Source organism: Ceratotherium simum, chromosome 40 (genome assembly GCF_057802395.1).
Source record: "Ceratotherium simum simum isolate JZ-2026a chromosome 40, ASM5780239v1, whole genome shotgun sequence".
In the NCBI taxonomy this organism is placed as follows: Eukaryota; Metazoa; Chordata; class Mammalia; order Perissodactyla; family Rhinocerotidae; genus Ceratotherium; species Ceratotherium simum.
Window position 1 is genome coordinate 11,265,794 of NC_141939.1, and position 72,089 is coordinate 11,337,882.

General features: G+C 43.6%; 1 long non-coding RNA gene across 1 annotated transcript; it reads right to left on the minus strand.

Annotated features, from left to right (window-relative positions):
* Positions 1–26,272: 26,272 nt before the first annotated feature.
* Positions 26,273–41,683, minus strand: LOC147912071 (uncharacterized). Its single transcript, XR_015550324.1, has 4 exons — positions 41,490–41,683; positions 28,719–28,881; positions 28,516–28,623; positions 26,273–28,152 (listed from the first exon to the last, which is right to left on the minus strand). It is a non-coding gene; the product is annotated as an uncharacterized LOC147912071 (long non-coding RNA).
* Positions 41,684–72,089: the final 30,406 nt, after the last annotated feature.

Genomic DNA, 72,089 nt, shown 5'->3' on the forward strand with positions numbered 1-72,089 from the left:
TTTTAAGGAATTTCCTCCTTTGTATAGTTAGTCCCCATTCTTCCAATATAGAAATTGCTTCCTTCAGATTTAAGCCATGTCTAAAATCATTCTGTTTGCAACTTAGGCTGTTCAACAGACAATATGATCTTTGGAAACTAGGAGTCATGCTTTCCATTGCCACCTGGTAGGAATAATTGTCGAGGAGTTTTAATTGTGCAGAGAGTTCTGTTCTGATTGTTTAGCAGATAGAAGAGATCATGAAAGAGTGATATGGGCTATGTTTGCTCCTGTCTGAACAGGAAAATGTATTGTCGCTATTCTCCCTTGACTGAAGGCGGAACTGACCCTCATGCACTCATTCCACATTTCCTGCACATCTGTGTGCCAGGAACCACGCTGGGCAGAGTCTACATGGGAAGGCAGACATGTGCACACATAAGTAATGTTCAAAATAATAAGGATTACAGTAAGAGCAAACACAAAACATTATCGGAGGGTGGGTGAGAGAGTGACTCACAATGCTAATGAACCCTCTGGAAAAGGTTTCTTGAAGGAATTCTTTTACATGACAGTTTTCCAGTTGACAGAAAAGAGGAAAGACATGACACCAAGAAAAAATAGCATACAAAAAGGGAGGGAGGGATAAATATCCTGGAATATTCAGTGAAGAGCAAAAAGCTTGATGTAGCTGGAAGCTAGTAAAGGTGGGAAGTAAGAAAGAAATCAGATGTTTTTGAAGAGATATGGCAGATAAAGCCATTTATTTGTTCAAGCAACAAATACTTACTGAGGACATGGAGCAATCAGACTTGACCCAGGCCCTCAGGGCATTTGCAGCCTAGTGGAGAAGTCAGGCCTTAAGAAACCAACCATTGACCAGAATGCTGAGTTCTCAACAGCGTTGTCATGTCCTGTTACTTTAAGGCTTTATAGCACAAGAAAAATCAAACCTTGAGTGTTCCAAACCAAAAAAATTGGCATAACCCAATTTGTCAAATTTTTAGTTTTATGTATCTTCTGAAGTGTGGAATTTTCTTTGACACTTGACACACAAGAGCAACACAAAAACAATAAAATACCAAGAAATAAACGTAATGAAGAGTTGTTTATCACTTAAATGAATAAAGAAGCAAAAGTCTACTGCATGGCTTAAAAAGAAGTATCATCATCATCAAGAATCCTAGTAATACTAGTATGTTCAGCCTGAACCCTGTGCCAGGTACTCTGTTGAGAGATTTGCTTATCCCCTCTCATTAAGCTGCACCACAAACTTTTGAGGAGCTGTGACATTTCTCTCCATGTTACAGATGAAGAAACTGAGAATTAGAGAGGAAAGGAAAATATCCATGCCTTTCAGCGATTATTAGATGCTGGCTCTGAGTTAATGTCAGTTCCTGGGGAACCAGGATACCACTGTGGTCCACCAGTCAAGTGACGAGTTATAAAGACGAGGATTGAGATCTGTGAATCCCTCCCGTGGTTAGCGCCTCCTTTCTGCTGGAATAGTGTGCTTGGAAATGGAGCCATAGCATGAGGAAGGGCCAAGTGGAAACCTTTGGAATTGTATTTCCATACCATATTTTCGTACAAAATAGTAAACCAAAAGCAATACCAGACATCACAGGTGCAATCATGGAGATAAAGACCACCATCAAAGACCTGAAAGATTCAGGAAGACTGATTCCTGTCCCAACTCCATTGAACTCAGCCATTTAGTCTAGGAAAAAGAAAAATAGCTCTTGAAAAATATTGGATTTTTGAAAATTTAATGAGATCATGATATTAAATGTTCCTTCTATTCTTAAAATAATCTCATTATTGAAGCATATCAATAGACCCTGGTACCTGGTATACATCTATCAATATGACAAAATTTTTTCTTTCCCAATAACCAAAATTCACTAGAAGGAATTTGCTTTCACCTGGAAGAACACCACATCCTCTAATCTCAGGGTTATGTCAGTTCTCTCACTGTGTCGTAATTTATTCCCCAGAGACTTTGATCATTTCACATTGCATAAGGTAGAATGTTGATAACAGTTACCCTAGATCTCTTGGTGAGACACAGAAGCACCAGAGTAGGAGGTAAAAGTTCAAAGACTTGTTCCTATATCAAAAGTTCAGCAGTTCCAGTTGTCTGGAACATATTAAGAAAGCCTCTTCAAAGTGCAAGAAAATATGCTGCATCATGAACTCTCTACAACTAAGAAAGTGGCCTCTTTGAACTTTGGAGGCAATATATACTACATTCATTTGTGCTGTTTCTATCATTTGCTAAATAAATGATAAGGGCACCACCTTTCGGGAGGCCCAGATCAAGAGAAGGCTCTCCAGATGATCCAAGTAGCTGCAAACATTTGGACCTTGAGATGCAGAAGATTTAGTTGTGCTCAAAGTGTCTGAGGCAGGGTTGGATGCTACACAGAGCCTATGGCAAACACTAATAGGAAAATAATAGTCCAAGCTCATAGGGCTTTGAAGCAAAGTTATGATCCCAAGAACATAATTATTCTCCTTTTGAGAAACAGCTCTTGGGTGACTTCTGGATCCTGGTAGACTGAGTGCCTGACTATAGGACAACAAGTAACCATGTATCCTGAGTTGACCAACCAAAACTGGACGTGATCTGAGTCACCAAGCCATAAAGGTGGATGTGCCCAGCACTCAAGCATGTCAGGTTCAAGCCACATGGGAAGTTCTCTATGAACAGTTGGCTTAAAAAGAAAAAAAATGGAGCCTGGTTTATAGACTGTTCTGAGTGATAATGCTGACAACAATCAGGAGTGGACTTTTCACCATTACAACAGTGCTGCCTGAAGGACAATGGAAAAAGGAAATCCTCCTATTTGGCAGAACTTCAAGCAGCATATTTGGGTTGTTTGTTTGTCTTTTACTTTGTCTAGAATGAGAGATAAACAGAGGTACAAATCTACACTAATTCACAGGAATGGTTAATGGTTTAGCCATATGATAAAAAGTTTGGAAAAACCAAGGACCAAGGATTAGTGACAAGGAGGCTTGCAGAATAGGGATATGAATACATATACTAGAATGGCCTCAGAATGAGATGTGAATGCTCACCAAAAGGTCCCCTGGTGAAAGAAATTCTCAATAATCGGAAGAACGAGATGAGGATCTTTAGATGTCTGTCAACCTCTTTCCCCATCTACCCCAAGGCTTTCTTAGTAGGCTCATGAATTAAGGAGCCAGGTTGGCTCAAATGGAGGTGATACATGGATTTCTCGTCTCCAAGACTGGTCTAGCTGGCCTCATACCTCAAAGTCCAGCCAGCCACCAGGTAGCAAATTACTTATAATTGGACTCCTTCCAAAAGGGCAGAAGCTTCAATGTCTTCTCTAGCATGGAGACACATGCATATGGACATTTTGTTTGCTGCTCACCTTCCTTCTGCCAACAATCCCCCAGGACTTATTGAATGCAACATTCACAAATGTATTATCCGACACATTGCTTCTGATTAAGGAACTGATTTGATAGCAAAGCAGGTGAGACAATGAGATGCCACTCAAAGGATTCACCAAGTTTACCATGTCCTACATCCCCAGAAGCAGCAGGTCTTAAAGAATACCAGAATGGCCCACTGAAGTCTCAGTTGTGGCGCCAACTGAGAAATAACAACCTTATAAAGTTAAGGTACTGCCCTACAGTTGCAGTATATGCTCCGTACCAGCAATCAATACATGGCACTATTTCTTTCTGGCTGGAAAATGTTGGTCCAGCATATTGGAGGGAAGGAAGTAAGGTTGGCATTTCTCACTTTTCCACTTAATAATGCACCCACAGGATCTATCTGCTTCCTGTGCCGGCAGCTTTTGGCTTTAGTTTTTCAGAGACCTTGGCACCCAGCGGGGAATGCTTCCAGAGGAGAACGGAGCATGGTACGATGATGTGTAACTTGAAACCGCTGCATCTCCACAACTCCCGGGGTACCTGTTGACCATCCTTGGTGGTCCTGATGAGGCATCCTTTTGGCCAGATTTTAGTGGAGGCAGTTAGGACTTACTACCAGCAGCCTCTTGATTCAGCAACTTCCTGCCACAGCACTGGCTGTTTCTTAATCACGGCACAGGTAATGAAATTCTGGGGCCTAGTTATTTCTCTACAGGCTCAATCTGAGGACAGATCCTTCAGCTTTCCAATAATTGCAAGCATCAAATAACTGGTAATAAATTCCTTTCTGTTTAAACTAGCTAGATTGGTTTTGGTTGTTTGCAACTAATCAATACCTGATCAAGTGGTGGACGTACATTTTGGTAACGTGTAAAAAACCCCTTAAAAATGTGTGCTCTTTAACACAGGACTCTCTTCTAGTGAATTATCTGAAGAAAATAAATGGACAAGTGCACAAAAATGCATATGCAGAAATGTATCTTTTTCTAATTCAGAAAAATTGAAGTTAACCTCAATCTCTAACAAACGATGATTGATAAATGAACAAGAGCAATCTATTTAGTAATCAAAATCATCCCAGAATGATAGTCCACGTTTCAACAGAGAAGAAAACTCTCATAGAATTTAGAGTGAATACTGTGTGTTTTTCTCAAAGAAAACAGAACCCATGAAGACATCGCTTAGTATTTAACTTTCCATAAATGGTTATTCTTTTGTCTTGCACTGGGAGAAGAGGGGAATAAATAAGGAATAGCAGGCAAGACTCTAAAATGCTTTGTATATAATTTGCCAGATTTCCAATTAAAAAGTAAAATATGTATTTTTTACAACTTAAATTATAGGAACTAAAGTCATACTGCACATTTTGGTCATTACTTAGTTCACAACCATTTATCGAGTGCCCGATGTTGAGTGTCACAATGCTGAGAAGACCAAGATGAAAAAGACACAGACTGCTCTAAAGAAGTTTTTGGTAGAGTAGGAGGGACCAAACTTAATGGTTAAATTTCAAAAGTTGGTCCCAGCTGCACCGGTGCTCTCTCCTGGCTCTTGCCCTTTCTGCCCCTTAGACAGGTTATGAGGAAGCTGCCAGTGACATCAGTAGGTGGTCACAGTTCAACTGTAATGTATGGTGAGTGTCTTAAATTATCTCCCTGCTGCTAGATTTCAGATCCAGGGGTGTCGTCACATAAGTTTAAAATATTTTCCTGATCTTCATTCTTTCTTCTACAGCTCAGGACATTATTAACATGTTTCCACCTCCCCCAACCCCCATCTCATCTAACTTCAAAAGTTGGCTTCCTTGGTGCAGAGCAAATGCTGGTGCAATTTGCAACCTGCCCCAAGTTGTTGTACCTTTGGCCAGAGCAAGTTCTTTTCAGTTGATTGACATCTCCACTGTTGTATTCCATGACACACATTCTCCATTTCCTGCCATGGCTGATGCTGAGCAGAGAAACATGAAGCCCACCTGTGCATTTGATGGAGTAGGGGCCTGCTATAAATAAGCCTTTCTTTACCCCATAACCATGTTCAGGTATTAAAAACTTTGGGGGCCAGATTTCCTTAGTAGTTGATTCACAACCAAACTTTTATGAGATGAAAAAAGAACAATGTCATTGACTGTGTATCTGGATTTTAAAAAATCATCACTCAACTGTTGGGTTGTATCAGAGAAGTCTCTGGTACAACTCTCCATGTGCTCCCATGTGAATTTGGGTGCTGCAGTTAATAAAAGTATTTCCTCTACATTCATAGCTCCATTGTTTTAAAGGGGCACCAGTCAGTATTTATTTTTCACGTAGCCTGAGCCCTCCTGCGTCTAAGACATGATCTCTGGGCTCAAAGCCACTCTGGCAGAGTAGAAAGGAGGGAGACAGATTCAAACACTGTATACAATTATTAAGTCTAGGCTATGGGAGCTCAATCTAGACGAGACACAGAAACAGAGATGGAGAGATGGGGAGGGAGAATGAGAGATCCACAAGGGTTGGAGGGAAGGGGCCTGGAGGATAGATAAGATGTCGATGGGCAAAGAGAAGACGAGAGATGTCCCAGGTAGAAGGCGGGCAGTAACCTCAGAGAGGACCCTGAACGATGCAGGGAACAGGGGAAACAATGTTGAAAAGGATCTTCGAAACATTTATCATCCAGGTTCATTTTACAGAAACAGCCAGTGTGCTGTAACTATGCCTGTCCCTGTCTTCTGTGTTTCACACTTGTCCTCATTAACCCTCAGAACAACACTTGGAAGTTGGCATTTTTACAAGAGGCAGAAACTGAGGCTCAGTGATAAAAAGCAGTTGGCCAATGTCAATAACCAATAAGTGCTAAAGTTAGAACTGAAATCCAGATTGGTCCGGCTCCAAACGCCACGCAGCCTAACTTTCCACGCCATAAAATCCGAGTGCAGGAGGAATCCTTCTTGGCAGTTAGAGTTGAAATCATATCCACTCTCATTTCCAGCATGGTCCAGGTCTGCCCACATGATGAGACCCTTCTTACTGGCCAGAGTATTTGAGGGCAAACTTTGCAGGAAACACACTTGCTAATGAGGTGGCTGACTGGTTTCCAGAGTGGGGCCTGTGCCCTCGGGGCTCACTGGGGAAGCCAGCAGCACAGTAGCTCTGCTTCAGCCTTCAGAGGCACCTCCCTTCAGCCCTCTATGTTGCAAGGCAAGAATCACTCTAACTGCATCTTCCCCGGGCGCTTTAGGAAGCAAAGGAACTCCTTAGTTACCATCACCGTGGTTGACACTGCTATGGCAGTGCTGGGCACCTGGCCACCACTTTGAAAACGAATGCTGACATTTGCTTAGGGACTCTGTGGACTGAGGGGGCCTTGTCTCTCTCCACATGGGCATCAGGAGGGACAATATTATTGCTTGGAGGAGATACTGGCACGTTTAGTCATCCTTTCATTCACCCTTGAAAGTGAGGCCTAGTCCCCTCCCTAAAAATCTGCAGAATGAGACATTCCAAGATAAATTGATAAGCTTTTTGCTTTTAGCTAGGGTGACCTTATGACTTACCCAAAACTGGACACTTCTAAGAAGAGGGGATATCAGTAATAATTACACTGCACAACAGGTATAAAATAATCTTCCTCCTACTTCTCAGATTCTCTGGGAAAACTAGATTTAAAAAATTATATTCTTGTCCACCTAGTAACTGCTATTACAAGCATGATTTGTGATCCAAAAGAAGGGATAGGATTTGGATAAAGGAAAGGAAGATAGGATGATAGTTCAGCCAAGAGATGCAGCTACACTGAAGTTCCAGTTGGTGTATAATTATGTGTGATGTGTTGAAACTGTACTAACCTTAACAAGTGCTAGCTCCTCTTGTAAACGCAGAATGACCAATAGTACCATACTTAGAAGTATAATTTTGCCATGTTCCTTTGCAAAGAGAATCTATTTTCATACAGAATAGCAGTTGCTACTCTTCTGAGTTTTCATTATTTGAAAATAATTCAGCAGTAGGGTTCCAACTATATCAAATAGTTATTGCTGCCTAACAAACTGCCCCAACACTTAGTGCTTAAAACACAAACATTTGTTATCTCACAGTTTCTAAGGGTCAGGGGTCCAGGAGTGGGTCAGCTGGGTGGCTCTGGCTCAGGATCTCTCAGGAGGCTGCAGTCGCTACATCAGCAGGAGCTGCAATCATCTGAAGGCTCGACCAGGGCGGAAGGACCTGCTTCCACGCTCACTCGTGTGGCCGTCGGCAGTGGGCCCTATTTTCTTCCTTGGCTGTTTGCAGAGGCCTCAGTTCTCGCCACCTGGCCTCCTCTATAGGACTGCTCACACATGGCAGCTCATTCCTCCAGATCCAGTGATCCAAGGAAGAGAAAGCGACCACGATGGAAACTGCAATGTCTGTTAGAAACTAATCTCAGAATTGACTGTCATCATTTCTGCTGTGTTTTATTGTTCATGCAGACCAACCCTGATACCGGTCCTCCACAAGCATGTGCACACCCCAAGATGGGGATCATTGGGGGCAATCTTGGAACCTGGCTAGTTCATCAACTTTTCACTTTGCTAACTATTTTATCATTATTTTACATCACAGTTGTTTCATAAATGTAAATGAAATTTTAACTCTAAAATACTAAGAGAAACATAATATTGGTATATAGGCAAGGTTTTAGCTTAAATTCATATGACTGTATGAAAAACACACATTCTCCTTATTTTTCCAATTTTGTCAAGAACAATTCTATATCTGTTTGCTTTATTACCACTGCCTATCTCCCCCAACTAGGACAGGTATTTTGTGTTGCATTGACTGCTACAGACCCAGAGGTGACAACAGTCATTAACATAAAGTAGGAGATACAGAAACATTTCTTGAATAAAAGAATGCTGAACGCTTTACCTTGGATTGGTCGTTAGCAGGAGACCAAAGCTTTGGAACAATGACCTTGGGCCTCAATCCTGCAATTATTCTTTCTTCCCAAAAGGACAGAACTGGTCCAGTTGAATGTACACACTATGGCCAAATCAGCAATCTCATGGAGACTCAAGTCAGGGAGATACATGCAGCCCAGGCAGAAAGATAAGGCAGCTGCAAGGTATCACATTGTCTATGATTTCAAAGATCAACTTCCTGAGGAATAACCTTCATGAGATTCGGTCTTTAAACGGAACTTAGATCTACTACAAGTGTAGATATTGAGAACAGCTGTCTTAAACAGAAGCGTTTCTCATCATTAGCTGAATTTCCGTGTCCTTTTCAAGGGCGGTGAAACTGAGGCTCGGAGGTTACACATTTACTCAGGGTCACAGAGCTGGATTCCAATCGAGGTCAATGGTTTCGCCTCCTCCGAGTCTTCACCATCTGGGATCATGCCCACCTCACTCGCACTCCCACCCCAAGACAGGAAGGCTCAGCCCAGGGTGGCGCTGGGCTCCATAAAACATTCCCCAGTCCCCAGTGGAAAGCCAAGGAAGCTCCTACCACCAGGATGCACCTGGGGGCCCTGCACCACTACTCCTGCCCCCCCGACCCCCAATTGTAAAGAGCCAGAGCCGAAGTGAGCTCAGCATCGCCTGTACGGTTTGTTGCTGAAAAACTCCCCCTCCCAAAAGAGGGCTTGGTACATATGAGTCATAAAGCAGTCTCAAAATATGCTTAACAAAGGGAAAAACCCTTCAGCTTTTCTTTTTTGTTAGTGAGGAAGATTAGCCCCGAGCTAACATCTGTTGCCAATCCTCCTCTTTTTGCTGAGGAAGATTGGCCCTGGGCTAACATTCATGTCCATCTTCCTCTACTTTATATGTGGGATGACTGCCACAGCATGGCTTGATAAGTGGTGCATCGGTCGGCACCCAGGATCTTAACCTACGAATCCCAGGCCACCAAAGTGGAGTACAGGAACTTAACCACTACACCACCAGGCCAGCCCCCTCCTTCAGCTTTTCCTAATTCTAACACACCTTGTTTTATGCAACAGGTGTGTTTCTCTAAAAAAAAAAAAAAAGGAATTAATTTTAAAACACACACTAGTAATTTAAATTCACTAGAGAGTTAGCTATTTAGAGGAACCCTGTTGTAAATCCTTTCACAAACCGAAGAACATTTAAGTAATTACCCTCTAATTTATGTGCTCTGTAAGGTCAGCTATTTAAATGTCTGGCTTTCTTAATTTGAGGCACACCCACATTTACAGAACCTCTTTAAAACTCATTATGGCTGACAAATGTATTTCTTTCTTTTCTTTAACAGAAAAAACAATATTTTGGTCAAATAGGCAGTAGATATCTATGATATCTATTATCCTGGCAACTGTTGTAATACTCACTTATTGCAAAGAGGATTTCTGTGGAACGGATCAAGACTTAATATGATCTAGAATCAAGTTGTCTTATATTTAAAACCATATGTGAGCACATACACCTCAAGTCTCTATAATTTGTATTTAATCTTTAAACTCTCATAATTTGTATTCAACTTAGTCATAATTTCTATGGTGGTTAACCATAGTATGTTTTTATTTCTCCATAAACTTAACAAAAAAGCTATCAACTAGAATAAGTTACCAATAGAAATTATTTGACAATTAGAAACAATTAGAAAATATTTGAAATATTTGGAAATATCCTTAAAACTATTTCTTTAACCAATAAGTTATCTTTTACATGTCATTAAGCCAAGATAAAAAGACTCGATGGAAATTTTGCTCTTTATCTGCGACAATGCAGTTTTCCAAATTTGGTCTTTATTTGATGAAAGCAAGCTGTGCTGTGGCAGAGTGTACCAGAATTTACACACCCGAAAGGAACAAATTACTGACTATAATTGGGGTGGGAAGAAGCTGCTTGCCCATCAAAGCGAAGAGCTTGAAAGAACGAAAACAGATGACAGGGGCGTGCTGCTGAGTCTTGTGAGCAAGGCCACGGGCGCTGGGAGAGCTCAGCTCTCCTCTGTGACCTGGCCGAGGCACAGAGCCATTGATGACTGGACCAGGGTGGCCATTGCACACCTCCAAGGACACCATTCACCTGGAGTCCAGCATGTATGGCGCCCCCTAGAGCACAGTTCAAGGACAGCATTCTCAAATGTGACAAGTGCCCCTTGGAGGTGTCCAATAGCCCCCCTACTATTCTCTCCTCTCTTCAGATTCATCTCCACAAGACTCTGGCCTAAATACAGGCTGAGGGAAGAGCACTGTTTTGACCATTCCCAATTCACCCTGGCCGTACTCAGTTAGAATAACGCTGTGCCAACCTCTAGACAATAGAAGCTTTGAACTCTCCTACACTACCAGCAACTTCTGCGGACACATCAAATGTCAAGACTGACTAAGTTTTTAGCCTGAACCCATGCAGTAGCAGTAGAGCTAGAGAGCATGGTGGGAGCTATAGCCAGATAGGATAGTGTAGTTCCTGACTCAAGGCATTCAAAGCCGTGTATTTTATAAATCTGAACCACAGAGGACAAGATTCAGACCAGAGGCTGCCCAAAACTGGCTGACATAACGGTACAACATCAAGGACCCTTCTGTAGTACCATGACAGTCTCCCAGGAGAGAGACCGGCACACTTAATCTGTACTTAATCCGGTTCCTTTTGCTCCATATAATAATAATAATATCATTAGCATCATCACCATCATCCTCCTCCACCATCACCATCACAAGTAACTTTTCCTTAGAGGTCACCATACACCAGCAACGTGCTGAGTGCTTTACCTACGTTCATTTCGACTGCACCCCATCCCTGTGTACCTTACTACCTCAAATCCTCTCCCCCCGACGCCCGTCCAACCCTGCTGCAGTGATCAGTTCCATGTGGACTGCAGGCATTTCTGCTCAGGTGCAACGTGACAGGGCTTCACTTCACAACTGCTCCCCAAACCTCTTACCTCCCGCCCCAGACTCCTCTGATGCAGAAGGTGGGCCCACAGAACCTGCTCACTGCTCCCACACGTGCAACTGAGAAGCACAAGGATACTGACCACCCTGGGATCAAAGGCAGACAGTTAAGACTCATCTCATAAAGTCCCAAGGACTGTGCAGCCAGCCATGCACAATGGCCACCTCAGTAAGTCCCCCTGGTGCGGGCTACCCCTCTTTCCAGGCCTCTCTCCCCCCACATCCTCACCCCTGTCCCGTAAACTGCGCACACATTAGCCTTGTCTTTAGCCTCTGCTTTCAGGGGATCTAAGCCGGGATGGTTGGAAACAGGGCAACCCTAGAAAGCAGATGCTTCGAATAAGACGTTGGAGCTGGATCACTGGCCCAACAGATAGCCATAAGGATGCCATCCACTGCAGGTAAGTGAGGTGGTGTGATCACGGTCCTTGGGACTCTCGCTTGTGATTGATTGGGATGCGGGACAGGCGGAGGGGGAAGCATACGTTAGCAGTAGCCATGGCATTTAAATAGCACAGGGCAATGGTCACTGTAAATATTGTGGAGGGAGTTTTGTTCATTGCCTTGGAAATATCGAAAAAAAGAAACCAACATATGTCATTACGCATTTGTCAAAACCCATGGAATGTATAGCACAAAGAGTGAACCCTAATGTAAACTATAGACTTTAGTTAATAATGTTATCAGTATTATTGATATTATCAATATTACTGAACCAATCAATATTGGCTCATCAATTGTAACAAATGTGCTGCACTAATGCAAGTTGTTACTAATCGAGGAAACTATGTCAAGAGATGAGAGGTAGCAGGGTGGGCAAAGGGGTACGTGGAAACTCTCTGTACTTTCTGCTCAGTTTTTCTCTAAACCTAAAACTGCCCTAAAAAATCAGGTCTATTAATTTTTTTTAAAAAAATGAATACTAAGAAGTTCAAAAAAGAAGAAAAACAGCAGGCTCAGATAAGTCAGCTCTCACCTCAAGGCAGGCTCAAAACCAAGAGCTTGTTTCCACAGCAGCAGGTCAAGTTTAAAAGCTCCAAGGCAGAGTGCCGAGCTTATGAAGGATGGCAGGAATACAGAGGAGACCGAGGGCATAGCCAGGGCGGGTCTCCTCTGTTGAAGTCAGGGAAGGGCGTTGGGTTTGGGCCACTGAGCCTGAGAGTCTTGAACCCTTTGTGCTGGCAGAAGCAAAGCCCTCCACCCTGACAGAGGAGAGCAGCCGTCCCCTGCGCGTAGATCTGCAAAGATCTCTTCTAGGGCATGTTCCTCGTACAATGACGCTTGTCGTCCTCAAGATCTGCTCCCCACCCCCACTCCTTGTTGTCTCCAAAGAGCTGCATGGGAAAATAAAGGCCCTCATGTGCATGGAAAGAGCTCACACACTGAAAGGATTGCAGAACTCAGAGAATACATACCTGCAGAAACCAGAACGTGTAGGGGACAGGGCAAACAGAATATAAGGATGAACTGGGGAGAGGTTGTTGATGTGGGAGGTCACTCATGAGTCCTCATATCTGCTTTTGATGGCTGCTTGAAGTTAGCACAAGGAAATGGCCTACAGAAAAAGAAATGGGCATGGCAGAACCATCTTGGCATAGAGGTGAGGAAGAGTCAGAAGGCTCAGGGAGGCGAGACTATCATAAAGGATTTATTAAGTGAAGAGTCTGAAGAACCCATCCCCAGACCCTGGGGGAGGGCTCCTGCATCCTCTGTAGCCAGAGCCAACAGTGAGAGAAACAAACTGGGACTGGACTCCCAAGTATCAATAGGAGTGTCAAGATTCTAGAATAACATCGGCGGGAGGCATCACTATCAGAGGCAGTACCATTAATGACCACAATGGGAAGCAAGGCCAGAAGGCAACCAGGATGCCTTCACCTCCAGGCAGTATCAGTAGCTAATAGATCATGGCATTCTGAGGAGCAAATAGATGGATGACCAACCAGGTGCTAGCCAACTTCTCTATTAAAAATAATAGTAATAACTGGTGAACCGAAGGCTGATATCAGCCATTACAATGGAAAGTTGCACCCCACCCCACCCCCAGTTTTCAGACCCAGGAGCCATTCATTGAAGGGGAAGCCTGGTCCTCTTGAGGGAGGACTCTACAATATCCCTACAAATACATACAATAACAATTCCCCCAGTGCTTCCCTATAGAGACCTTCAGCGAGAGTAACTGTGCCCTGCAAAAGGGATTAGCCAGCCTTTCAGGGCTGATGAACATGGGGTCTGTGTTGACACATCAGAAATGCCATTATGGCTGCCAGTTAGAGTGAGGCAGGCAATGGAGAGATCTGGCCAAGTCCATCTGACAACAGGACAACAACCCAGCCTGCAGTCATTTCCCTGGACCGCTGGAGTGTCACTGGGATATAAAACCTTGACAGCTGACAGAGCTTGGTTATTTACTCTGCAGTGAGGACCACTGTGGTGGAAAGAGCAGGTAGACATCCCTGAAACCATCCCTGACAACACATACACACACCCACAAGAAAGGAGACCAGAAGCCTCTTGCATCCAAGGAGAAACTGCAGAAATCAGTGCCACTATCCAAGATTAAGGGGGTCAGAGCTGTGTTTCCCATCATATCCTCACTCAATTCACCTGTCTGCATCCTGCAAAAACCAGATGGGACTTGGCAGGTGCCTGGGAACCCCTGCAAACTTAGCCAATCACAGATGCCACGCCACATGTGGTGTCTTCACTAGACAGACGAAGTCCCCAACATTGGAGCAATCTGCCACCCATAGCAGTGCGCATCCTAACAAGCACATCCTTGGATTGGTCCTTCTCCTGTCCCTGTTTCGCTCCCCCATCCCTCACTCCTGCTTTCGGGGTCCCTTTATATAAGCATCTCAAACTGATCCCTGTGTTCACACTCTACCTCCGGAAACATCCAGGCTAAGATAGAGTCTATCATCATTCCCACTTTGCAGATGGAGAAACTGCGGCACAGAGAAGTCAAGCAACTTGACCAAAGTCACATGGCATGTGAGCGAAGCTGAGTAGGGATGTGAGACCAAGCAAGCTGACTTGCAAATCTATATCTTTCACCACTGTGCTTCGCTGGTCAAATAGATGAAACAATTTGGAGAAACATAGACTTCATTTCTGGAAGCCCTAACCCACAGATTCTGAAGTCCTGGATCAATTTTATCAATAATCCCAATCTAAAGTTTCCCATTCATCTAAAAGCTTCAGGTAGATAAGAAAAATTGGAACTTCTGCTTAAATCATCCAAACAATTGCCTCAATGTTTCTTTTTTCTTTGACTTTATGGACGCTGTCTCTCTCATCTCTGACATTTTATCACCTCCTCTTTAACAATGATAAAGCCATTAAAATTATGATAAAAGGTTAAAACTTGAGAGCAGCTTGGAAAAATCACCTTTCAAAGAGGTAAAGCAAGTATTTGGAGTAAGTCGGACTTCGTGGGTAGCACCAGGTTCGTGCTATGGTTACTGGTTGGTTCAAACCAAGTTTTAGGATCAAAGAATAATTTAGCTAATTTTTTTCATTGAAATCTCTTTGAAAGTCCCATATTTTATTAAAAAAAAATTATTGTAGAAGAGAAAAAGCATTATTCCCATCTCAGAAAAGAAAAAGTGCAGTAGCAAGTATCTGTGCTGATTGGAACCTTATTCCTTGGCTCCATGAGACCAGGGTCTACTGCTACCTCATCATTATTTTCCTGGTTTCTTTTGCTCCCACACTTCCTCTGGCCGTCCCCAAAATGTCAGTCTGCCCTGAGAATCTAGCCCAGGTACTGTTCTCTCCTTGCTCAATATGAGGCCTCCTGTCATCCAAGACCCCCAGTCCTGGCCCTTAGCCCCTTAAACACAGACACACACACACACACACACACACACTCATTTCCATCAAACCCACCTACTTGCCATTCTCAGAAACACCAAACTCCTTCATGCCTCCATGACTTTGCACACCCTGTCCTCTAATTGATGAACTCATATTATACTCCAAGGCCAAGTTTCGACATCATCTACAATCCACAGCCTTTACTTCCATCATTTTCTCCATAGTAATGCTTCACAGGGGTTTATCTTACATTGCTTATTACACTGTGCTTTAGTTTGTGTAGTCTGTGCATGGTTTATAGAACTGCTTGCCCACTGTTTAGTAAAAGGTAAGGGTATGACTATGTAAATAAGTAGGCATATGATGGTTTAGTGGTTTACATGCTGTCGTAGGAATAATGGCCCCAAAAATGTCCACATCCTAATCCCTGGAACCTATGAACATGTTCCCTTACATGGCAAAAGGGACATCGCAGATGTGACTAAGTTAAGGATCTTGAGATAAGGAGATTATCCTGGATTATCCAGGTGGGTCCAATGTAATCACAAGGGTCTTTATAAGAGGGAGGCAGGAGGATCAGAGTCAGAAAAGGAGATGAGATGACAGAAACAGAGGTCAGAGTGAGGCAGCCATGAGGCAAGGAATGCAGGCAGCCTCTAAAAGCTGGAAAAGGCAAGGAATGTATTCTCCCCTAGGCCCTCCAGAAGGAACATGGCCCTCTGATGCCTTGCTTCCAGCCCTAGGAGACCCATTTCAGACATCTGACTATCGAAATTGTAAGATAACAAATGTGCATTCTTTTAAGTAAACCACTAAGTTTGTAGTAATTTGTCACAGCAGCCGTAGAAAACAAAGACACATGTCTCCCACACAGGAGACTGAGTTTCTGAAAAGCAAAGGTAAGTTATAGCCATCTTTTTATCCCTAGTAACCATCTCAGTATCTAGCAGAGAGTAGGAACTCCAGAAATGTTTGCTGAATTAAATCAAAACCACAATGAGATATCACCTCACCCTTGTTAGGATGGCTATCATCAAAAAAAAAAAGTGTTGGCAAAGACGTGGAGAAAAGGGAACACTTGTACATTGTTGGTGGGAATGTACATTGGTGCAGCCTTTATGGAAAACAGTATGGAGAATCCTCAAAAAACTAAAAACAGAACTGCCATATGCTCCAGCAATCCCTCTTTCGGGTATATACCCAAAGGAAATGAAATCAGTACCTCAAAGAGATATCTGCACCCCCATGTCCATTGCAGCATTATTGACAATAGTCAAGATATGGAAACAACCCAAGTGTCTGTTGATAGACAAATGGATAAAGAAATCATGATATATATATGCAATGGAATATTATTCAGCTTTAAAAAAGAAGGAGATCTTTTCATTTGCAACATCATGGATGAACATGGAAGACATGATTCTACATGAAATAAGCCAGACACAGAAAGAAAAAAACTGCATGATCTCATTTATATGTGGAATCTAAAACAGTGGAATACACAGAGGCAGAGAGTAGAATGGTGGTTACCAGGGGCAGGAAGCTGGGGGAAATGGGAGATGCTAGTCAAAGGGTACAAAGTTGCAGTTACGTAGGATGAGGAAGTCTAGAGAGCTAATGTACAGAATGTTGACTATAGTTAATAACACTACATTGAATACTGGAAATGTGCTGTGAGAGTAGAGTTCAAATGCTCTCATCACACACAAAAAATGCTAACTATGTAAGGAGATCATATGTTAACTGGTTTGACTGTAGTAATCATTCCAGTATGTATAGGTATATCAAATCATGTTGTACACCTTAAATATATACCATCTTTATTTTAAAAAATAAACACACTTACATTTTTTAAAAAGATATGTCTGCTGAATTGAATTAAAGTGAACATAATTGTACAACTAACTTCTATTGGTTTCACCGCATAACTCACTATTAAATATTGATACAGCCTTACCGGGGATAAAGACGGGTCTTCAGTATATAGAAAATCATACCTAAAATTTATTCAACAATTACCAAATGGTAGATTAACAATATTTTCTTCTTTTTTATTTGTCTTTGCTTTTAAATTCTCTTATGTTTATATCCACATATTTCTAGGCCTTTAAATGTAGGTGTTTTGATTCACTAATAACTAGAAAAACTGATATGTTACTCGTAAATCACAAATACGATCCATCTTCAACCTAATTGAAAAGTATCTGAAATGAGTTAACTATCAATTCCTAAAAACTGTTTCAGTTCGGGCTATGATAGACACGGAAGCTTCAGTTAAGTGGCACAATTTTCTAAAAGTTACAAGTATACGAAAAAAGGAGTTCTGCTGCATATTACTTTAAATTTTTAACTATTGACCAAGGTTGAGCTTCCTTACAAATTAACCTGAGTACCAAAAGGGCAAGATATCACTGAAAACCCAACTCTAATTAAGTATGAGAAAAAGAGAAGGAAGGAGATGACAGGCAGTTCTGTGATTCACCAGAATTAGAATTAAGAATCAGAATAATAATTGGAATTAAGATCCATATTCCCAAAGGTACCAAGGAATTTTGCCATTGCCATATAGCAATCACATCCCAATCAAAATCAGGGAACTCCGTCACCCAGTCATGTTGTCACTATGGGACAATTTAGATCACAAATCACTCCGACTATAATGAGCGATAACACTGCTGGCTCTTTATCACTGTCTCCTGGGCTGTCGATGTGTATTTTTATCTAGGCGCCACTCACACTCCTCCTTCCTCATTGTGCAGTTATTGCTTTCCCTCACTCCTCACCCTATCTTATTAATTATTAGTGAGGGTCCCAGCAGCATCAGGAGAATCCATTAGATTGAGAGGAACCTTTCCAGGACCCACTGACCCAAGATGGCCACAAGTCTACACTAGTCCTAACTCATCAACCCTCTGAGACAGAGTCCTGGGCCACAAAAGCAGCATGTATCCTGTCACTAGGAGCTAAGCATCCATCTGTCATCCACTTAGTAACACATGTTGATCACCTACTTTCTCCCAGGCGCTGGACTCTACCCTCAAGAGTCCAGTGGAGAGAAAGACACATAACAGATCAGTGTTATCATTCAGAGTGCTATGATGGATGCAAATTACTGTAGAGGCACAAAGCAGGGTTACGAAGCATCTTGGAGGGTCACAAAAAGATTCCTGGCAGGTGACATCTAAGTTGAGACCTTGAGGATGAGAAGTTAGCAAGGTTAGGAGGGTTCGGGAGTAGACAGAAGATGGAGATGGGAGACAGGAGGGAGATAAGCAGCAAAAACAAAAGAAATGAGACTGGAGACATTGGTGGGGACCAGATCATGAAAGTCTAAGTTATGTGGAGAGGTTCAGACTTTATCATTCATTTAAGGATGATACGTAGGGACGTGGCATGTTAAATGTGCTTTAACATGTTCCGTCTATTTTGCAAAATGGCAATTAGAGTAGAGAAGAGCAAGACCCAAGAGAGAGATGGATGACTAGGCGATAGCAAGAAGCCATATTGATTCATTCATTCATTCAACAAATATGAGCTGAACTCGTACCATATGCTAGATAATCAGACATTGCACACGAAAATAGGCCCAGTTCTTGCTCTCATGGAGCTCACATTTACAGAAAGAGATTAGCATCACATATTCTTACAAGTATGTGATTACAAACCAAAATAAATGCTATGAAGGAAAAGTATGAGCAGAGGAATTGCATGAATCCTCCGGCAGGAGGAAACATGGAAATGTGAAGGAAAGGCCAGTTGGGAAATGATGGTGGCCTGAAATAAAGTGATGCCAGGGGAGATGGAGATTTGACAGATACGTGATGGATGATTGATTGATTGTGGGGAGGAGTAGAGAGACGGGGAATCTTGGGCACCTAGATAGAGAGAGGAAGCACTGGCAGAGACATAGATTTAGAAGAGAGGTGAAAATGAAGTGATAAAGTCAGATTTAGACATTTTGGATCCGAGTGGCTCAGAAACATTCAAATGGAGATGTTAATAAACAAGTGAATCTGGAGATGCATCTGAAGTTTAGGAAAAACCTCTGCACTGGAGGGTGCAGACATGGAGTACAAATGAAACAGAAACCACAGGAATGGACGACAGGAGTCTAGTGAAAAAATTGTGACAGCGCATAAGCTATCATGAGGAAATCCCACATTTAAGAGACCAAGAGACTCAGAAAGGGCAGCCTGAGATTTGGAGGTCAACTGAGAGATGTATCCTTCACATAGAATCACGGCATTCTTGATCTATATCAGAAGAGCATGTAACCCGAGTTGTCTTACCTGGAATGATAATAGCAATGCACCAACCCACCTCTTTCTCTCACTCCTGTTCTTCCTTGCAGCCAAGTGACAGACATGTATAAGATGCTTGGTCAGGGTTTGGACCAGTTGGTGGCCACGGAGCCAAAGAAACCAATTGCTCCATGGATGATAAATCGACAAAGTTTGCCTTAGTCTTATCAAATGAACAAATCCATCACTGGCTATACTGTGCATACTTATATTTTTGCAAATGCATATATACTCGTTTCTGTACTCAGATAATTCAGTACTCAAATTTTATTTAATATTCTGAATATTTAACAAATTATTCAGGTGATTGTAGAGAAAAGGAATTTGGATTCTATGAATAATTGCTTCAACCATCTACTTTATTTTTGTATACAAACACAACTATTTAACATACGAAGTCATGAAAACAATGGGCCACAGAAGTAAAAATATCTACATACAATCAACAAACTGGGTCCTGCCATTCATTCATTTTGTTCAACTTTTTAATTGACTCTGATCACTATATTAAGTCCATCATGAACTTTTCTACCTTGATCATTTAGCTGCCAAAATCAATTACTGAGCCCACTATGTTCTGAGGATGATCATTTCAACTATTTCAAAATCTTCTCAATCAACTGACTTCCTAAAACCACATCTGACATCATTCTAGGCCAAACACGTGATTCTCAAATTCTCAAATGGTCTAGAGACTGTAATTGAAAACCGTTCAAAAAGAAGCTTAAGCTTGGTCATGATGATTTGTCTTCAAAATCAAAGTATATGGAAGATGAAATAGAAATTTTATCACAGCAATAACCGCCTTTATCATCATAGCTTACATTATTGTTTCTTAGTACTTACCAGGCTTTGCATAAAGCCCTCCACTGCACCATCTTATTAAACCATATAATGTGAAAAAAAGACATATGGAATCTGTCTACAAAACACTCGAGTAGTGCTTTTTTTCAATATTCAATAATATTATAAATATTATACAAGCAATACTTATGGTGCCATTGAACAATGTATTGTTTTATTCAAACATTTCCTTGGACTACATCATGTCAATCAAATATGATACATAGATTCAAATACAAATCTTGAAATAATGTGAAAAATGCAAAAACTTATGGCATATTTTTTCGTTTATGTTTAAAAATGTCTTCACTTTTCAAGATCATTCAAAGCCTTGGCACATCTTTGTTCTTCTAGACATTGAATTAAGCAGAGGGAAGCCAATCTGAAAGTCCAGCTACACCTCATTCACTCTCATGGAACCACAGACCTTTATCTTTGCTTTCACAGCCCACACCAGGTAACTGCCACCAGCAGTGGGAACCTGTGAGAAGTTGCCATCAACCGATGAACACAAGTCATTGCTTATAGAATATGTGATATGTGTCAGGTAACATATAGATATTATTTCATATGATCTATCAAAGACAAAAATGAACGAGGTGGGTATCATCATTACCATTTCCTGGTTTAGGGAATTGAGGCTAAGCCAGGTAAAATCATACACCGAGATCCACGGGATTTCATCTGCCAAATCCCAGGGTTGCCCACCAAAGCCCCACCCCTAGAGAAATGACCTAGTGAAATGAGCTTCCTGGCATCTTCCCTCTGGAGAATCTTATAAACTTCACTCCTCATTTTTACCTACCCACTTGCACTAAAAAATACACATTTAAACAGTGATTACCTTCATTAACCTGATTTTTAAAAATTTCATGAGTAGAGATTTAAATAACCATCCAGCGAAGGAGATGAATGAAGAATTCCTAAGCTGAATAAACATTCCTTCTGCCTCTAAATACTGAGGCCAAGTAACCAGACTGGCCATTTTTTCCTGAATGGATCTATGTATTTTTTGTTCAGAAAACTGATTTCCTGTTGAATCTGTGTCAGCATAGCCTAAGACTCTCTCTTGGTTGCATGCAGAAAAGGATTTCTTTTCCTTTAATTATGATGCATGTGCCCTGAGGGATATATACGATTTCAGAGTAAAAAGCTAATTTTAAGGACAAAGAAGCTTTTTTCCTCTCTAACGCAGTAGTCCGGGTGGGTCTGCAGGTGGCTCTGCTCCTTGCAACCATGAGAGGACTTCAGCTCCTTCCACCAGCTTCTCCACCATCCCCAGGATAGTGCCATCATTGGCATATTCAAAACTGGTTGTAGCCTGTTCTGTATTTTAGTACCAGCCAAAGGGAAAGGCTATGTGTTGGGACGTAGGCCTAGAAATGTCTCCTATCACTTCTGCTCACATTTCATTGGCAAGAACTTCAACACATGCCTGCAAGTGAGGCTTGAAACATAGCCCCGGGCTAAGAGGCCACATGCCTGGCTACAACTAGTTACTACCTTGAGAGAATGGGAAAATAGATTTGGTGGATAGCCAGCCATCCTCACATTGGGGTACTCCCACAATTCCTGGCTGCATGTGCAGCAGAAGCCAAAGGCCATGCTACACCAAAGAAACAATGAATCGAGGAAGAAAGAAGACCTAATGAATTCAAATAACCAATAAACAAAACATTATTTTACCCAGGTATAAGACTGTGAGCCTGAATTTTCCACATATTTACTTCAAACTTCTATTATGCTTAGAACAATCTTCTGAGAACAAAAGGCCACAGCACCTTTCTAAGCATACGGAAATAGGATTCATCCAAGAAGAATAACGGATAATAAAAATATTGCCGCCTGACACAGAGGGTCAAGGATATACCCAAGATGCCTCCTAATCTGAAAATGATGCTGAGTTGGAAATCAACACACAAGCTAAGATTCTCCAAGCCCAAACATACGGGCCTTAGACACACATATGGTTTCCATCTCTGGCTGAACGAGCTGGATCTAAATGGAGTTTCAAAGCACATACGCAGTTTCATAAATAGAATTAGGTAGATCAGGATACCTTCCAACCCAGAAGTTCAGCAATGTCCTTTGCACAACTAAAGATTTGCTGTTCGAAAATCTAGTCTTTGTTAAAGTTTCTTGGCTGGTCTTGGATCCTCATAAAATTTGGTTTTCACATGTGTTGGGGAAGCTTTAAAGGCTTGCTTTGTGAGAAAGCTAATGAGAATGCCAGAATTTTCATTTTAGGGTAAAGTATATGAAGCAAGCCATCCATAATTTTAACATTTGAAAAGTACCTCAATAATATGAGTCTTGGGGATTGACCTTTCAATAAAATGTATATTTCCTCAAAAGACCTTGACCAATGTGACAGTGATCAAAGTTAAAACTAAGACATTTCTACAGTCAAGAAAAATTTACAGAATCTAGAATTGTAGCTCTCTCAGATTCTTCTGTCAAAATGCAGTATTCAGCCTCCTCCAAGGACCATAAACATAAAAATATAAAAGAAAAATCTTTAAAATTATGAATCTGAAGTGAGTAAAGGAGATATGAGGATATACCCTGAGGACCTAATTGTCCCTATTTGCTCTAAATTTATAGAGCCATTGGTCAACTCTCACTTTTATCATGGTAATAGAGACATACATAAGAAAAGTCCTTGTTGAGGGATTTTTGTATTGGAAATTTTATATCTTGTCTATTTCATTTCATAAGCTGTGCTATGTTAACACATTGCTTCCCAGGAAGCTTCTGATTTGGGGAGGGTTTTAATGGTTTGCCTTTTGACTACTTTTGGGCTGGGATTGGCTGATTTATTTGCTCAATCTCATGATACAATTCCTCTAATTGCTACGGTTCTAGAAAGGAAAAATAAAAGCTAGAATGATGCTTGTCCTTCTCGTTGGTAAATGAACCAAAACTTTACAATTTTAATAGATTTCTACCCAACCAGAACTATCTAAATATAATAGTTACTGAAATCATTAATGAAAATATTCCACTGGGGTCTCTCAAATTAACCATATCAGCTGTACAAAAAACAAGTTTCTCGGAATTTCCAACCCTGTTCCTTTGCCTTGTGATATGGAGGCTTGACAGTAATTGTCTGGATTGATTCATATACTTTGGTAGCAGAAGGCTGGAAGTCAGCCAGTGTACAAGTCTTAGGGTTAAGTTATTGAAACTATGTCTTCAATATGAAATTAAGATAGTGCAATTAGATGAACGCAGAACTCTCTCAAACTAGTCTACAAAAACATGGCAAGAGAGGATCTAAACACGTTTGCCAATATTTTCTCCTGTGGAGCACAATTTCTTAGGACTTAAAGGATTTGGTAGTTAGAAGCATCTTTAGTCCACTCTCTTATCTAGAGTTGATGAGAATAAGGTTCAGAGAGGTGAAGTAACTTGCCCCAATTTACAACGCCTTTGGACTCCCATTGCAGTGCTCCTTCCTCATCATACGGCTTGCTGCCAAACTCTTCCTAATATTCACCTTGAGGAAAACTAGTTGTGGGAATTCTGAGACCACATAGTCAATGCTAGAATAACTTTAGCTTCTAGTCAACCATTTCAAAAGCTGATAGGAAGCCACAGAAGTGGAAAATGTGCCCATCACAAGATCTTACGGAAGGAAAAGAAAATTCTCGAGGGTAACAGGCTCATGCACAGGCTGCTGCTCTTCTGAGTCAGGCTAACGGGAATCTTTCTGGAGAGCATCCTAGAAAGAAAAAAGCGGGAAGATTTCATTTGCTCTCTCTTTTCTCAACAAGACAAGTGAACGTTGGCAGCCCATCCGCCTGGAGAACTGGTAATAATAGCCCCGGGAATCGTGAGCACTCACCTGCCAGAGACAGGATCACTGAACACTCAGACAGTGCCTGAGACTCCTTGTCAAGGGAGTAAAAACAAACCTTTCCCTCTCTGAGAAGTATCAGCTCAAGAGGGTCCTCTCCATCTTTCAAGGTGCAACTCCGAAAGTCAGATTAGAAAGGTGGCATTTAGTTAGACAGAACCTCTGGCTCTTCGTCCGGGAGTTAGGAAGAGGTTTCCTTTTTAACAAAGTACATCCTCTTAGATCCCAGCATTATTTTTGTTCTTCTTTCTACAAGAGGGATTTTTCTGGAAGCAGCACAGATAATACACATGAGTAGGATTGCTCATGTGCACCTTCACCGGCTGTCTGGATTCACTTCTAGAATGAATGAATCCAGAAGTAGCCAGTTGCTATTCTGTGGCTGGAATGTCCCTGTCCACAGGAACAGCATCAGAGAATATAGGACAGAGAATTAAATGTGGACCATCATGTGGAGTCACACACAACGTCTGAGTCGTCCCAGATCTTGCCATTCTCTGCGCCAGCTGGTGAGCCATGCTGGAGAAGGTAGTATTGACGAGGATTCGCGGACTTTTTCTCCATTGCTAAAGTGAGTTTTTAGAGAAGAATCTCTACTAATTGACGTGTTCACTCTTAACTCATCCTCATCATTTGCTCAGTAAATATTCACTTAGTGCTGTATTAGACACTCTTTAAGCTTCCAAGAGCAGACTATGCAAATTCTCTGTTACCCTAATCATCTTTGGGGTTGCCTTCCCCTCTCCTACTTCTCTAACCAGTAGTCCCACCTTGCCAATCTTCAGAACAGATTGCAGACTTGAACAGAATGGACACAGAGTATCCTCCAGGGGTTTTTTAGTCTGGTGTGATATGTGTTTGTTATGTTTGGTGAGTACTAATGGAAACAGAGCCTGGATTCTCAGCTGCTGTGAAAGGTGGAATGGTAGCATACGGATTCGGCACCACACTCTCCTTTTTACTCATGTCAGGCAGTTGTTCCAGAACACCAATCAGGCAAGCAGAGGCTTGAGGGGGTTTTCAGGAACCATCCTACCAAATGCTTCTCTCCAATTCTGTCTGTTGGGGTGTTTCTATTCAGTACCTGTCACCTCATCACCTAGTCTCTTTGAAATCATAGCCACTTATGAAAAAAAAACAAAAACAGAAATAAGTAAAGATACAGAAAATCCTTCCTTTCTTCTAATTCCAAAACATCGCCTGACCATCAAACTTTTGGAATCTATTAGACGTTCAGGAGTATCTCAGTGGTAGAGCAGAGTAAAATCTATATAAATTCCTGCCTTTTTTGGGACTTACTATGTTATGCTACGGTAACAAATAAAGACCAAAATAACAGGAGTATTCCGTCTGTTGGTGTTTCTATTCAGTACCTATCACCTAATAGAAGCTCATATCTTGTGCATGCAAAGTCCTTTGCAGATCAGCAGGGCTCTCATCCATCTGGTGTGTCAGGGATCCAGCCTCCTCCTAGCTTGCAATGTTATCATTTCAACGATGGCTCACCAGGGAAAACTCTTACCTGTCTTGACAAAAAACGACACATCTCTTTACTCAGCCCATTGGGCAGTACTAGTCACATGGCCTCCAACTACTTTCAGGGCAGCTTGAGTCTTCCCAGGTGCTCAGGAATGAAGGGAGACTAGATATGGAAAGCACTAGGCATGTCTACTGCTTCCACCAGTGGCCAAACCCATGCACTGTGGAGCAGATGCTTTCATTGCAACCATCTTCAAAGTTGCAGATTGCAGCAAGTCCCACTGCTTCAGGGACAATGAGCTCACCGTGATCCCAAAGCCCTGCCTTCCAGGCCCACGAGAAGGGCCAAAACCTTTTCATCACCAGCCTCCAGGAGCACCGTGCCATCTCTTTCTTACCTGAAGATATAGATTCATTTCTGCTGTACCAATCTAGCCACCAAACAAGAGTAACAAGAGAAGGACACTTCACTTCTCCAGAATCTCTTACAGCATGGGGAATCAGTTTTTGGTGAGGAAAATACTTTAATCAGTGGTTGGATATAAATTCACAAATGCTAAGGAATAGTGTGTTAGACAAGTAAAGCTGAAGTTAATCCAGAGGAGGGAGAAAAAAGGCAAGGAGGGCAGGCCAGAGACTAGGGCCCCCTAGTCTTTGATAAAGCTACTAAACTCAGAAACGACATGTGTAAGAGTGACTATTTTTTTTATTGAGGTCACATGGGTATACAACATTGTGTAAATTTTAGGTGTACATTATTATATTTCAGTTTCTGTATAGACTGCATTGTGTTCGCCACCAAAAGTCTAGTTTCCATCCGTCCCTGTACACATGTGCCCCTTTACCGCTCTCGCCCTCCTCCACTCCCTTCTCCTCTGGTAGCCACCAATCTATTCTCCATATCTACATATTTGCTTGTTTGTTTATCTTCTACATATGAGGGAAGTCATATGATAATTATCTTTCTCCATCTGACTTATTTCACTTAGCTTAATACCCTCAAAACATGAAAACACTAATTTGAAAAGATATCTGCACCCCCATGTTCATTGCAGCATTATTCACAACAACCAAGACATGGAAACAACCTAAGTGTCCATCAACAGGTGAATGGATAAAGAAGATGTGGTGTATATATCTATACAATGGAATACTACTCAGCCATAAAAAGAAAGAATGACCTTTGATGCAAAACAATGACGTGAGCTAGGAAGGCAGCAGTTAGGCACTGAAGCAAAAAGGAGGCTCACAGAAGCCAGCACTAAGAAAAAGACATTGCAGGAAGGACTCGGGGTTCTCCCAAGGCCATGGAATGAGGATTCCAGTCATGTGTGACCAGATCCTCAAGGGCAGGAGCCCCATTGCCACTTGGCTCCCACAGGGAAATGACGTTATACTGGAATAGGGGCTGGAGAAGGCCTCCAGCTTCCTTTTCCATAGGAAAGGAGGTGCAGCTGGCGTAAAGCAATTAACTCGTTTTATAGTTCCCTTCTAGTGCCTTAACGTTACGTCTCCTGGACGCCTATGGCGAAACTCACCTACTTTCACCTCTTCTGGAGCTTAGCAAACTGCCTTATATTCACTTGGGAATTTAGTTTAGCTTCTTCCACCTCACCACCACTCCTTATATACACACCTTGAGAACCAGGACCCAGAGAAATGTGCCTCCTCCTCAGGAATCAGCATGGTGCCTGACCCTACCCAGAGATCAGACAAGATAAGGAGAGGCAGTGTGCGTCATGGTTAGCGCCAGGGCTAGGCAGTACAACCACAGTAGTGTGTATCCCTGCTTTAGCCCTTCATCTCTACTACGAGCACTTATCTCCTAGGGCTATGCTGAGGACTAAATGAGAAAAAGACTAAAATCTGTGAGTATAGGCATCTAATAAGCTTCGGTTAATGTTGGCTGCTATAATAGCTACTGCTCTCTATGAATATGAACAAGAGAAAGAAATGGTATCTTGGAGGTGAATCACCATGATACCAGCTCAGCTGGGCTGGGGGATTATTGGGAAAAAGAACTAGCACCAGAAACCCTACAGGTGTCTCGGAGAAAATCGCAGCATGAGAAAGTCCACTTTGTCTTGATGAAAGATGATGCTGTTGAGAACATCAGCTAGGTGGACTAGGGATGTGGAAAGGGAAGTGAAGGCAAAAGGCCATGCCCAGAGTCCCTGAAATTACATGAATGGCAGAGACCATGGGTGGTCCCTAATATATTCTTCACTTCATCCACAGTAATTGAATTTTGCAGGCGCTGGCCAACCAAATAGAGACAGCCAGGCATGGCCACAGGACTAGGGCCTGGGCAGTGGGATGTAAGTGAAAGTGTTGTGTAGGAGCTTCTGGGAACCTTCCTTAAGAAACAGCAGGCATCTGCCCTTGGCCACATCTTCCTAATCCCTCTTTCTGGCTGGCAGAAATGCAGGTGTGATGGGCAGCTCTGGAGCAGTCATCTTGGACCAAGAGGTGTCCTTGCGAATGGAAGCCCACATGGAACCACAGGAAAGAAGCAGCAGGAGATGGAGGCTTGACATCCCTGAAGGCTGGTGTGCTGGACACGCGAGGTCGCGGTCACTGCAGAGGGCAGAGAGAAAGGAGAGGAGGGTGAGGCTAGCAGAACCCTGGAGCATCGACGTCCAGACTTTCAGGTAAAAGAGAAATAAACCTCTATCTTGCCGAAGCTACAGTTATTCTGGGTCTCGCTTTATTCACAGTCCGACTTAATCTTCAATGGTAGTAACTTACTCTACCTACGTGGCAGTGATGACATTTCCACTTAACCAGCCTGGGCTGTTCCTTATATTTCCCCTCGACTGTTCTGGTACACCAGCATTTACTTTACCATTAATCTTATTTTAGCAGTACTATAATCTCACTCCCATTTAAACGCTCTTCAGAATGAAGATTGAATTGTAGTCCTACTATTGTCCATCTTACCTGGGTGTGATAACCATTTTCAGAGATTTAATTAAAAAAACCAATGGGAGCCAAGACAAAACTTCACAATTTTGCCTAGATCTGGCTCAAGGAACATCTTATTCAGCCCTGGGAATACACAAGAAAAATTATGATTATTTGAAAAATGCTTCTAGCCTCCCTTCATCCAGAAGCGTAACAGAGACTCCGCATTCTCTACTCACCCAGCGTCAATTGGTATTCCTCCTGGTGAGCGCTGAATGCAGGGCAGCTCCTTACAATGGGCCAGCTTGGCAGCACCCGCCTTGCACATTCAAACAGCTCCTCCGCCCCAGACGCCAGGTCTTGGAGATACCAACTGCTGGCACAGTGGATAGTGCTGCCGACCTGGGCCAGAGAAGGAGAATAAAAGGGGCGGGGAAGCAGTTCCAGCCAGGTGGCACTCGGCACCCTAGCTGTTCCACATGCCATTATCCCCCATGACTGATGGGAGGTCACCTGACAGAGGTCAGACCCCCACCCCTCCTCCTGAGACGACCGCTGCTGGGCGTGCAGAGTTTGGCCCTGGGATTCTAATTCATCTATTATTTAGTTGGCAGGGATTTTTTTTTAACGTCTGTGTGTTTATGCTGTTTTCTTCTTTTATCAGCCTTAACAGGTATTATTCCATTTAATCTTCACAACGACTTTTAGAAAGTAAGCATGGACGACACTGTTCTTGGTATATCAAATTGAGGAAATTGAGAGTTGCCAGCCACACTTTTACAACTGCAGCACCTGGCATCTCATAGGCAGATTAGGGCTGCACCTAAGACCTGGCCCAGGGGGCAGCCAGGAGGATGGGCATGGGGGGCTGTGAAGTATACATGGATGGAGGAGGCCTGAAAAGGGCTTCCCCAGGACCCCCCCTCCACCCGGCTTCCCCCTGCCTCACACATGCTGACCTCCCCACTGGAGGTTGGAGTCTCACCATGTGGGGCAGGAGGCTCAGTCCCCAGCAGGCAGCTGTCAACCCCACACAGGACAGAGACCCGGGGCCTGACACATCACCTCCTCTGCCCCTCTGTGGGGCCAGAAATTACTTGAAAATCAAATTAGATCTGTCTGTCTTTGGCAATTTGATCGCTTTTTCTAAAGATGGGAAATAGATGCAATTTCTTCTTTTGTTCTTTTCCTACAGTCCGACTAGTAAATGCCACATGTTGCCAAAATGCACAAGAGTCTGCTCTCTCTTCCCCTTACAGAGTAAGGGGACATTTAAACTGACACAGGAAGTATATAGTTTAGAACTAATAAGCAAACGGGGACAAAAAAGTCTGGACTGGAAAAATAAGTCAAGATTTTAATGTTCTCAAGCCCAGCCCTCTCCATCAAGTAATACAGTGTGCTGCACAGTGAATGGACTCATTGGATCGGTAGCTGTCGGGTTGATCTGGGATTGTATAAACACTGTAGAAGGCAGCGCTCTGGTGTCCGGGACATCTTGGCTGTTCTTTTCTTGTAGGCATAAATGAGCAATGTGCATCAAGCTGCCTGCTCTCCTCTGTTGTGATTTTACCACGAAGAGCCGGGGAAGGTTGTGATGAAATTAACAGAGCAAGGTGACCTGTGATGGGGGTTAACCTGCCAGGGCAGTGGCAGCCCTAAATCAGCCTCCTGGCCTCACGCACATGCCAGCAGAAGGAAAGCATACAAGGGGGCGTTAAGTCAGCCAAACTGAACAGCACTACTATATCTAGACAGTGTTTTCTTTTCTAGAAACTAGAAAGGTCCTTAGAGACAGATGGACTTTTGGTTTCCGAAAACTGTAAAACGGAGAGACAAGATGCAATATGCACAGAGAATTGATGTCAGTTGTGTTTATGCTTTTTTTTCCCTTGCCAAAAAACAGTAGATTCAGTTTTCTTATGTGGTGAAGGATGTGTTCTGTTTTCTTTGAAGTCTAATAATACTTCGGGTAACAAAATAGAAAAATCGGAACCTTCTTTATTTTTGAGAATTGATTTTGTGAACAGATACGAATCTATTACGATGTTAAGAAAGCAAAATCACTTATGGAACGCCCACTAAGCGCCAGGGGTTTACTACCTTAGCATTTAATTTTTTCACAATATCCCCCCAGAGGTAGGATGAATTGGGACCATTCTGCAGATGATGAAATTGAGGCCCAGGAAAATTAAATAATTTTTCCAAAAACCACACAACTAATAAGTGTTAGAACTGGAATTCAAAAGTCCAAAGGACAAACCCAGGTTACTATCTGAGAGAACCGAGATTGTTTTCCTGTGGAGTACTCCCACCACACCACAGCAATAGTGGTAAGAATTTCACATAGGGTAAAAGTATTACCATAATAAATGCCTAACTGCTCTTGAGGGTTGATTCTGTGCCAACTGTTGTATTTGCAGTGTTTGAGAGGGTCAAGATTAAATCCTTAGTACACCATCTACCTCAGAGTCCACACTCAGTATGTTTTGTTGGTGGTGTAGCTTCATGCATTTCTAATGCCCTGCCACCTACGTATTTTCATGCCCATTATAGAGGCAAAGACAGTAAGGCTCAGACAGATTACGTAACTTACCCGATGTGTCACACAAATAAGCAAATAAGTGCCAGAGCCAGGGGAGACACCCAAACTTCTCTTGAATTCTGAAGCCCATGTCCCTTCGACCACTTCTCCTAGATTCCATCAGTAATTAAAACTAGAAGAGACCTTGAGGCTATGAATTCCAAACCCCTTGATTTAGTTATTAAAAACTGGAACTCTCACAGGGGGTCGGCCACGGTCAGAGGTAGGCAGAGAAGGATCCAGCAGGCAGACTCCAGTCCTCCGAACTGAACGTCCAGGTGCACTGCTGCAAAGAAGGGACGACAGCGCATCGGGCGCCAGGGGCTCAAAAGGAATACACCGCACTTCATTTAGAAAACCACATAAGGATTCTGGGCAAGAAGACTTGGACAAAAAAAGATTGGACCTTTTACGTGAAATATGAGCTCAGAAACGCTCACAAGTGACCAGCGTTACTAAATAATTAATCAAGAGAAGGCGGGTGGCAGTTTGAAATGTAAATGGATGGATGAAGGTGTGAGGCTGTCATCCAGGGAGGATGATGTGACGGGAATGGTGAACCGGCCTCACCTGCTCCCAGGAAAGGCACAGACACAGAGACGAAGTGAGGCTATCAGACAAAGAGCCCCAGCACCCCTCATTCCTTACTCTGACCTGCAGTTCACTTTCATGTCCCTGTCCCCAAAGAGAGGTTAAAAAATGATGAAGAATCAGCCAGGCATGAGGGAGGAGAAGCAAAGCCATCTAAAGAAGTGTTACCTGACAAGGCTGCAGGCGACACACTTGAGAACACCTTTATTTTCCTTATGTTTTCCTGCTTCTTGAAAAAAAATCTATCTTTTGTCTCTCCTCCCTTCCCTTTCTTCCCACATTCTCTAGAGCTTTTCCTGCAAGTGGTTCCGTGTGACTCAAAGACAGACAACAGCTGCCAGCAAAGAAATGAAAAGCAGATTGACAATGGGAAAAAGGCAAGTGAGAGAAACTCCTTTACCTTATCACACCAGGAAATGCTGCGGCTCAAGAAACGAAGTCTGCAGGAGACAGGTTCTCTCTCCTCTAACTAAACATTGATCAAAAGTCTCTATTCTGGAAAAATATGACAGCTTGGCTTTCAAATCATAGCATCTTAGATCTGGAACACACATCCACGCCCAGCATAGCCGGGTACACAGTAGGTGCTAAATGTATGTCAGTTCTTTTTTTTCTCCCTTTCCTTATCTATTACACTTTTCACGCAGGCAAGATGCGCAGTAAATCCATGAACCTCTCCAGGGTTCAGTTTACTTCTCTGGAAAATGGAGATAATCCTGGTGCCCACCCCAGAGGGTCAAAGTCTAGCCAGTGCCTGGCTCTCGGGCGAGCTCGCATAGTCGTGGTTGTGTTTATTATTCTCGATGGAGGAGGCAGCACAGGAAACGCAGTGAGGAGGCTTGGTTTCTTTGGGGAAACCACCAGTACTTCCCGGTGGCCGAAGCACCGGGTTCAAGGTCGGGGGTGGGGGGCAGGAGGCAGCTGGCAGGCGGGCACGGGCCAGCAGCCGGAGCGGGAAGGTCCTGGGGCATCTGCCGTGCGCCGGCCGGAGCTGCCGAGGCCCGGAGACGGGGGGCCGAGGGGGACGGAGCCGGACGGAGAGGAGGCCGAGCAGGCCCTGCAGCAGTTCAGGCAGGATGGGAGTGGAGAGAACGTGGCAACTGTGAGGACCCCATGAGTGCGGTTTACTGGTGCGACCCCGAGACACCCTCAGTGCCCAGGCGGAGAGCCAGGCGGGCAGCCTGCGGGATTCCGGGCAGCATCCGCGGGGCAGGTTTCCAGCAGCCCTGAGGCTGCCCCGCCTGGAGATGTCATCGTCGTCTCCTCTTCTTTTCCCGGAAACGGACAGCCTGCCTCTCGCCTCCCTTCCTCTCGCACCATTCCTTTCTTCTGCCCTCTACCTTGCCTCCCTCCTCTTGCTCATTCTCACCTTCTCTCCTATGGAACAGAATCAGAAGGGATCTCCACCCCGAAATCTGCGCCCACCTTCTAGTCCTCTCCGTGCGTCTTCCCCTTTTCCTCACTGTTCTGCAGCTGCTGGTAGTTGTGACAGCAAAGGTGGGTGCCGGGAGCAGAAAGGAGGGAGGGCAGCTGAGAGGGGCACGAGGGTTTGGTGGTGTTCCCTGTGATTCCTAGGCCTCCTCACCGCCCTCTCTGCACCCCATCCGCCCCAAGCCCTTTGCTTCGGTGTCGCCCAACTGGAAATCAGCTGTTTACCTGAATAGCCCTCGTTCCTTTCTGAAGAGGATCTCATAAAAACACACAAAAGTAATCCAGAACGGAAATAAAAGTAGAACAGGGCCCAGCAGGGGAGCTTACCCTCTTACCTAGCACAGACTGCCATGGAGCATACATTGCTCTGAATTTAAGAACCTAGTTCTTGACTCCTTAAGATTCCAGGAGACAATATGATGTAACTCTGAAGTTCATGGACACTTTCTTTGCTAGAATTGATTATTTATGGTATACTATAGGAAGATGTTCTAGTTCATAATTTCAAAAGTTTATTGGCAAGACTTCTAAAACTCCATAATTTAAGGATCCACTATTTCATTGTGAAATATGCACTTGGAAATTGTACCAGCTAGGAAATATTATTTTTGAAGACTTGAAAATTATATTTAATATAGGCAATATTTTACAAAGGAAAAACAATAATCCTAAAGGCAAAACTCTGAGGTTTTTACTATTACAGTGAAGGTGTGTATAGGAATTAGGTTGTTTGGTGTGTGTGTGTGTTTCATTTCTCAAGAATTGTGGATTTACATGAAGAATATTGTAACCAGCTGTTCTTCATCCCCATCTAGCAGGGAGTGAGAATCTAGTGGTTTAAACTTGAGTGAAAAGGATTTCAGTTCAATAAGAAGAAAGGAGTTCCTGACAATGAGGATTGTTAGGACATTAGTAGAGGTTGCCAAAGAGAGCTAGATGGTCCCTCCCTAGAGGGCTTTACCATTTCTGTAGATTCTCATCTCTCTGGGCAGGCTTAGGCTTACCATTCTCTCAAAGGAGTCCATTTAAGAGGAAAGCAGTGAGACAATTCCCCAAACTCCCCCATGCCACGCATCTTCCCCAGGACCTCCACGACGTCGTCATGAGCAGGATGGTAAGGAGAGTGCCCTCAAAGGCCAAAGGCCAGCTCCACAGCTCCCTTGCCAGCTGTGGGATCTTGGGGGAGTCACTTAATCACACTCTGTCTCAATTTTCAGCTACACAATAAACATGATGACAACCATACATCGCTCTTAGGCAGATGGTGAGGGTAAAAGGAGAGATGAAATGCCTGGTAAGGTAGAGCCTCCTCCAAGGGTTGGTCCTTATTAAATGCTGCAGGAAACACTCGGGTGGGATGTCCCCACCCCCAAGGGGATTAAAACCCTGCAGAGGGGCGAATAATAAAGTTTCCACGTATTTGGGTCTAAATTGCCTTTTTTTCCCCACATATAAGAAATATGTTAATTTGTACAAATAAGCAATTTGAAGGCCAAAGCAGCTCACAGCCCATCTTGAGTGACCGATGAGCTCATCCCAATTCCCTTCAGCTCATGGTCTAAGAAAGGCCAGAGTGTCCATTGAGTGAGCCATAGACTCAGTGTCTGTCCATAGAAAGGGCCAAAGACCCCCGAGCATCATTCACTCCAACCACACTCCGACCAACCCCATGGGTCGAATCGCTTGGTAACATTTCTGCGGAAAGCCTGACAGACCCATCATCATCTTCACACCTGGAAAGGATGGAGCTTTGTGAGCACCTGGCTCAGCGTGGCAAATTCTGATACAACCTCTCCAAATCGAACTAGAGACAAGGTCAGTCAAGCAATCCAGGCCTCATGAGAGTGTCACCACCAACTTCCCTTCTGAATGCTCTTTGCATATCCCCTCAATAGCCCCTTAGTTAACTGACGGAAAGCCACACACATAATGAGGACAATATCTGGGGGTCTCTCATGGTCTTTGACTTTCCTTTAAACACAAATTAGTAATAATAGGCTCAGATAATTGACCTAAAAGTTGTCAGAAATGGTGGAGGGTGGCAGGAGTTTGTTCCATGAGACTATTTTTTGGTTTATAATCTTAGAGCTAAGATTGTATCTGAGAGAGAACTCACTGAACAGAGAGCAGGGAAGAAGAACCCTGTCACTGCCCTCTTGAGGATGGAACCAAGGAGGAGGCTGGTCTGGGTTGCTCTGTTGACCTCACTGTCCCCAGCCACATGAAGCCCAGGCCCCTGAGATGGCAAAGAACCTTCTCCCGTTGGTAGGAGGCACAAGACACATCTCCAGCGCTGAGTGGAGTGAGCAGTCTGCTCTCTGCCTCCTCATCCATGGACACAGGCAGGCCTTGGTTTCTGGAATCCATCTTCTGCCGGAGCTGGGGGCCATATGAAGTGACCTTTCTTCACCAGTAGCTCTTCTTACTCTGGTCATTAAGAATTTAAAGTATAATGTGTTTTTTGCATGAAATACAATTCAGGAAAAATAAAAATGTTTATAGAACATTTTTCAGTATCTGCAAATATCCTGGAGGCTCAAACACTCCTTTGCCATTTCCCTGTTCACGCGGGACTGTGGGCTGCCTTGGGGGCAGACGGCAGGCAAGGGGAGCGGAAACGTAGCTAAAAGTAGCATGAAATGCAGAATCTGAAAAATTCCATATTTGGAACACATTTTTGTGCACTAAGAACTAGTGATGTGGGAGGGTAGACAGAAGGATTTTAGAGAGGAATGGCTTCTCATTCAATAAATATTAAAGAATAAACAAACTGGGGATAAATAAACACCAGAGCCCAACCCCCAAGCAAGGATGTAAAAGATAGATCCGTGGTTGATTTCTAGTTCCTAGGGAAGTGGAGGACACAGAGGGACCCACCATCTGGGTGGGGATTTAGGAGTCTCCCAAGGCGTATGAAGCTCAGAGAAGGAGGAGTTGCAAAATGCTTTCTAGATAGGATTTCCTTCTCCACTAACTACTTATAAAATAGTGAAAAGGGACCATCTTGCTGGACTTTTCCTTGAGGACGTGTGGGGGAAGGAGAGAGGACTGTCTCTCCAGACCTCCAGAGAGACTGGGGCACTGGCTGTATGCATATGGCCTCAGATGTCACATCTCTGAGGTCATCCCCTGTCTGGAGCTCATCCTGGACCAGTAGCAGATTCCTGGGCCCCAGGTCGCCGGGCTCAGCCAAAGCTGGAGGGCCAGCTACTGCTCAAACTTGAGTGAGTGTGCATTCAAAGGGTTCACCAACCTGAACTAAGTCTTTTGTTCCTGAAATAACTAGATCAAGGGTTGCATTCCTGAAGCTGAGAACTGCGTGTTGCATCACTGTCTCAGAGGTGTGTGGGGTGTGTTACTAAAAGGTGAGAAGAGGGCTCATTTGATTTCCAAATGGCCCATGAATTTAGCACTTTTTCTCCACCTGGTATCTCTTCCTCGAGCTTCCCCAAAACTCCAGTTCCTTTGCTGAAGTGCCCAACAAGATTGGAAAATAAAATCATTGAAAATCAAGAAATACGGAAGAGGCAATAGGCATAAAATAATGAGTTCTGTTCTCAGAATCCAAAAATCAGAGTTCAAAAACCATCTCCAACCATGACTAGCTGTGTGACCAGAAATCAGTTATCTAACCTCTCTGAGCTCCCATTCCCCCGCCCACAGCACAGAGATTCCCAAATCCTACTGCCCTCATAGGATCTCATGGGGGGGGGGGACGTAGCTTAGACAGGTCAAGCATTTGGCAGCCCCCAGCCCAGGCCCTGCCCCCGAACAAAGTGCTCAGTGGATGTTCACCGCCGCATCCTGAAGGAGCACCTGCTAAAACCACACCACTAGTTACAGGAATCCTTGGTTTAGACTACCGAAAAGTCTGTACCAACCTATAAAAGAGACGGCAATGTCCTCGTCTCTTCATTGAGGCCACACTCTTTGCATTTCCCCCGCAACATGTTTTTTGTGGGAGAACCTGGTGCTGGTCTCCTGAGAACAGCTCCTGGAGGCCCTTTAAGCCAAGGCTAAGAGAAGCGCTACCAGCAGGCAGAGCAGCTGTGGTTTCAAAGTGAAGGGTGAGCCCCTGGTTCTCAAATCACAAGCTGCTACCTGCCTGGAATGCCTCTAGCAAGAGGTTAACCCCTCAGGCTGCAGCTGAAGAAAAGGATTAGACCAGCAGAGCCCCTCTCCTGACTACAAGCACAGTGGGGACAGGGACTCCATCTGTTTGGATCATCACTCCATTCCTGTGCCCGCGACAGAGCTTGGCACGAGGAGGCACACTCTGGGTGTTGATGAAGGCACGAAGGATGAGGACTGGTCGCACCTGCAGGCTCCAGGACACTGAGGAAAGGAGTAGGTGCAATGGAGGAGCTGCGTGGAGACTGATATGTGACCCTCCCCAAGGAGATGCACAGTCCAAACTGCCCAGGAATAGCACCTACTGTGAAATCGCTCATTCCCGTCCTTAGTGCAGCCCCAGACCAGGTGTCATTACCATTCTGCTCCAGGGACGGAGTTCACAGCCCGTTTGCACCCACACAAGCCTCCCTCAGATCTGGGAACACTCTTCCTCCAGGTGGAGAAAGAATGCTAAATTCAGGAGCAGTGCCACTGAGTGACTGCTGAGAGCATGCCCGTGTCAGGGAACTGAGAGTACTGGAAGGGGGCAAACAGAAACCACCTCAGCAGGAACTTTCTGGATTCGGGGTAAGCAAAGTTTCTTAAACACATTTGCACATTTTGAGGGAAGTGGCTCCTCTTCTGAATGAGGAGGTGGCTCTTCTCCTCACAGCCTTTCCGCTCAGTCTGCTCTTTGCTTTATTCTTAATCTCAGTCAATGTCATCACCATCAACCTTATCACAAAAATCTCCCCCATCTCCCTCTCTCTCTGTCTCTCTCTGTTTCTTTCTCTCTTTATCTCTCTGTCTCTTTCCTTCTCTCCCTATATCTCTGTCTTGTTCTCTCTCTATCTCCCCCTGTCTCCCCTTCTCACTCTCTCCCTATCTTTCTCTCTCTCCTCTCATTCTTGCCTATTTTACTTTCAAACATGTCTCCAACCATTCCTTCCTCCCTGTCCCTTGCTCAAGATGGGCCTTCATAACTGTCTGTCCAGTCTGCCTCAGTACCCTCCTTACTGATCTTACAGCCAGCAGCTCACCATCCTCCACTCTTCTCTCTCCTAGACCATTTACCAAAATGTCTACAAAGTGTTCTTTATGAAACACAAATCTAAGAGTATCTTCCCCGGCTGAAGACCACTAGGGACTCCCCACAGTCCCCGGGGGATGCCTGTCTCAGCCCAGGCTCCCATTCCCCCAGCAACACCAAACTACTACTGTCTGAGCACTCACTCCCACCAGGGGCCCTGCTAAGCTGTTTCCATAAAATTTCCCATTGAAGCCTCACAGCATCACTGGGAGAGGACATTGCCATCTCCGTTTTACCAGTGACGAAGCTGAGACTCGAAGGGATCCATCTTTTGTAGACAGCTAGGAAATAGCCGAGCCAGGAATCTCAGCCATATGGGACCACTCCCAAAGGCACTGCCCTCTCCCACCTCCATTCAGCTCCCAATGTCACTTAGAAGGTGTAAGTCCTCTCCAATTTCCCAGGGCCAATTGCCAGGGCACTCCCTTCAAGGTGTCCCCATAACTAAAGTGTGCGTCACTCATCACTCGGTAGCTTAGTTGTAAGTCTCTGTCCTCCCACAAGACTGGATTCCTTGAAGATAAAGATCATTTTGTGTCCCCAGTGCTGAGCTCAGACCTAGCACTCAGGGAGGTTTAATTGAACTAAGGAATGGTCAGATAAGTGAATGAGTGAATGAATGAATATCATGCACTCAAGTGGTCACATTCCTCTGTCCCTTCTGTAATAAAACTCAATTTATTTGCTTGGCCACGTTAGAAATTTTGGAAATGAATTTACTGATGATAGCATATTAGTTATTCTAGAACAAAGTTCTAGAATTTGTTTTTGTGTATTGTGTTTGCATTCAGAACAAGGTTAAATTTCCATCACTTGATGATGGACTCACCCTTACAATAAAAGTGTTCTTGTTTTTGTCATTGTTGTTGCCATTGTTCACTGTAGAATGTCACTGTGCTTGAATTTGAAGCAGATGGGTTCAGGCTCCATTCATAACTTCCCTGATTTAGAAAAACTCATTATCACAGACGGGGACAGTAGCACCTGCCGACTGCCAGAGCCCAACAGCAGCTTTGGTCTTGGCACACGTGGATGCAATTTGACTTGACTGGCGATCTCTCCACAGGCTGCCTGCACTGCTGGTTCTGGTGACGACGGGGTGAAGGATAAAACCAGGGCTCACCCTTCTGGGGAGGGGGACATTGAGATTCCCGGGCATTGTACCAACTCAGCCATATGTCACCACAGAAAGTAACTGCTTTTTCCATATATGATCAGAACTAATGTTGCAAAGCCTGTTTTGCCTGGATCCTTTTACAGGACCTATGCAAAATATGCTCTGAGCTTTCACTCCAGATTTCTTTCTTAGGATGAGTGGCTCTGCACACACACGGGAACAAGCTCTTATTCTGTTCATGAGGAGTGATAATTATTCCATAGGCTAATTCCCAGAGCGTTAGTTATGTGGGGTGAAGTTCTGGCTCATGAACAGGAGCTGATGGAAACAAGGATCCTAATGGCCAAATACATCCTAATGTTCTCCTTTCAATTCTTTCATCTTTTCTGTCTTTACCTTTTAGAAAATGTTAATGTATTCCTGATGAATTCAGTGTGAAAAAAAAATATGTTTATCAGCTTGGGTTTAAAATTTTTATTCATAATAAGAATATAGTAGCACTGCCAACACTTTCCAAAGTCAGTCCTGGCATCTTTGCAAGCTCTTCAGGGCATCGTAAACAAGATGACCACACAGAATAGTTACAGGTGAGGAATTCGGATGCCAAAATGATAAGTAAGTGTACTGTAGTCAGGTATTGGTGCTTTGTTCTTGCCAGGCGTGGGGTTGAGGAAAGAGCGCTCTGTGGCAGATAACCCTGCAAGTTGTCATTTGGTAACTGCAGAAGTTGTGCCTTTAGCCAGGGCCAAATGGAAGATAAGTTTGTCACTGTTAACAGGTGCTAGTTATTTGCAGCAAACCATACTTTCTTTTGCAAAATGAAGCTACTGAATTTCTTAACTACATTTCCCCATCCATGAAATGGGAGTGAAGGAAGACAACCTCTGAATCCGAGTAGTTGAGTTTCTACCAAGCCCTCTCCGGCCTCAGTTTTCTCAGAGGTGCTATACTCCCCCACTCACCTGCGGATGTCCACGCCCCCCCAAGCACTGTATTTTACACAGGGAGCCCACCTTAGCAGCTGACCTGCTCCCCCTCTTCTACCCTCCCCTGCCCTGGTAAATGACTGCACCCAAAAAGCCTGCAGCTACGCGGGATGCATCCAGCCCCACAGCTGTGTGCTTTAGTTTGTTGTGAAAAGAATTCCAGCATGACACAGCTCCTCTCAGTACAAAGAAGTGCTGAGAAGCACTAGGAAATAAAAAAAAAAAGAAAAAAGAATGCCTCTGAAATCCAGGCAGCCTGGAGAGACAGGGAGGATTGGACCAGCCTCCTCCCTCCCAGAGCTCGGCTCTGCTCCTTTCCACTGTCAACAGGCCGTGCAGGAATCCCCAGGCCCAGAACGCAGGTCCCGGCCACAGGGGCGCCTTGAAGGCCTCCCGGGCGTCTGGAGCAAACAGTGCCCCTCGCCCTGTGGTCAGATCGGGGACAGCCAGTCCTCCCGTTGTTTGATTTCTGAACTTGCCTCCACCTCCCCGGGGCCTCCGAGAGCTCAGGGCTTGCAAATCAATACAACATTTAATTAACTGCACATTAAAGTTTCCATCTTTCAAAGAAGGGAATTAGGGACAGTGCAATTTCTGAGGCATTCATTAATGAAAAAATAAATTCCAAAGACTCCCGGGTTCAGGGTGGTCCTCGCCATGCTAGGTGGTTGCCCGCCCTAATTCTCGAGTTGGGCCAGTTCCTTCACAGAAGCTGCAACGTTCAGGGTCTCCTTCCAGGCAAGCTTTTTAACACTCTGAGATCCAGGCTTGGTTTTACCACACCCAGAGCACTCTGAATTATCCTCAAGAGTTTTCAAGAAATACTCAAAAATGTTTTCGATTATACCAAATTGTGAATACTTTGTTATTCAAACAGAAGGTATACATACAGCACTGTTAAGAGAGGCATGAATAATATAATTAAATACCACCTATGCCACCTATAGAATGAGTGTAAGCTACCATCACTCCCTAAGGATGGCAGAGGCACGGGGACAACCATCAAGGAGGGACATAGCACAGTCAGCTGACTTAGGGAGCAACTGATGGGGACAGAAACAAAATGAGACAGACCAGAAGATATCCAGTGCAACTCACCTCACACAGGCTGGACGCTCCATGACACCAAAATTACCTGCTGATTCAGGCTGAGGCTACACACACACTCACATACACACACACACACACTCACATACCCTGACTGGAGGTCAAAACCACAGTGGGTGAAAAAGCCTTGTTCAGGAGTCGGTGGGTGCTGCTCCCGTTCCTACCACAAACACTCTGCTGCTCTATTTATCCTTCTCTACTTATCCTTCTCCTCATCTGAACAGCAGTGGGACCTACCCACGCAATTGCCAAGATCACCTGTGGCCCTTTCTATTAGTTATTGTTGCATCCCTCTAAAAAGGAATTGTCTTGCAATGCCTTGTTTTGTTACTTATCTGTGTGTATGGCTCCTCCCAGTATTATCAAGTCTCTGAGAAAAGGGAGTGGGTCTTATTTCATTTTGTCCTGTGCAGGGTGTGTCTGTACTTAGTCACGCTCATCTCTATCATGTGTCAGGCACCGTGCTGGCCTCAGGATATAGACCCTGGCCCTGCCCTTCTCGAGGAGGCAAACAAATAGACAGGGAAATGAATGAATTATGAACTATAATTAGCGTTAGGGGAAATGACAAAGGCCTAAGGTAAGGAATGATGAAGAAGAGATCAACTTCAAATTGACCGTTAAGGACAGCTTCTGTGAAGGGGACATTCAAACTGAGTCTTAGAAGGAAGAGAAGGAGTTGTCTGTGCAACAAGTGGGGAGAAAGGCGTTCCAAGCAGAGGCTCCTCGCACATAGCAGACACACAACCAGTGCTTCTTAACTTGTTGATAAGAATTTATAAAGTTTATCTAATAAATTCAAATTAGTAAGAGAACCAGTCAAAATATGCTTGTGTATAGACAAAGCAACCAGTAAGTGAATTCTTCCCTTTCCAGGAGGCGGGAGAGCCTCGTATGACAATGGGCTCCTGTTCCCTGATGGGCTCTCCAAAGGCAGCGACTCCCTCCCACGTCAGGCTCTGTGCTCTCTTACCCTCTTCGGCCTTTTCCTTTTCATCTCACTCCACCCAGCACAGCAACCCAAACGCTAGAGAATTCTAGGTTTTCATCCACACTTCCTTTAAATTCCTCACTTCTCTCTCATCATTGGATTTTCTCAGCAGTGTGGCATCATGGTGCAGACAGCATCTCAATGTCCTGTATTTTTTCCTCGAAGTCACCTGTGGTATCATCCCATTTTACAAGAATGCAGAGCGAGGCGGACGTGATCATCAGACCCCATAGCTTGTGCAGCTGGCTTTCGTCATTTGAATGTGTGTCACATCTTGTGATGGAAGACGGAACTGAACAGACTGCTCGGCCACTTGGCTCTCACGGTGCTGGTCACCATTGTCGCTGCTCTTCTCTATCTGCTTTGTGGCTGTGGGGCTGGGACTCGACCAACCACATTCTCCTGCTCCCTTTAGGCTCCATCCAAAAGGGAGCATAGGTGGAGACTGAGAGATAGGAAATATCTAGCGAGGTGGATTTTCCTGACTGGGCCCTGACTGACACACTCACCCAGGAGATAAGTGCATCTCTTATTACTTAATGAATAATTACTGCCCATGTGCCCAGGAGCCTGTACTGTGCCTCTAGGGATGGAAGAGGGGAGGCAGACAAAGACTAAAACATCTGTATCTGTGTTACCTGATGTGCATAAGCAACATCTGGCTGCAAGATGTGCCTACCCACCCCTTGAAGTCATCTAATGCTGTTGATTTCCTTCCTCCCCTCCTTCCTCCCTTCTGTCCTCCACCATTTTGTGAGCCCATTACACCATTAGGGCCACACATACGATGATAAACCCTCACTCTCAAAATCCCAGTTTAGTGAGGATGCAGGAGCAATGATGTCACGGCAGGGACAGAGTGATTGCTACTGTGATTGCCATAGAGGTAGGCAAAGGATATGAAAGGAACACAGCCAATGGTCCCATTTCCCAGCCCAGGGGGAGCTGACGGAAGGCTTCTCAGAGGAGGAAAAGCCAGAGTCAACTTTTGAGCTGGTCAAGTGGTAAGACTGACCCTTAGTAAACAACAGGAAAGTTGAGAAGGTGCTACATCAAGAAGCACAATACTGAATATATAGTCCTATTGCTGCTTCCTATGCAGGTCCATGGATTGATGAAATGGATTCTGATGACTGCACCAAAATCAGGGAAGGCCCTCACCTCCACTCAGAAAGTCTAATCTAGTAGGTCTGTGTTATGGCTCCAGAACCCATTTGTTTGTTTTAATTCTCTAATGGGGTATGTGGTAGGTGTCCAATTATTTCATTCTCACAACATTTCTTCCAGAGTGAAGGAGGGAACTACTCCACCCTATTAAAACTATTAGTAGGGATCAGCCAGTCCAATGAGTTAGGAGCCTCTAGGTCATTCTGACCCATGAATAGCACATTTGAACCCCAACTGCTTGGCCAAATGCTTTCTGCTGCAAAATTTTGATGGATGATTCTTCTTTACCCTGGCCTAAGATTTAATTTATGTTGCAATGAACAATTTCAGTTGTCAACAACAAAAGGCGATATTTCCAATATTCCTTGAAAATAGGCTTCAAGGGTTTCAGCTCTTTTTTAAAAAGCTTTTCAGTTTTATTTTGACGTGGCAGAAAAGTTTTGCGTGCATCCTCGCATCCACTGTTGTGACAGCTGCATTTAATGAGTGCAAAATGATCAGAAAAACATCCTTTGCTGTGAGTTGCCAGTTGGTGACAGGGGACAGGTGATGCTGTAATCGGAGGAGTGAAGTCATGTACACATCTGCTGAGGCGGAATTCCTGCCCGTCTGGTCTCTACCAGGCAGCTCAATGCATGGCCTTGAAGCCAAATAAGGCCTGCAGACCCACATCCCATGGACCCCTTCTTCGAACAGCAGGGCAAAGATGCAACTGGACTGCCCCAGGCTGCTGTTGATGGAGGTTCATCCATGTATCTTTCTAAATATTCCACATATCTGTCTTCCTGAAAGAAGATCTTTCTGGCTAATCTAACATACTTATAATTAACAAATTCATGAGAAAAACAAAAGACAAACTTTAAATAATTCATGTGTAAAGGCCCAAATCATAAAATGAAAGTCTTCTTATAAAAATGGTCGTGCTAGATTAAATTATTGTTCAGCAAATATTCACTCCCCCCCTCAACAAATGCACACACTGACCTCCATGGGAAGAATTTACTTTCTTATCCCATTGATGTTGGTCTTGACTGTGGGACTTCCCTTGGCCAATGAAAGGTGAGCAGACACCACCATACGCCAGTTTGGAACCCAGGCCTCGGGGTATCGTATGTTTACACTCACTCCTCTGAGAGCATCCACTTCTGCCTTGAAAATATCATGAGCCAGATAGTTCTATGCCCTCAGATGATCCTTGCAGAATGAGAGACAGGTGAAACAGACCTGAGCTTAAACTGCAGCTTGAAGCAGACTTGTCCCAACTGGCCCATGCACCCGCAGAGCACACCTAGAGGAGAGGTGCCTAACTGAACCCAGCCCAGATCAGCCAAGCCACAGCTGACCTGCAGCCCAGGAAGCATGAGCATAAACGGTGGTTAATTTAAGTCATTGAGATTTGGAGCTGTTTGTAATTTAGCATCATTGTGTTGTTTCATAAGCTTTGGAGAGAGATCACCAACAATGTATGCCTGATTATGCGAGAGAAAAACTATTCCAGCTGTGCTCAATGCCAATTGCTCCATGGACTTGGTGCACAGCAAAGCAGATAGAGCCATTACTCAACTCAATCCATCCTATTTACACAAGGCACGATGAATAACAACTCCATGCTTCACTCCATTTTGCCCCTTTGGGTTCCACGCTGGGGTCACGGAGTTGCACTTGATATTAGTGGAGGTGCAACTTCAGTGAGGTTTCCAAAGCAACTCCTTGGTCCCAACATTCTTTATGGGTTGTTACCTTCTCACACCTTACAGGGAAGCTGGAAGTACCTACCTGTGCCTCGCTCTTTCTCTGGAGTCTGTTTCATTTCCATATGGCTCAATTTCCAATCTTCTCCCTTTCCTCAATCATGGAATAAACTGTCACACTGAACCATTACGACAATTTACTCTTGAGGGGAGAATCCTGTGGGTGTCCAAAAGCTTAATCTAAGTTATATTTGCTTAATTTATGCTTCTACTGACAAATAATTAGGGCAGCAATTAATTTTAAAATGCAAATGCACAATGGGTCTCATTTTGTTTTGTTTTGTTTTGTTTTGTTTAAAATATCCTTCGTCCTCAGTTCTACTTGTGTTAGAGTCTTAATGGATTTAGTTTAGCAAAGGAATGAAATTATTTTTTCTAATGCTTTATTTACTTGATTGAATCGAACTTTTTATCAAATATTGACTACAAATGTTTGTTCAAGATCATATGCCATAGAATTCAATAGAAATAAAAACCTGTAATACAGAACCATCATTTTCTACGTATCTTGTGGGTGATCTAGCTGAATGATGAATCAATGACAGGCAGAAGATGTTTACAGCAATGTGCCTGTCTATATGAACCAGTTGTTTTCTAGTCAGAAGGAAAATTCTTTATTATCCCTGAAAATGTCATGGAGATACTCTTTGAAAGGAGAAAACTTTCCAACTGTAAAGACAGGTAAAGCAAGCTTTGATTTCTTTTACATCCTCCAGTGCTGGGAAGTTTGGGAACACAGTTAAAAGTCCACAAAACGTTCCTTTCACTTGCTCATGCATTCTGCATCTACAGATGCGTGAAACACGCGAACGCTCCCGCGTCTGCGGATACGTGATACACACGAATGCTCTGCTTTGTGCTAGACTCACAGTGCCTGCTCTGAGTTCACAGTGTGCTGGGAAAATCAAACCAAAAAAGCCTCGATACATTTTTGTAATCATACTACCTGGCCTCATTTTACATGCATGTTTATTATCTTTCTCCTCAACTAGAACGTGAGCCCCGTGAGGACAGAGACTGTGTCTATAGCCTCACTACCCAACCGGGAACTACCACTGAGAGAGGCACTCAATAAATGTCTGTGGCTCTTGAAAGGAGAAAAGTGATATTTCAAAGATGTGAATAGGATGAAATGGGAACCCAAAGGAGAGATGTCTTCCTCAGCATAGGGTGTGGTGGAAGGTGGATGGATCATGAAAGGTATGAGGAGGAGGGAAGGAAGGAAGCAGGGGCTTCCCATGGGGAGATGCGCAGGAGGTTGCCCAAAGAGTAAAGTCAGGAGCACATAGCAGATGTAAAGTCGTGGAGGAGTAAGCAATCTGGACGGGTTTGGGAATACCAAAGGAGTTTCACTGGAGCGTGGGATCTCTTGGGAAATGGGAGGAGATGGAACTAGACAGGTAGGGAGGCCCAAAGCAGGAGTCATCTTACACCCAGATGAGGAAACTTCATCTTCCTCTGTAATGTGTTGATTACTGATTGATTGAAACTTTTTGTGTGTGTGTGAGGAAGATTGGCCATGAGCTAACATCCGTCACCAGTCCTCCTCTTTTTGCTGAGGAAGATTAGCCCTGAGCTAACATCTGGGCCCATCTTCCTCTATTTTGTTTGTGGGACACTGCCACAGCATGGCTTATTGTGGTGCATAGGTCCACGCCCGGGATCCAAACCTGCAAACTCTGGGCTGCCAAAGCAGAGCACGTGAACTTAACCACTATGCCACTAGGCTGGCCCCAACTGAAACATTTAAATGTGGAATTACTAATTAGTTTGAGCACTGAAGAAAAATTGTTGTCCACTTTTGGCAGAAAGCTGAAGTCCTCTTTAATAACAAATCTGTAATGCTTTTCCTCTGATATGGGACTTGGCTTAAGGGTACAGCCAAGACCCTACCAACTAACTCAAAAAGAGCACTTGGTCACTAACCACACAAGTCAGATGAAACTAGATTTTTCTTCCATTATCTAAATATTTAAAGGGAAATCAGCATTTTGGTCTGAATTATCTGAATAATCGCACAATTCTCCATTTGCTTTTAGTAGACACTCAAGGTGTATAAAAAATAAGCATCTTGGGGCCAGCCCGGTGGCGTAAGTGGTTAAGTGCATGCACTCCGCTGCGGCGGCCCGGGGTTCTCCGGTTTGGATGCCTGGCGCGCACCGACGCACCGCTTGGCAAGCCATGCTGTGGCAGCATCCCATATAAAGTGGAGGAAGATGGGCATGGATGTTAGCCCAGGGCCAGTCTTCCTCAGCAAAAAGAGGAGGATTGGCAGATGTTAGCTCAGGGCTGATCTTCCTCACAAAAAAAATAAATAAATAAGCATCTTTAAGACTTAACACTATTTATATAAAAAGTCTATTTTAAAACAACATCAAAGTCATTTGCCTCTGTTTTCACCCACATAAGAAAATATTTCATACACCAAGAACTAACAAAAGACAATCACACAGGCTGGTTTTTTGGATTGCTTTCTTTTGTTTCACAGACTTTTCTGTTTTATTAGGAAAAACCATTAAATGGAGCCCGTCCCCAGGTACAATCACTTGCCTTCTGCCTGCAGGTTGAGGGCAGCAGTAAGTGGTCACAGGCCACTTCTGATCTAATTGTGAATTCCCCTCATGTACACAGACTTCAGCTCAGGGATGACAAGGATTTTTGAACTTCAAAAAAAAAGAGGAGGAATCACAATAAATATTTCATTGTCTAGTCAACCCAATTTGTGAAGCCTGATTAGCTCGTTCAGCCTCCAGAGATTGCTACAGGAAGCCTCCCCAGATGTTCCCCTTCCAGCCAAACTTATGACTGTGTGTCAGGGAGGTGGCCCAGCATCCGCATTCTGGAAGCCCAGCTGTCAGGGTAGAGAGAGGAGAGAGAGGGTGGCACCCACTGTGGGAGAGGCCTGGACATGACTTGCCACCTCTGCCAGGCCACTTAACCAGTTCCTGAATGGGGTTAATTGACCAATGATGGACCAAGCCTTATTCTGCTCGGGTTTACGCTCTGTTCCAAACTGTGACGGTCAGGGAACATGTAGATCGGGAGTTCCTGAAGCAGCAGGGGGGTAATCACCCTCACTTCCCTGCGTCAACAGAAATCCTGAAAGGATGACGCTGATTGAACAAATATTGGGTGAGAACATGACAAGGGCTTCGGGGGTCCCTTATATGGGCCCAGACACTCCCACTTCTCTTTCTGCACGACACAGCCCCATGGTTTTCAGTAACAAGGGACTCCATATACTTGTGTTCTTTGCTGTCGGTGTAACTTTTTAAATTCATATTACATACTATGATTTTTCAGATGCTGGCCTTTGCTCTTCCCTTTTAGATGACACCTATAGGAGGGCTCGCCCGGTGGCGTAGCAGTTAAGTGTGCGCACGCTCCACTGCGGTGGCCCGGGGTTTGCAGGTTCGGATCCCTGGGGCGCACCGACGCACCGCTTGTCAAGCCATGCTGTGGTGGGTCCCATATAAAGTAGAGGAAGATGGGCACGGATGTTAGCCCAGGGCCAATCTTCCTCAGCAAAAAAGAGGAGGATTGGCAACGGATGTTAGCTCAGGGCGAATCTTCTTCACACAAAAAAATTAATTAATCAATTAATTAATTTAATTTAATAAAATATTGGTGACACCTATATATTTTAGTGTGTCCTTCCACCAGTCTTAAACTCCGTCTATTCCTTGGACGTGATCACAGCATCTGTACCACAGATATACTGCTACCAGAAAAGAGCTTGGACCTAATGTGAAATAAGACAGAGCATCACACCCTGTGAGAGATTACCCTGCCACAAATAGCCCTTGGGAGTCAAACCAGCCAAGCTAAGACCTTGAAAGAGTTGTTCCAGAAGAATTCTTGTTTGGGGTTTTTATAGCCGCAAAGCCAAGATTTTGTAGTGAAATTTGATACTCCTATAGCTTGGCTGTATCATATGAGGAATACAGTAAGCAGACGACAAAGAACACCATGCTTGCAGCCGCCGCTGGTCTCAGAAGGCCATGACAAGAGTCTGTAGAAAACCTGAGCTCACACAGCAGATTAGAAGGAGTTAAACACAAACCTCAGAGGATTCAGACAGTTCCCATTTGCTTGGCAGTTTTAGAAAAGACAGGAATTATGAGCTGGCCTGCATATTTAATTTTTCTAGCCCTGTTTTCAAGGGATGAGGAGTTTCTAGTGCTGTAGGTGATGATAAATCATTTATTACATACTGGCCAAGACTTCACAGTACCATTGGTGTCTACTAATGATCAAGTTTTACTAAAAATAGAATTAAAACATGAAGGAAATATAAATCATTTTGTAAAATACTGGATTTCTGCGTGTGTTTCTCATAAGAAACTCTATGTAGACCCCATAACTTTGAATTATTAAAACCAGAATTTTATAATACTGGTACAAAGACTGAACTATGTTACCCATAAAATAAGAGTTTTAAGCAGACACTTATTTATTACTTTGACATTAATGAGGGGAAAAAGGCTTTTGATCCTAAAATTAAAAAGTTACCTCTCAAAATAAAAAGGTAAAATAAGACCCAATTGCCAATATCTAATTAAAAAATGTCCACACTGAAGTTTTGAATTTTTCTTCAGGTAGCTTTCATGGCCCCCCAGTAGAAAGCTTTGTGTAAATTTTCCTTGTTAGATGTGTCATTTTCATTAACCTCACTGTGATGTATAACTCATAACAGTTGGGTGTAATTATGGCTGTATTTAGAAGATGATTGTGTCAAGACAGCATTTCAGGGTCGATCTTATGCAACTCTCCTTGCGTTTTACCCTCATTGCTGCCAACTCACAGCCTCTCCGAAAAACAGAGCTTGGAGATCACAAATATCAGAAAGGACAAGATATTTCTCATGCTTTATGTTCTTGCAATTTTGTTCCATGTTGTTTTTTCTCCATTTATGATCTAATTCTTTAGGCATTTCTCTCTGAATGGAATTGATTACATCTATAAATAAAGCATTGATAAAAATGGCCTTAAGTTTTACGGTATGGTTTGACTTTAAAAATAAAACTCCTACCCTACCAAATGTCTGTTAGGTCCAGTTATCATTCTGTTTTGTTTTATTGTTTGATTTTTTTTTTTTTTTTTTTTGCACCAGTAACCAGGGATATGCGTAGGACTGCATCTAAGCTGCAGATATTCAGAAAATATCCGGGAAGAGGAGGTGGTATTGGCACGCAGGGGAATGTTGAGTTCCGATTACTATGGTTTTACTATTGTCTCACTGGTGAGTCACGTACTGAGCACTTTCACAGAAAAGAAAAAGATTTCGGAATGAATTTCTTGGAGGACACATAGGAGGTTACTTAGGAATTTGAGAAGAGATTAAAAATAGGGAAGAATCCAAAGAGAATTCAGAGCGAAGTTTATAAATAGAGGGCTGGGTGATCATAACAGAACAGAATCACGTTCTGTTAAACAAAGCTCAGAATGACCAGTGCTGGAACAATCAAATGTGCTTAAAAAATTAATATATGGGGCCAGCCCGGCGGCACAAGCGGTTAAGTGCACGTGCTCTGCTGCGGCAGCCCAGGGTTTCCCGGTTTGGATCCCGGGCGCACACCGAGGCACTGCTTGTCAACCATGCTGTGGCGGCGTCCCATGTAAAGTAGAGGAAGATGGGCACGGATGTTAGCCCAGGGCCAGTCTTCCTCAGCAAAAAGAGGAGGATTGGCAGATGTTAGCTCAGGGCCGATCTCCCTCACAAAAAAAAAAAAATTAATATATCACAACATATAACATATTGATAAAAATCCTTACCCACAGTTTTACTGAAGAATGAAGGTATTGTCAGAGAGCTGAAGGTTGGAAAGAAAGATTTAACAGGATCCAGAAAATACACAAAGGATGACAGAAATATACTACATTAACAAAATGAAGGACAAAAACTACATGATTTTCTCTATTGATGCAGAAAAAGCATTTGAGAGATTCAGCATCCTTTCATGATAAAAAAAAAAAAAATTCAGCAAACCAGGAATAGAAGGAAACTATCTCAACATAATAAAGGCCATATATGAAAAGCCCACAGAAAATATCATACTCAATGGTTAAAGACTGAAAGCTCTTCCTGGAACAAGATAGCAATGCCCAGTCTCACCACTTCTATTCAACATAGTACCAGAAGTCCTAGCCAGAGCAATCAGTCAAGAAAAAGAAATAAAAAGCATACAAATTAGATAAGAAGAAGTAAAATTATCTATGTTCACAGATGACATGATCTTATACATAGAAAACCCTAAAGACTCCACAAAAAACTATTAGAACTAATAAACAAATTCAGCAAAGTTGCAAGATACAAAATCAACACACAAAAATCAGTTGTGTTTCTATACACTAACAATGAATAATCCAAAAAGGAAATTAAGACAATTCCATTTACAATGACATTAAAAAGAATAAAATACTTAGGAATAAATCTAACCAAGAAAGTGAAAGACTTGTACACTGAAAACTACAAAACATTGCTGAAAGAAAGTAAACACACAAATAAATGGAAAGACATCCCATGATCATGAATTGGAAGACAATACTGTTAAGCGGTCAATACTCTCCAAGGCAATCTACAGATTCAATCCAATTCCTACCAAATTCCAGTGGCATTTTTTGCAAAAGTCATGCTAAAAATTATATGGAAGCTCAATGGATCCCAAATAGCCAAAACTATTTTGAAAAAAAAAAAAAAAAAGGGCCGGCCCTGTGGCTTGGTGGTTAAGTGCGCGCGCTGCGATGCTGGCGGCCCGGGTTCGGATCCCGGGTGCGCATCGAGGCACCACTTCTCTGTCCAGCCTGAGGCCGAGTCCCACATACAGCAACTAAAAGGGTGTGCAGCTGTGACATACAACTATCTACTGGGGCTTTGGGGGCAAAAAATAAATAAAATCTTTAAAAAAAAAAAAAAAAAAAACTATTTTGAAAAAGAAGAAAAAAGTTGGAGGACTCATGCTTCCTGATTTCAAAACATATTACAAAGCTACAGTAATCAAAACGGTGTGGTACTGGCATATAGACAGACACATAGATCAATAGAATAGAATAGAGAGCCCAGAAACAAACTCTCTCCTATATGGTCAAATGATCTTCAACAAGGGACCCAAGACCACTCAATGGGGAAAGGACGGTTTCTTCAACAAATGGTGTTGGGAAAACTGGACATCCATACGCACAATAATGAAGTTGGATTGTCATCCTACAATGTGTACAAAATACACTCAAGATAAATTAAAGACCTAAATATAAGACCCAAAACTATAAAACTCCTAGAAGAAAACATAGAGGAAAAGCTTCATGACATTAGATTTGGCAACAATTTCTTGGATATAACACCAAAGGCACAGACAACAAAAGTGAACAGACAGACGGGACTACATCAAACTTAAAAACTTCTGTGCGTCAAAAGAAACAATTGACAGAGTGAAAAAGCACCCTACGGAGTGGGGGAAAAAAAAATTGTAAATCATATATCTGATAGAGGTTAATATCCATAATATATAAAGAACTCCTACAACTCAACAACAAATAAACAAATAATCCAAATAAAAAATGGGCACAGGACTTGAATAGACATTTCTCCAAAGAAGATATACAAACGGCCAACAAGCATATGAAGAGGTGCTCAACATCACCAATCATCAGAGAAATGCAAATCAAAATGACAATGAGCTATCACCTCACATCCATTAGGATGGCTACTATGAAAAAAACAGAAAATGGTAAGTGTTGACAAGCATGTGCAGAAATTGGAACACTTGTGCACTGTTGGTGGGATTGTAAAATAGTGTGACCACTGTGGAAAACAGTATGGAGGTTCCTCAAAAAATTTAAAATGCAATGAGATATCACCTCACACCCATTAGGTTGACTTCTATCAAAGAAAACAGAAAATAGTAAGCGTTGGTGAGAAATGCATGTGCATTCTTAGTGGGATTGTAAAATGGTACAATTGTTGTGGAAAATAGTATGGCGGTTCCTCAAAAAATTAAAAATAGAACTACCATATGATCCAGCAATCCCACATCTGGATATATATTCAAAAGAATTCAAAAGGGTCTCAAAGAAATATATGCACACCCATGTTCACTGAAGCATTATTTACAACAGCCTAGAGGTGAAAGCAATCCAAATGTGCATCAAAAATGAACAAATAAAGAAAATGTAGTATGTACATACAACGAAACATTATTCAACCTTAAAAAGGAAGGAAATCCTGTCACTTTCTACAACATGGATGAGCCTTAAGGACATTACACTAAGTGAAATATGCCACTCATAAAAGACAAATGCTGTATGATTCCACTTCTATGAGGTATCTAAAGTGGTCAAATTCATAGAAACAGAGAGTAGAGTGGTTGTTTCCAGGGGCCTGGGGGCGGGAGAAAAATGGAGCTGTCGCTTAACGAGTATACAGAGTTTCAGATTTGCAAGTTCTGGGGGTCTGTTTCACAATGATGTGAAAATACTTACCACTAAACTGTACAATTAAAAATGGTTAAGATGGTAAATTTTATATGTTTTTTACCACCACAAAATGTTTTTTTAATTTCCTTTGAAAAGAGTGGGGGTGCAGGGCCGGCGCCGTGGCTTAGCGGTTAAGTGCACGCGCTCCGCTGCTGGCGGCCAGGGTTCGGATCCCGGGCGCGCACCGACGCACCGTTTCTCCGGCCATGCTGAGGCCGCGTCCCACATACAGCAACTAGAAGGATGTGCAACTATGACATACAATTATCTACTGGGGTTTTGGGGGAAAAAAATAAATAAAATAAAAATTAAAAAAAAAAAAACAGAAAAGAGTGGGGGTGCAATGGAAAGGAATCCCAGAGCGAGTGAAAGTTCATGTGTGGGGTGAGTTGGGGAGGAGGGGGAACTAAGAGATTTTGAGGCAGAGGAAAAAGAAGCAGGGAAAAATTGTGTCCAGAGACATAATAAAAGCATAGTGATGAAACTGAGTCCCGGGAGGAAGTAAGGCCTCCCAATGGAGACCAGCAATCTCCAAGGGCCCTGGATGGAGGAACTTCGAGAAACGACATGAGGATGTTTCTTGCCTAACACACAGCCCCAGGTTCCCATCTGGATAAATCAGTGAGAGTGTACACAAAGGCTGAGGCTTGGCTTCCCTGCATCACTTCTCCCAGTTTGGAAGGAAAACAACCTGATCATGAATTGAAGTGTTTTTTCAGACTGCAAACCAAAGCAAGCAATGGAAGAGGTCTCCTGATTGGTACCAATCCAAGATAAAATTTGTATCATTCATTCATTCAACAAGTCTTTCCTCTGAGCCAGGCCCTGCTCTAGGTGCTGGGGATGGAGGAGTGAGAGAACTCCCTCTCTCTGCTTGAGGCCTTGGACCAATCCTATAAGACCATCCACCACGGCAATAATAAGCCAGTGTTTGTACGGTTATGGGCAAAGAAGTCCAAGTCCAAAATGGCTGAGGAAGCAAAATGTTTCCAAATAGAGGCTCTGCACCTGAGCAGAGAAGAGGGGCTGGACTGCCTGCACCATATGGGACTTGGTCAGCCAGCCTGAGTCCTAACTGAGAAACAGAGCACAAGAGGGAACACTAGTCTAGCTCAAAGAGCAACAGTGAGGCTGGCAAGAGAGGGACCAGTGCGAAAGAAACTGCTCAGAAATTGTTCGGGTCATTTGCAGCAGCACCTTGTGTCCTGTGGTTCACAGAAACCCAGTGGGCAGCTTGGACCCAGGCAGATCACTAGAGAAGGAAGCCTTGCCCTTGAGGAGGGGCAAAGAGTTTGTAGTGCCCTTGAGGCCCCTAAAGGTAGACTTGGAAAGTCCTTCCACCTCTGGTCTACTGGTACCAAAGGACCTCCACGAGATGTGGGGGGAAAATATTAGAACTTCTGTATTTTTTTCAAAATCTCATTATTTTGAATTTCCACCTTTATGTGTATTTTATAATGAATATAATCTATTAGTACAATAGTTGGGGTGCACAACTTAAATAAATAAATAAGCGAGCATATGTTGGGAGTTTATGCTCAAATTATCTCAATGATAAGAGTGAGCAATCACAAACAATTTGGTGATCACCGCTCTTAAGCACCCTATGCTTTAATAAACTCCCACATGTGTAAGTGGGATCAAGAGCGCCCAGCATCTGGGGATGCCCACTGCCGTTTGTACCAGCACAACAGGAGGAAAAGAGGAGGGAGATAAAATGGAAAGTGAGGTTGGCAGGCAGGAGTATAATTACCAGGTGGAAGGAATCCCAAAGGAGCGGAAGAGGTGGGCAAAGCCTCGGAAGAACAGGAAAAAGAGGGCAAGAATTCCAAAGGGTTGAGTAGTGATTGTGGAGTTTGTTGCCAAATGGCAAATTTTATCAGACTTATCCGTGGTTTGCCTTGGCATCCATGTCCCGTGCTGTTCCATTCAGGAGATAAAGGGGCCCTGAATGTAGAAGGGTTTTATCCTCGGGGAGACAGAGTTTATGTCCTTACTTGTTGATTAATTCCCTGAATCTGTCTTCAAAGGGAACAACAACTTCTCTGGGTAGCTGGGGTGTGGTAGCATTCTCAGCTGGATATTAGGCTATCCAGGGACATTGTACTCATGGGCACACATGCAGGCATGCATACAATGCACGTGTACACATGCACTCACACGTGCATACACATATGCACACCACATATCCACCCACATACACAAACTTAAGTCTATGGCTCTGAAACACGATTTATATGTTTCAAGTCTCAATTGCTATAATGGTAAATGTAATATCTCTAACTAGTAAAAACAAATAAGTAAAATATGAAAAGATATGTAATAGCCATCATTTTCATGGGGTTGGCAACTAGGTGCATTATTTTGCAGCCTAATGAATCCAGGACAAGTGTTTCCTGACAAAAGAGGAAGACAAACATAATTATAACTTGATAAAGAACAAGGAGAGTACTTGGAATCTATATTAATACTGAAAATTCTACCTTATTTGCAATGGCTTCTTGGAAATCCATCATAGGGATATATCACAACTTATTTTATCAAATCCTACAGGGAGGGGGAAGTGGAGAGGTGATGGTACAAGTTTTCAGTTACACGAAATACATAAATTTTGGAGATCTACTATACAGAATAATGCCTATAGCTAACAATTCTATATTGTATACTTAAAATTTGCTTAGAGGGTAGAGTTATGTTAAGTGTTCTTACCATAAAAAAAAGAAATAATAATAATAATAAAAACAGTGGGAGGAAACTCTGAGAGGTGATGGATATGTCTATGGCCTTGATGACAGTGATGGTTTCATGGGTACATACTTGTCCCCAAGCTCATCAAATTGTACATACTGAATATGTACAGATTTTACATGTCAATTATATCTCAGTAAAGTGGTTAAAAAAGAACCTACTGAAGAGAATTGAGATGGCTTCCAGCTTTTCACTGCAGCAAAGAACATCTTTTTTTCTTCTGTTTCTGTTATGTGCTAGTCTTCACTCATAGGGTCCACAAGTCACATCTTTGTGTCAGTTTTTTACATGTTAAATGTCCAAGATGTCAGGTTGCTGGGTCAAAAGGTATTTACATTTAAAAATGTAATCTGTACAGCCAGATAGCCCTCCAAAAATATTGAATCCAACAATGGATTTTAATCCTTTTCTCCATGCTCTAACCACCACTGGGGATTCTCAATTTTTTTCATTTTTACCAAACAAATAAACAAAAACAAAAATGACCTTGCTTAAATTTACATTACATTTACATCAATTATTTACAAGGTTGAACACTCATAGTATTTTGCTTACGGGACATTTTCACGCATTGCGTTATTGCTAGTTTGTATACTTCCCCCTTACTTATTTTGTACTGTTCGGATTCTCATTCATTTGCCACAGGTCTTTTTACTATTAGAGACATTAGCCATTAGTGTATAACAAAAAAATACTTTTGCCAGGTTGATTTTATTCTATCCTTTAATCTTTACTTACAGGACTTTTTACCATACAAAAGTTTTACATCTGAGCCAATTTTATCAAATTTAAGCCAAGTTAATCAATTTTTTGCTTTATATTGTCTTTTTTCTGTCAAGTTTAAAAGAATTTTTCTACTACAAAATTATTAAGACAGTCATCAATATTTTCTTCTGATATTTTTAGTTTCTTCTTTACACGTTTAAATATTTTATTCCTCTAGAATGCATTTCCAAGGCGTAGAGGAGATATCCAGCGATATCCAGAGAAAGAAGCCAGACACAAAAGGTCACAGATTCCATCTGTATGAAATATCCAGAATAGGTATCCATACAGACAGAAATCAGATTAGTGGTTGCCAGGGACTAGGGGGAGGGGGAGTGGGGATTAATTAGCAGGTATGGTGTGTTTTTCTGGGGTAATGAAAAAGTTTTGAAACTAGAGACAGGTAGTGGTTGCACATCATTGTGAAGGGACTAAATGCCACTTTAAAATGGTTAATTTTATGTTATGTGAATTTCACCTCAATTTTAAAAAAGCCACTACACACTAAGAAAAACCCCTCTCCCAGGTCAGCATGTGCGGGTCTACGGGAGGGGAAGAGGGCTGGGGCCTGGGCAGAAGTTCCTCCTGCGTGTACTCAGGGAGGGCTTGCCCGAGTCCACTGTGGAGAAGTCTCTGTGAGGACTGGGAAGGACTCCTCCAGCCGACCTCGAGGTTTAAAGAAACAAGGCTGAAAAGCAACATGTCTTCAAGTGGCAGCAATGATGAGAGCATAGGCCCCATGGTTCATCGTTGGGACTTATGCTCAAATAGAATCTGGGCTCTGCTGCACTTTGGGATCACCTGGGATCTTTAAACAATCCTGATGCCAGGCTCCCACCTCCAGACATTCTGACTTACTTGGTATGAAGGGTGACCTAGGCATCAGGATTTTTAACAGGTGCCTGGATGATTCTAATGTACAGCCACATTAGGAAATCACTGCCTACAGACAAGGTGATGGGATCCCCTGACTTCCTTGGGCTGTACAAGTCAGTCGGAAACCATACCAGAGGTTCTTAACCCCGACTGCATGTAGAAATCACCCGAGGAGCGTTCAACATTACTAATGCCTGGTCCCGTGCCCAGACTTTCTGATCTCAGGTGTAGCCTAGACACAGGGGCTTTTGATCCAAAAGGCAGCAAGGCCGGGAGCCCTGCACTCAGCACTGTTTCCTGAACGTCCCTGAAAATCAGAATCAACTGGATCTCTTTTAAAAGACAGACAGAAAGAGAACAAGGCGGGAGGACTGATGCCCAGGACCCACCCCAGACCTGCGGACTCAGGGAAGAAGCCTGGTACCCGGGAGCTTAACAAAGGCCCGAAGTTACTCTTATCAGCGAAGGTTGAGAAACTCTGCACCGGAAATAGATTACATGCAAAAAGCCAACACTTCTGTGTCTGTGTGTGTGTGTGTGTATGTGTGTGTGTAAGAGAGAGAGAGAGGCAAGAGGAGAAAGAGAGCCCCTCCTCTATGCTCACACCTGAGAGGGCCGTGGGTGACAAGGGAAGCAGAAAGCATGGTCCCTGGCCTCCAGGAAGGGCTATCCCTCGTCCAGCGAAGTAAAACCTCACATTCATTGTACGTGTTGCAGCCTCCAGGGACCTCCATAAGCAGTATCTCCTGTGAGCAGGCAGGTTGGAAAGGCTTTTCCTACTTTAGAGCCCAGAGCCTTTGGCTGGTTTGCATTCAGCCCCCAGGCAGTGGGCCGGCCAAAATTACATCCATATACTTTGCCTCCCAGGCCAGTGCTCCTTCCATACAATGATGATGTTTGGAGCCACAGTCACACTGTGTGGAACCCTCCACCCACTCCCCCACCCCAAATAATTTGCAATGGTTGAAATAGGCATCAAAGAGAAGCCAAAAGGGGAAAAGAAAGCATATGAGAGTATATGCTTGAGAGCTGTGGCCTCTGGGTGGGGAGTCAGGAGCCAGGCCTCAGGGGCAGAGGCAGGGGGACTGTGCTTCTGTCACCAGCAGCTCCCCTGAGTCTCTGACTTACCTCCTGCTCCCACAGTAGTGCAGAGCCCAGTGAGGCAAGGGGCCAGCTATGCTGCTAGAGCCTTCCAACCCAGTCGGAAGTAAAATGGGAGATGGTGAGGTCTGACCAAAGGATCAGTAACCCATGGCTTATCCTACTCTCAGAACACTCCTCATATTCATTTCTTCAAACACAGTGTAGCGGTGCGCTCTGAGCCAGGCTGTGCTGGGGTCCAGCGGTGAGCAAAACAGACCAACCCCTGGACCTCACTGTGCTTCGTGTCTGAAGCCTTGTCACTCAAAGTCTTGCTACATCACCGATAGCTGTCAGAAAGCAGAATCTCAGGCCCCACCCCGGATCTTCTGACCCAGAATTTTCATTTTAACATGATCCCAGGCAATTTGAATGCACACTAAAGTTTGGGAAGTGCTGATTTAGATGCTCGTCTCCCTGAATGAGAGTCATACTCCAAAGAAATGTAATGTGGGCTCTCTCTCATTGACTTTCATGAGAGTTGGTATTCTAGAAAATAACTCTTCAGCTGTTAGATCTCAAAGGGATCTTAGAGTTCACCTAATTCAACTCCCTCGTTTTGCCAAAGACGAAATTGAAACCCAGCAAGGTAACATGATTTCTAAGGGAAAAAGCCAGGATTGGAGCCAAGGATTTTACTCTCAAGTTCCATAGGCCCATTGCAGGACTGAAAAAAGCCAGGTAATGGTGTCTATAAGAGAAAGGGTGACAGAAATGAAGCAGGGACGATGAGGGGCCACACCACTACAGATTCTGAGGGGTCCTTCAAAAATGTTGGGGGGCAGATCATTTTTGCCCTTTTCAAGTCTGCTCTTTGAGACTCCCAAAGTTGATACAGATAAAGAAATACTGATCTCCTTTGGCTTCCCAGTGTGAATGTGCTCTTATGATAAAGATGGTGTTCTGGTCCATGAGACCCACCAAGGCAGAGGAAATTGGCGTTTTTCTGTTTGCTTTCCTCCAGCTGGAAATCCTGGAGCCTAAGACACCCCCAAGGTCCTCACAAGGTTTACCCCAAGGTCCTCAAAACCCTTGGCTAGATCATTGAAAACGAAGCAATACACTGTCTGTTAGGATGTGTTTAAATTACAGCACACTGTATGGAGGCAGGCTACCCAACAAAGAGCTTACCCACCAAAAGCTCCCCTTTAAATATAGACTATTGAATAAATATTGTCAAGGAAGCTGACAGCTCCCTTACTCCTCCTGTCTACTCACTTTAAGTGTTCTGCACTGGACTGCTCTAAAACTCAAACTTAAACCTACTTGAAAGATTCCCCCCCAAGAACCAGCACATTTTGTCAAAAACCAGATAGATTCAAAATGAACACGCAGCCACTATACCACATAGTATCAGAGCAGTTTTCTGAGCCACGGGAGTGGGGGACTGGCAGATCTGGGCCAGGGGTGTGTGATGGGGCTGTTGCTTCCTTTTCTTCTCACTCCAGTAATAAATAATCGATTTGAGAGAGTTGATAGAAAGAGACAAGAGTGAAAAGTGGGCATGACACATTTATGGCAACTTCTTTTTTTTTTTTTCCCCCAAAGCCCCAGTAGATATTTTTACGTCATAGTTGCACATCCTTCTAGTTGCTGTATGTGGGACGCGGCCTCAGCATGGCCGGAGAAGCGGTGCATTGGTGAGCGCCCGGGATCCGAACCCGGGCCGCCAGTAATGGGGCGCGAGCACTTAACCACTAAGCCACGGGGCCGGCCCATGACACATTTATGAGAAGGATTTTTCCCGGGCTTCTTAAGTATAGTGCCTTGAGTTTTTTCCATCATATTAAAAGTAGAAGGGAACACCTGTTTCATGCTACCCACCCACAGCTGGGATGTATGATTAGATGGATCATGCACCATCAGGAACAACAACAACAAAATCATGGGAAAGAATGGCTTGACAAGTTAACAAAAATTTTATATTGTTTCCAATTTAGAGAAAGAAGGAGAAACAGACAGACACCACATCGCTGGAGGATAGAAACACTGTTTCCAGTTGAATTCTCATAAAAGGCTCCTGAATGTGGTCTCGCGCGTTGCAAAGGAGAGAATTTTTATGGTGGATGCTTTGAACCCTTCTCCTAAAATCTGAGATTTTGGAATCACAACTTACTCCGTGCTTCCCATTCGTAATGACTTAAGTAGAAACAATAGCTGTCGGCTCCATGAGCTGGTGTTTCCACTGAAGCAAACAGAGTTAAGGATTTGTTACTTGATCTAATGGCAATGGCTTTCCAATAGACATGCACGGAATCATTGATCAGTGTGCCCTCTCCTTGTTTGCATTGGAACGCTGTTCAATTTACACCAATTAAAGAATGCTTGGTTTGGGTATTGAAGAATAATTAAGGGATGCAAATCCTCAAGGGCTTCTAAAAATGACATCTGACTGGAATGGGGATTAAGGCATGAAGGCAGCATTAGTATTTGAATAGTTTGACTGATATACAAAATCACTGCAACGTCTCTCCAGGCAGAGTGACATTAGGTCAATGTATGTACTTGCCTGGTCACCCTAAACAAATTTGACAAGTCTAATTTTAAGTAATTGCTCAGAGTTTAGTGGCCACCGCTGTCCCCACAAGGGCAGCTGTCTTGACCACATCTTGTAATTGAGCTGTGTCTTTAAACTATATGTGTCAACCCAACATGTAAATACGCTCTCAAAAAAAGGTTAAGGGTTAGTAACGCTCTGGTGAATCATTTTCCAATCAAATTTCAACATGAAAACTTAACTGTAAGCTATCAGTCAACTCAACATCTCATTCTACCTCGTCCCCTATGGGAAAGATGGAACTATCTAGCTGCATCGGACTCTAGAGTAGATTTCATCTAGAGATCATCCCACAGTGGGGTCCCCGGAGCAGCAGCATCAGCATCACCTGGGAACTTGCTAGAAATTCCAAGTCGTGAGCCCGGGTCCAGGCCTGCTGAATCAGAGGTTCTGGCAGGCAGCCCTCCTGGGGATCTCAAGGCCACCGGGGTTTGAGAACCGCTGCTCTAGACCCACTCCTCCACTTTACCGACGATGAAATGGAGACCCAGTGGGTTAGGTAATTTGCTTAAAGTCATGCAGCTCGAGTGACCGTGGAGGCTGGGGTTGATCCTATTGGTCTCAAAACATTAATTCCTGACTTTTATTATTTAGCTGAAGTTTTTAAAATGTTTTGCTGCCCTGTTTTGTTTTGGTTTTGGTTTTGGTGTAGCCCTCTGCTTATCCCTGAGAATGTGTGCAGGATCTGTGCTGGCAGATGGCTGGTTCTTCTCTTCCTTCTGGGCACCGGAGACGGAGCCTCCCATCCCCAGCAGTCGGGTACAGCCACCGGACTAATGGTAAGGGGAAGAATCTCCTGAGCCAGAGATTTAGTTGCCAGTGTGAGAGCCGTGAGCAGTACCTTCCTCTGTCCACGGAGATGGTGGATGCATGTGTAGAGAATGACCCTCCATCACTGCCAGGGGCCCTGCCTGAAGTGATGAGCAGAGCTCCCTGCTGACCCCCACTGGATGTGTAGTGAGAACGACAGACTAACGTGTTAAGCCACTGATATTTGGGGAATATTTGTTACTACTTTATAACGCAGCATATCACAGGAACTTTGGGACTTCCAGACAATCCCTTTGCACTATTAAAAGTGAGTGATGTGTAGGACAGAGAGGAGGTAAAACAGAAACATCTTCCCTATTTAGAATCTAGTTCAATATAATAAGATTTCCAAGAGGTCATAAGGATGGGAGCCACATCTGAGTTACTAACCAAACAACAGATTTGGGGTTTAATTTTGTTATACGAATCATTGTATCTCTTGCCATTTTTATCCCAGTCTGACAATCCTTGAGCCACATGGAGGCTATTTACTTAACTAAAGTGAGTGAATCAAGTCAAAACTGAAAAATAAGGGTAGTCTCATGTGCAGGCTACACAACTCCGGTTCCCCAAGCAGCCCAGCCACACAGCTCAAGTGTAAGAAAAAGGTTTCTTTTCACCTTGCCCAGGCTTCCAACAGACAGATAAATCCTATTCCCACTGCTCCCCACCCTCCCTCTCCCCCTCCCTGCTCTTTTCTTCCTGGGCGCCCACACCACCCAGGTGAGCCTGTGCACCCACACCACCCCCTCCTTCCCTCTCCTGCAGCAATGCTGAGCCTTTCAGCCATTTCTTCCCGGGGCTCCCTGTGTGGGGCAGGGGGTAAAATGTGCCTCTGAATGGGGAGGAGTAGACAGGGTGGATTAATGGCAGCGGCAGAAGAGTGATACAGCCCGAGCAGAACAAAACGAGGGCGACCCGGACAAAACAAAGCACCATGATAGATCATTTCTGAGAAGTCATACGGGCAGCTTTGAAACCCTGGGCTGTGTGTTCCAGGGCAGTTTCACATCCGTGGGCTTTCAAGAGACATGAATGGAAACGGAACAGTAACTCTTTTTCATACCTCTTTTCAGGGGTCTTGTCGGCGGAGAAGGATTTACCATTCAATTCCCATACTTTTATGTGGGAAATTAGGAATTTGCTCCTTAAAAAGAAATTGCCTTTTAAACTCTCGTAAATTGTGGTGATTTTATAGATTTACCAAAATTTCTTCCTCCTTCTACTTATATTTCATTTTTTTATGCTCATAAACACACATACACACATACACAAACATTTCCATTGTCTCCATTTTTCTCCGGAGTGTTTTAGTCAGAAAATCTCCAACCAAAGAGATATTTCATTTTTCTGCTGGGTGCAGTGTTTGGTTTTCATCCTTAACTATTTCTTCACCACATTTTTACCACATTTCATCATGGACCCAATTTCTTTTCTGAATAAAAAGACCTATCCTAGAAAATATTAGTCACTGTATGCTTGGAAAGGTGGCAAGTGTTGGGCCAAGCTGGTGAAAATGTCAGAAGCGAAATCAAATAGGACATCCATGCCTTCACTGACTCAGTAGGCATCGACTGAGTAGCCACTGTGTAACTAGCCCTGAATACATGATACTTTTGAATTGTCTGATAAAAACAATCAAGTTCTACTAGGAGAGCTCAATAAAATGTCCCCAACTGGAACGGCCCAGTGGTGTTTTAGCAGTGGACGGCACATCTCTGGCTCCTTCCTTCTCAGGATCCCACAGTGTGTGGCCATTTTAATCTCATTGACCTGCCCTATCAGTTTCAACGGGTCAGAAAGGAAGACTTGACAATGTGGAGTTCCTGGCCTGAGACTCAGGCACAGAAAAGTCAAGCTTGGGCTCTGAGCCAGTGCATTTGATCTGGCTCCCAGGCCTCTTCCAGGGGCTTTTTTTGGAGCAGAGGAAGAAAGCACAGACAAGGAAACCCTGCCATAGGAAATCCAGCCATGTTCAACCCCACACTTCCCTGTTCCCTCTTCCTGCCCCCAGGAAAGCCCGGCTCCAAGGCCGATTCCTGGGAGCAGCTGTGCTGACACGGGCCATTCTCCAGGGGCAGTCAAGCATAGCCCAATTCCCTTGGAGAATCCTCTGGGGTGAGGGATACAAAAGAGGGACAGGGGAAGGGAGAAGAAAGGAAGCTTTTCCTCCTCTGCAGGTCTGTAAAGTGAGACTGGGGTACACTAACCATTTCCTGATGTGCAAAAGCTGAAACTTGGACTTGTTCTCTTGTTAGATTTCTTAGATACGCAAAAAACTAACCCAACAAAAGGGAATCTAGCAATGTACTTAACTTAGATAATTTCAGACCCTAATATCACTTCTCCGTCAAAAAAATAAAAATAAGAGAGAAGTCGAACAATTTCCACTTTCTGAGGACAGTATTAAAAACCTTAGAAATCTGCGATATGTAAGTGTATTAAATCCACACATTGTACACTCAAACTTATACATTGTTATATGTCAATTATATCTCAGTAAAGCTGGGGGAAAATAAAACCTTAGAAAGAAAACCCCACTAATAACTCCATTGACATCTGCAATTCTGAGAACTGTATCATTTCCTTCCTGAAATAACTTACCTGTTTGTTAACAGTTATTTCAAAAGGAGTCAGGATATTGCTGTTTAGGAGGCAAACTCTCACTTAGAAAAATTAATATTTGAAGGAAATGGTGATTCTTAAATATGGACCTCACTTGCTTGAGATAAATGGGTAGATTTAATGGTCTGGGGTGGTTTCATAAATTGAAGTATTTCCATTTCCTTCTTCACTATCTCTAAGCCAGAGGTAGAAATTCCAAAGGCCAGGCCCCTTAGAAGCTTTCTAAAGCCCCACCGCAACAAGTCCTTCGAGCCCCAGAAACAGCAGTGCCCGGGGTCTCTGGGGAGACCTTTTCAACAGCCTCACCCACGACCAAAAACTACCAATGTTGACAAGATGACAGCACCACTGAGCTAAACACACATTTCCCAGCCTGTTTGGAATTGGACAGCTTATTGCTTAAGAAAACTTCTTCCAACTTAACTCTTAAAACTACTGGCTTATACTTATTTTTTTTAACTGAATTCAAATATTATGTGATTAGAGAAATTCTTTTGTAACTTTTTTTATAACCTTACCCAACCTCCACTGCCAGGGCCAAGATAGCCTGTGGCAACTGTAGAAATTCTTACCTTTTCACAGTCCTTTCTCCATAAAGCTGTAAACAATACAGGAATCAAGTGAATTATCTCACCCCATACACACAGACACTCCTCGTTAGAACTTTTCCATAGCTTCCTGGTGCACTGAGAGTATAGCCAAGCCCCAGCCCCCACCCGTATTGCCAATCTCCTAGTGCACCCTCTCTGCTCTTCAGTCTTGTCTTTAGTTCCCTGTGTTCAGAAAGTTCTTCCTTCTCCCAGGGCCTTTGCACATGCTGCCTTCTGCTTGGAATGGTGTGTCCCCACTCGTTGCATGCCTAGCTTCTTGTCTTCCTTGCAGGCTCAGCTGAAACACCACCTCCACATAGAGGCTTCCCTGACCACGCTCTCTAAAGCAGCTTTCTCTCACCCATTCATCTCTATCCCAGACCCAAGTTTGTGTCCTCACAGCACCTGTTCCAGTCTGTAGGTGTTTTAATTTTGTCTGTCTACTTGTTTCTCTCTATGTCCACCACTAGAATGTAGGCTCCAGGAGGATAGTGACATGACTCTTTTGTTTACATCACCAGCAATTGCACATTGCTGGTACAGAGTCGGTGCTCAATAAATGTGTGTGGAAGGAAGGAAAGAATGAAGGAAGACAAGATACTGGCTTAAAATGAGCGCTCTAGTTCCCAGCCCAGAAATGTTCTGTGTCATTCAGGGTAAAAACCTCAGCTCTTATATTAAACCGACCCCAAAACATAGTGGCTCACATGATCAAATTGCTTTCTCTTGTACATAACAATCTGGAGTTGGATGGTCCAGGCTGGCAGGATGTTGTCTCACACAGTGATGAAGAGATCCAGATTCTGTTCCTACTGTTGCCCCTCTATCCTGCAGGGCACTGCACATCTGCTTAGTGTAATGGGGTTGCCAGGACCTCCAGGTTCCCGGTTCCAGCCCACAGGAGGGGAGAAAGAGAGGAAGTCTAGGAAAAGCCATTTCCAGTTAAGACGTGAAACAGAAATTGCACACATCACTGCTGCTCCCATTTCACAGGTAATAATTTATTCTTATGTCCTGAAAGGGAGGTTGGGAAGTAGAGTCTCTAGCTGAACAACTTCATGTCCAGGGAGAAAGCAAAGACGGATTTGGGGAACACTAGCCACCAGCCCCATGTTCCTAGACTCCCCTCTGACTAGAACACTTTCTGGAACCCATCCAGGGGCAATGGAGCCTGTGTGCAGACTCTGTCTTTGATTGGAGGAAGAAGACCTCCCATCCAGGACCCCACCACACTGCAGAGCCACGGGAGATGGAGGGGTAACACGACCTCAGGAGTAGCAGTCACTGCTGCCACCATGAGCACTGAGACTCCAATATGCTCCATCCTTCCCTTCCTTGTTGGTGCTGAAGCTCAGAAAACTCCAGATGCATTTTTGTTTTAGCACCTAAATTCTCCCATTCAGTTCTTCACTCACCATGCGAGAAGAGCAACTGACCAGAGTGCCTGCTGCTCTGATGTGAAGCGAGGGAAATAGGCAGGCAGCCCTCTTCAGTGTCCCCAAGATGATTCCAGTTTAGAAGCTTCCTTCAATGCAATCTTGAGCAAATTGTATCCTTAAGACTCATTTCGCATGCTTCCAAAATGGGAGCTAAAATATCTTGTCATATGGTTATTATTAGAATTAAATTAGCACATGCATGTAAAGATCTTAGTTTTTTAAGAAATACCAGGCATATAGATATTCAACTTATTTTTCTTTCAATGAGCAGCTTTTCTCTTGCTAAATCCCAGCCTGATAAACCATCTCTCTTCCTCAACCTATTCAAATTCCTCCAGACTATACCCTGTTGCCTAAATTCTTCTCTGCAAGAGTCCAGTAGCCTTTGTCTCTCCGCTCTCAATTCCTGCCCCATACTTGTTCACACTTTTATTTAATGCCTTGTTCTGTCTACTGATTGTTTCATTAAGTGTTTGTCCACTCTCACTGGCTAGACTGCAAGCTCCCTGAGAGTAGTAGATACCACGTTGGGTTCCCTTGGCTCAGAACATCTAAAACAATGGGACTGCATAATATCCACTCAACAGACACACCATTGAGTTATTGAAATGGGGATATCAGCAGATTAAAGCTAGGTCTACATGACCCTAGAAAAATAAATTAATTCAGCAGATTAGTTCCAAACGTTGGTTGATTCAGGATTCTTTTTTAAATAGTAAAATATTCTGCTTATGTGAACTGAATGACTAACTTACTATCCCTACGGAGAAGAAGCTGAAAATGTTGCCTAAAATTATATTGCACACTGGAACTTCTGGTAACTCAGGATGCCGCCTTCTGGGTGGTGTTTATTTTATGCCACAAACACCTGAATTACTGAAATTGAAAGCAATCCAGATTCTGTGTTTGGGGTTCCAGCACTTTGCGGACTGGCACATGTGCCTGACAAAAATCTGGGGAATGCTTGGCCTTTCAGTCCTCTGAGAAGTATGCCATTTTCCAAGAAAAGCTAAATAGCTCATTCATGTTTCACCCTCTCTTCTTCCAGGCTGGTTTCCTGAGGATATTTTTTAGCCAGACTGGTGTGTTTCTTTTTTAATAGGCTGCTGGAAACTGAGAGTCTTAAACTGAAACTTATATTGAATGATTCTTGAATGCATTATCAAATGAAGAACATTATCCTAATTTCATCTATTACAGACAAAAAAGAAAAAATGTACCCATGAATGGCATCCACTCAGTGGCCTTTGTTGACAAATTCCCCCAGAGGACAACTCAAATCCACATGAAATCTCTCAGGACTGTTTCTGAGGGAAGCTAATAGATACCATGAGGTAACGAAGCGGTTATTGAGGGTTTTTTTCTTTCTGCATCACTTTTATCATCAAGAGAAATGGGAAACTTCATATTTCAAAGGCTTTTTGCACAGGAATCCCTAGAGTGGCCTTAGCACACACTGAAGTCTCTTGGGGGGAGGTTATGGAGTAACCTGGAAAACTTGAACAGAGGAGCAGAGCTACTTGACCGGATGGCATCGACCAGAGGCTCCCCAAAGGAACGTGATAAGTATAAAAACCACTCACAAACATGAGGCACAGTCCAGGCCAGCTGAATCCTTGGACTCTACTTTCAGAAGTGGAGATGCCATGAACTGCAGAGCACGGAGCCCAGATTCACTCCCCAAACCCAAGCAAGAAGCTTAAAAGCAGACAAGGAAAATACTTGGTTTGGCTTAAGTGGACAGTTCAGGCCAGTGTGAACTGGGCAGGCAAGAGTCCAGGAATCTATAAAAGTTCTTTAGAAAACAAAAAGGCCCTGGTCAACAGAGGTGGCCTGGCGACGTATAAATGTGCTTCCCCGAAGCTACGGATAAATGTGTGCACCCCCCCGAATCCAACCAAATGTTCACGATGCTTATATATGACAGTAAGACAAATTTTTTAACTTCTTTATTTTATGTTCTCTATGGTCAACATGCATTTTTCCATAATTAGGAAAATAAAAAAATTAGAATTACAATCTTTGAAAAAAAAAAAGATAAAGCCCCTCTTCCTCAAAATGATGAAACCAGCGAAGGCTTCTGAGACGACTCTTGAATTGAGTCGTTATCACGGAGGAGTGAACGAGCAGGACGGGCTGGGAACATACAAGTGGTCCCATGAGCACAGAGCAAGGGTAGGGCTGACAGAGCAGGAGGCAGGCTGGGTGGGAAGGGGCTCAGGGACCGGTGCTGGGACACCTTCCTGTGGGCTATCGGCTGTCGGGAGCTTGCTGAACTGGTCTGTGAAGGAGCAGGTTTTTGTGGCCCCCTCCCACTACAGGAGGAGCTGAGGGTTGGCCAGGCATTGCAGAACACAGTTGCTGCCTTCAGAGAGCGTGCGAGGGGAGTGCTCCTGCTGTATAATGTATAACGATGTTGAGTCACCTGGCTCATGGACAGGTGATTGAGTCATAGGGGAGCAACACAGCCTGCAGCCTGATGACATTTAATCCAAAAGCGTGCAGGTGACAACAAGCAGTATTGCTGATGAACGGAGGGCATGGGATAAATGGCATTTGTCCAGGCATTGCCTTCTACTGTGGCAGTCAGGGTCCCGGTGGGAACCAGACGGCTCGTTCAATTGGGTGAAGGGGAGAGGCTCATGAAGGGTCTCTTTACAGAGGCGTCATTAGGGTTAAGAAAACCAAAACTGTGCTGAGCAGTTCTCAGCCCTAGGTGCGAAGCAGCACCGGGGAGGGGTGATTCCCTCTCGACAGAGAAGCAGTTGTGTCACCCTCAGGCGGGCAGAGGAAACAGGGCATCAGTACCCTCACCTCACTGTCCTGCTCCTCAGTTTCCGGTTCCTGACCCAGCCAGACCCTGCGGGCAGAGGAGCCACAGATGCCACCCTTAATGGCCCACCTCTCTCCACATAGCCGGACAGAAGAGGGGTCAGGGGTCCGGAGGGGCAAACGGAAAATGCCCAGCCCACATACTATATACCTTCCATCTAAACCTTCACATCCTGTTATCTACCTTCCCCACTGGAACGTAAGCTCCAGGCACTTCAGCTAGTCTGTTCCCTGCTGTGTCCCAAGTACCTGGACACAAATAGGCACTCAGAGGCTATTTGTTGAACCAAAGAGGAGCAAAGAAGAAAACCATTTGTCCAGTATTTAACAGCAAGTCAGTTACAAGACAAGCAGCATTTTATATAAGGTAAAGAGAGTCCTTACGGAGTGTTTCCCTATGGTAAACTCGTTCTTATTTTGGCCATTCTGCCCAAAGCAAAACATAGCCAACCTATATAAGAAGGAAAATATAGTGGGGTATAAGATTTGCTGAAAAGATTATATTTATGCTTTGCTTGGAGTGAAGAAAAGTTTTGGGAAGTGGACCCAAGAATTTTAAATCGCTTTAAAAAAATACAAGAAATACATCTTCCTCCTAACTTTCAGACTGTGGTCTAGGAATGAGGGGACAGTTGCCAGGATTATTAAAGAAACTCTGTGTTAAACAGTGGAAAGATGTCAGGTTGTGGGTTTCTCTGCCACGGGAGGTTTTAGAGACCAACGTTGTCTGGATTTGATGACAGGTAATGACATTAACTAATTACAAAACTAATCACATTTGGAGCGGGGGAAGCTGAGATCATGATAAGCATAATCAAATCCCTGACTTCAGGGCTTCGGGAATCAGAGGATAAGCTTTCTCTCCTTGCAAAGCTTGACCAGATGCCTTTCAGAGTCTGTTGTCTGAATATTTTGGAAGCTGCAGATACAAAGAGTCAGAACCAGCATTCTGAATTGCAGCACCCAGTGGCCGCACTGGCACTAACCGAGGGCACTACAGGGATGAGCATGGGTCCCTGCTGGCTGAAGACGAGCCTTGCCCACCCTGTCATCGGGAGCTCCATCCAGGTAAGTGCCTGGCCCTCGACCCCCTTTCTCTTCCCCTAAAAGCCTGAAGACCTGTACACCACCCCGCATCACTGGTTGGGTCTTAGACAAATTCCAATCCATTGGATCCTCAGTTTCTCCCTCCACAAAGTAGAGGTAAAAATATCAGTCCCATTTGCCTCAGCAAAATGATGTGAGACTCCAGGGAAATAGAGTTGACTTTGTGTTTTATAAACTCCTATAAATATAAAAAGTATTGCTAATGTGAAACCAAATTACAGGCCCAAGTACCTATGATGTGAATACCTCAATCATCAGAAAGATGGAGAATCATCAAAATAAGGAAGCCAGCCACCTTCAAGTGGTCAGTAATTCCTCCATGTCTTTCTCTCTTCCCTCTCGCTCTCTCTGGCCCCCTGGGAGGAAAGGGAAGAGGCCAACCTCCTTCAAAGCATTTCTAGCCCTTTAAGGAGACAGCAGAGCAGTGAGCTGTGCCATGGGAATGCCTTGGTCATTCTTCTCATCTAGTAACATTCCTTAAGCCCCAATGTAAAACTTAAAAGGAAATGAAATCCTAAATGTAAACATTATCTTTCAGTCACTTGGAAAATTATCTACCTCTACTTTCTCTCTCTTACCAATTCACTCACCCTCAATTAAAGCCATCCTTTGACTTAAATCTCACTTTTCAGTAACCAAGCAATCACTTAAGAAAGAGAAAAACATTAAGAGATCCAGATTTCCATTAAGTTTGCCATTGATTTTTGTGTAATTCTGGGGG